The 71,084-nt window shown below is 44.3% G+C and overlaps 3 protein-coding genes across 5 annotated transcripts in view; 2 read left to right on the top strand and 1 right to left on the bottom strand.

The window, feature by feature from the left end:
• LOC128760786 (R3H domain-containing protein 1-like) overlaps window positions 1–23,849 on the top strand; it is a 37,167-nt gene extending 13,318 nt beyond the window's left edge. The window contains exons 6-27 of one of the 2 annotated variants that reach the window (XM_053868454.1): window positions 890–1,013; window positions 3,151–3,229; window positions 4,231–4,290; window positions 5,142–5,282; window positions 5,480–5,588; window positions 5,738–5,833; window positions 6,266–6,291; window positions 6,518–6,571; window positions 6,968–7,200; window positions 9,441–9,710; window positions 10,066–10,205; window positions 10,793–10,885; window positions 11,541–11,888; window positions 11,967–12,111; window positions 15,506–15,663; window positions 15,856–15,989; window positions 17,596–17,699; window positions 19,254–19,435; window positions 20,323–20,464; window positions 21,640–21,737; window positions 21,818–21,890; window positions 22,680–23,849. In XM_053868454.1, the coding sequence (XP_053724429.1) occupies window positions 890–1,013; window positions 3,151–3,229; window positions 4,231–4,290; window positions 5,142–5,282; window positions 5,480–5,588; window positions 5,738–5,833; window positions 6,266–6,291; window positions 6,518–6,571; window positions 6,968–7,200; window positions 9,441–9,710; window positions 10,066–10,205; window positions 10,793–10,885; window positions 11,541–11,888; window positions 11,967–12,111; window positions 15,506–15,663; window positions 15,856–15,989; window positions 17,596–17,699; window positions 19,254–19,435; window positions 20,323–20,464; window positions 21,640–21,737; window positions 21,818–21,890; window positions 22,680–22,951 (3,081 nt within the window). In that variant the 3' untranslated portion in view covers window positions 22,952–23,849. The remainder of the gene's footprint in view (window positions 1–889; window positions 1,014–3,150; window positions 3,230–4,230; window positions 4,291–5,141; window positions 5,283–5,479; window positions 5,589–5,737; window positions 5,834–6,265; window positions 6,292–6,517; window positions 6,572–6,967; window positions 7,201–9,440; window positions 9,711–10,065; window positions 10,206–10,792; window positions 10,886–11,540; window positions 11,889–11,966; window positions 12,112–15,505; window positions 15,664–15,855; window positions 15,990–17,595; window positions 17,700–19,253; window positions 19,436–20,322; window positions 20,465–21,639; window positions 21,738–21,817; window positions 21,891–22,679) is intronic. The other variant, XM_053868462.1, reaches the window with a different exon arrangement.
• Window positions 23,850–32,832: 8,983 nt separating this feature from the next.
• On the bottom strand, window positions 32,833–37,276 carry LOC128769004 (neoverrucotoxin subunit alpha-like). 2 transcript variants are annotated; one of them, XM_053882211.1, is made up of 4 exons: window positions 37,226–37,276; window positions 35,884–35,984; window positions 34,117–35,595; window positions 32,833–33,859 (listed from the first exon to the last, which is right to left on the bottom strand). In XM_053882211.1, the coding sequence occupies exons 2-4, from the start codon at window positions 35,978–35,980 to the stop codon at window positions 33,312–33,314; spliced, it is 2,124 nt and encodes a 707-aa protein (XP_053738186.1). In that variant the 5' UTR covers window positions 35,981–35,984; window positions 37,226–37,276; the 3' UTR covers window positions 32,833–33,311. The 2 variants fall into 2 exon arrangements, with proteins under 2 accessions (XP_053738186.1, XP_053738197.1); XM_053882222.1 differs by lacking the exon at window positions 37,226–37,276 and adding an exon at window positions 37,020–37,101.
• An 18,607-nt stretch (window positions 37,277–55,883) lies between these two features.
• rnd3a (Rho family GTPase 3a) lies at window positions 55,884–69,588 on the top strand. Its single transcript, XM_053881751.1, has 5 exons — window positions 55,884–56,122; window positions 56,194–56,281; window positions 65,363–65,472; window positions 66,959–67,093; window positions 67,915–69,588. Exons 1-5 carry the CDS (start codon window positions 55,973–55,975, stop codon window positions 68,161–68,163), a joined length of 732 nt encoding a protein of 243 aa, XP_053737726.1. The 5' UTR covers window positions 55,884–55,972; the 3' UTR covers window positions 68,164–69,588.
• Window positions 69,589–71,084: the final 1,496 nt, after the last annotated feature.

Below are 71,084 nucleotides of genomic sequence, written 5' to 3'. Positions count from 1 at the left end.
TTTTAAGAGCTGACTCTAGCAAAGCCAGTACAATGCTTCTTCCAGTCGCACCACATGCTCAAAAATATGTTGTTTGGAGCTCTTGAGTTAGATTTAAAAAAAAAAAAAACTTAAATAATTAAATATAATAATTAAATAATTTAACATATATTTATCTAAATCGAGTGATACCACCTATTTTTTACCGTCCTGAATGGGGTTTACACATTTTATATTTTTTATCATGATAAGACGGGCATGCTGCAAAATTTGCCCTAGATTTACCAGCAGATGTTTGGGGTGGAAATGTTTGCAGTCAGCAGTTTTTGCTTAACCACAGGAAGGAGAGGTTCTATTGAAAAATAACTGGGCTATAAAGTGTTAGTTTTCTTTTTTTAACACGTAAAAATGTACGACCCTGAGTGATCAAGTCAGTCTCTACATCTGCTTCCACCTCAAATTAAAATGTCGAAATGACCCATCTATATCTGCAAGTAAGGCCGGCTCCCAACAAAAACAGCTGTGTAGCCGTCAGTCATACTCAACATTGTGATGATGCTCTATCAAATTTCTCCATCCTTGCTCTGGTCCTCCAAGCAACTACATCTCTACTTGACTGCCAGAACGTCTTCAAACGTTTTCTCATCTTGTTCTTCAGTTATTCCACTATCCCAAATCCAATTGAGGTAGTCTTTTCTCACCCTCGCTCAGGCTGGCTGGAGGCATCGTATTAAGTCATGCTCTGTCAAAGCAGTCTCTTAGGCTGGCCACATTTATTTGTGTGTCCTTCATGCAGATTAGACCACCTGGATCATTTGTCATTGCTTAAGTCACGAATGCTGGCAAAAGGATTTTCAGTGTCTGCTAAGCTGCATCCAGCCTTATTCTGTTTGTTTTTCCTTCCACATAGGATGGATTGACTCTCCAGTCCCCTGAAGAGGAAGTACAAGCCACACAATATTCCGATGAGAAAGAGGAATGCTCCAACAAGCTGGACAAGCCTGAGAAAACAGCCAGGAAAATGCTCTCCAGAGGTGATGACTCATGCCTTAACACCATATACCTTTCTCTGTGCATATATTTTTGTTTAAGCAGAGGTGGGCAATTAAATTTCCCAAAGGGCTACATTATAAACTGTGGCAGTTTTGAGGGGCAATCATGCCTAAAGAAAGATGGCGATGACTACAAAACATGACAGACTAGGACAAAATGGACATCAAAAATGGAAGTGTGGAGTGTAAATATGGCATAAAACTTATACAAATATGTATTTAGCATTTGTATATGTATTTTATGTCAGTATAAATTATAATAAAACTGTGGACAAGACATTGAACATTGACAATTTATTTCAAAGTATACTTTCAATTTTCTTTCAAGTGTTTTGAGGAACACGAAAATGCACGCAAAAATGGCAAATGGAAAGAAAAAAGTCTTAAAATAAGAACATGTTGTAGTTGAACTACCAATTGTTTAATTGTACTCTGACCTCATGAGTCACGAAAAGTATACTTTCAATTTTCTTTCAAGTGTTTTGAGGAACACGAAAATGCACGCAAAAATGGCAAATGGAAAGAAAAAAGTCTTAAAATAAGAACATGTTGTAGTTGAACTACCAATTGTTTAATTGTACTCTGACCTCATGAGTCACGAAAATACAGGCAAAGGGCTGCATATGGCCCGAGGGCCGGACTTTGTCCAGGTCTATTTTAAAGTGTCTTTATATACAGTTTGCCTGAAGTAACTGACATCAAGAAAAAGCTTTAATCAAGCTTTCATAGATTTATTTCCATTAATAAATTACAGAAGATTTTTGACTGATCCAAATGACATGGATCAGGTGACATATTTCAGTGCACCACACTATACAATGTGACGTGTACGGATTCACTTTCACTTTCACTTTCACTTTGACCATTCTGCTGTCAAATGTAAAAATGAAGTGTGATTAATGAGTTATAAACCTCTAATACATTCTGTTTTCATAATCATGTTCCACCCCATAATAGTTGTGTACTGACCAGTCATAGGCCAGCGTATTTCACAGTAGTAATATTGCCATCAGAATTTGAGAGAAACCCCTTGATTGTGAGGGATGTACCTGCACCCTAACACTGGTTAAGTGTATGTATAAATACGCAACACGTACTGTTCCTCAGTCTAATGCAGGTACTTCACACAAAAACTGTCCTTTACTTGAAATTAAATTTGGAAATAGATTTCAAATTGCAGTTTGAATTGTTTTTGCATTTATCAAGTAATTTCCCGTCCAAGTTTTTTTTTCCCCCTTCAGTTACATAGCAACACCTGCGACCTCATTTATAAACATTGCTTGAAAGGTGGACGTCAGCTTCCGGCCCAAGTGAGCACAGGGAAAGTCGAATGATTGATGCCTCTCCAGTAGGCTCCACTGGTGATCACAGCAATTGGAGATCAATGGAACGAATCCTAATGCGTAAATGATACTCCACACAATGGATGTCGTTCAGTGAGATCGCTGCTTATAATAATTATATCCTTTCCTGTGTCAGGAGCGTAGCGCCCGCTCGCGCACGTCTTTCCGACGGCGTGTCCTCCACTTTGTCCAAAAGCTCTTTCCTGGCTTTAAATGATCTCTCATTATGGGCCGATAATTGGCGTGATTCAGTTAATTGCGAGGAGCTCAAGGTGTGAAGCAATTATACAGATTCCCACGGGCGAAAAAGGTGTCTGCTTCCCTCTGTGGAGCGACACCGCTGATGAGGCGAGGCCCAATTAAAGAAGCCAGACGTTCACCGAGGGGAACAATGCAGAGAACCCAGGACTCTCACCGAGGGGCCCCATTATTCTCTGTGATGGCGCACAAATGATTTATGCTCCCGCTGCTTTAAACTGAAGAATCGACTGTGCACGTGTGAACCTTTCTCCTTCTCTTAATTGTTAAAATGTGAATGACCGCTCTTCTCTCACAATTGACTTTAGAATCTTGACCAGTCGTTTGGTAATTCTATGACGGCTTCACTGTAAAATGATCTTTGAGATTTTCAATTGCCGTTTTCTGAAGTGAGACACAGAAAGACACATTGCTGAAGTGGATTGCTCCTCTACTTTGGGGTTTTTTAACATTTTTTTTTTTAAGTCGATGTGATCTTTCAGTGTTCAGTGCTCTGAAGCATCACTGTCTTTCCTCAGATTCCAGTCAGGACTACACAGATTCAACTGGCATCGACCTTCACGAGTTCTTGGTCAATACATTAAAGAGCAATCCGAGGTAAACTCATCTCCCATGTTTGTTTGAACCTCTCACATCAGTTATGACTCTGTGACAGTATGGCATATTGCTATTGGATTATGAATTAAGTTTAACTAGCTTCAGGTGCCACTGATCGACACAATTTCTTCTTTTCAATGGGAGGATGCCCCTAATGGAAAATTATAGAGGTGCTTGGAAATATGAGCTTATGTGCGCTTTAAAATGGCCGGTAAAGAATTTACATTCTTAGTTGCAGTTGGAAAAAGAAACAGGAAATTGCACCAGCTGCTGTAAATTTAACATCTACAAAGCATGTGAAGAGAAGAATCACTCATTTAAGCTTTGCCACGCAGGTTTGTGTATGTGCTCATGTGAGCCTGAGCAGTAGTGATGGGCTGATGAGGCTTCATGAAACAGTGTCCTTATTTTCAGAGGCCACCAGATGGCAGTCTGTGATCCAAAACCTTTGGATTTCAACAACTGTTTCATTGAAACCTCACATTGTTTTTAAACCAAAAGCACCAGCTGGTGGGCTCTGAAAATAAGGACACTGTTTCATGAAGCCTCATCAGCTCAGCTATGAGCAGGCTCTTCACAGACGTCGGGTGCAGTGTGTTGTACGGAGTGTTCCACAGCCTCACACCTTAGGATATCCTTGTGTATGTCTGGAATTTACTCGCATTACATTTGGTCACAAAGTGAGACCATTTGAAGTCAAAGCTGCTTGATTTCTGTACCTGTCAATTGAATAGCTTGCGAGTGGCCATCATTGAGTACTTTATCTTTTATATTGTCTTCTCTATGGTCTTAATGTTGACGTCGTACTTGATAAGCATTTATTACTTGTTTTTGTCTAGTTCATTGGTAAACTGGACAACTGTTTCAGAAGTAGCCATGTTGTTTCGTTGGTACTTAGTGATGTAATTGGAGGTAATCTCCTACTCCAAGTAAATTAGCACATCTCCTGTTGCGTTGCTGTCTGATGTTTCGGCTGAAATTGAATTTCTTGTTGTGTTCAGGGATCGAATCATGCTGCTCAAGCTGGAACAGGACATCTTGGATTTCATCAGCAATAACGAGTAAGACACGCTTTGGCTCCTAAAAGAGCGCGCACCAGTGGGTTGATGCAACCATTTCAAAGGCTCACCGTCCCACTGACACCTACTGCGGTGTTCGCTGTCATTTAAATCTTGCAAGCCTCCCTGTTTATGTAAATGATTTTCCCAGAATAATTTGGGAGACACAGAGCCCAGTGAAACAAGACAAAGACATTTCTTCACACTCTTAGATGGGCCATGCTTGATGACGCATAATTAAGTTGAACATCTGTTCAGGCTTCCAGCTGTGTCACTTGAGTCTCTGCTAGTTTAGAACATATTTGAGACGCACACCATCATTTCCACTGCAGTCTGTGGACTCTGCAGCTGCTGCTAGTCTTGACTTCCTGACGTCTTTTGGGGAGGGAAGCTTTAGATGTGTTTTTCAACTTTTATGCAGCAAACGCTACCCAATAATAAGGTCAAACTTTTCTTAGATGAAAGATATTTTCCATAGAAAATAAAATATTTGTACTGTAATGCATTTGCCGATTTTATCTGTAGAAGTGATCTATTCCATGTGGCCCTGAAGCCTCATCCAGACGGTCTGATGTGGGATATGAAGACAAACGGGTAGAGCAGCCTTGTATCCAAATATTCCCTGGGTTACAAAGACGATGCATCACAACCCACAATTCACTGCAATGTTGTTTTAACTTTGAACATTGTTTCCTGAAATACACTCCTGTCATTGAGCCCAAGTTGCTGTTCGTTTTTTATCGCTAGTTTTACTATGAAAGTCAGCTGTGACATGGTGTCCTTGTTTAATATTGTTGATGCTTATATGGTCATTGTGGTGCAGAACTGATCACAAAACATTTCTCCTCCTCTAGAAGCCAAAAGCGAAAGTTCCCTCCTATGACGTCCTATCACAGGATGCTGCTGCACCGCGTAGCTGCCTACTTTGGAATGGACCACAATGTGGACCTCAGTGGGAAGTCAGTAGTGATCAACAAAACCACCAACACGCGAATGTAAGCTCCTCTCTGGTTTGTTATGCCTCACAATGAAATCCACTGCAGTAGCTGCTGCAATTGTCCCCCATTCTGAGCTGTTCTACTCAAATGACTGTTTCTGTTCTGGCTCTTGATTAACATATGTTGCTGTCAGCGTCTGCTGAAAATTAAGCTTGTGTTGAAACTGATGCAAGTCCCCCCTCCACCACCAACAGACCTGACCAGAAATTCTCAGAGCACATCAAGGATGACAGGACGGACGATTTTCAGAAACGCTACATTCTCAAACGAGATAACTCCAGCTTTGATCGGGAAGACAGCACGGTACGTTTTTTTTTTTTTTTTTTTTTTTCTCGTCTTTTTTTCCCTCCACCAAGCTGTCGTTTTCATTTCTGACATGTTGGTAAGAGTGGGACAATCTGGCATCCCTGACATGGCTGCTAAAGAAGTGTGTGTGTGTGTGTCCTTGCCAGATTCGAATGCGTTTGAAAGCTGACAAGAGGAGCAAATCGATGGAGGAGAGGGAGGAGGAGTACCAGCGAGCCAGAGAAAGGATATTTGCACATGATGTGAGAGCCGTCGGTGTAGGCGGGGTGGGGGAAGGGGTCCCTGCTTCATAGATCACTCGTATTTTTATTCATGTGCAAATTACCTCAATGTGTTTTTGCCACCAATTATTCTGCTGGATTTATGAATTTATGGATGATTTAGTGTCACGTTTCCCTGAGAACTCTGATTTAGTGAGCTGGTCGGACCTGACAAATCGTATTTCGTAATCTATTTGCTAACAAGACAGGTAACATAATGAAAAGTATTCGTCAAAATACATGTTGTTAAAAACACTGTCCTTCAACAGTGTTTTTTTTTGTTGTTGTTTTATCATAGTGAGTTCCATATGCACATCTCCCCTTTGAAACTTTGTAATTATCCTTCATTAATCCACTGTTAATGGCATTGAATTGTGTCTTTGATGTAAAGCTCCTTTTTATTTTCTGTTGCAGAGCGAGCACTTCATACTGGAACGGAGGTAAGAGTACTTCTAATTAAGATGTAGTTTTGGCAGTAAAAAGACTAGCGCAGAAGACTGTCACTTAATTAGCCAAATAAGATTTACCTCTTCAGAAAGCTTTTTTTTTTTTAAATCTCTGTTGTAGTTCTGAAAGCAGCAATTAGCATCAGCTCTCACAATTCTCAAGACGGGGGAATGTCTCAATTTTCTGGCGACTGCTCACCAACACCTGTTCTCCTCTCAGCATGCAGCTTGAAGACACATGCACGAGCACCCAGCAGAGGCGCCTAATATTCAGGTGGGTCCACCTTCCCGGCCTCAGTGCCACCGCCCCACCAAACGTCTCAGTCCTGCCCTCAGACTGAACCGCAGGCACAGAAATCCTTCGACTCACCGTCTGCCTTAATCGGCTCGTTCTGAAGCAGGAGTGCTGATCTTAGGATTTGTTTTCGTTGCTGGAGAAAAGCTTCTGTTTAATAGGATTTCCGTCGCAGGCTGCGTCACGTACAGTGGCCCAGACTGGACAGGCTTTCCTAACGTATTTATTTTAAATGTCATCTTGAGTGGCTTAAACATTTTTGTTATTTTTTTTAACTGAAAGACTTTTTAAAATAATTCTTCAGTGTATAATGTTTTGGAATGGAATCATATGATTTTTTTTTTATTTTTTTAATCATTTAAATGTCTCCTTCAGGTCGCGATCAGGACGCTCCGGAGCGAGTTGGCAAAGTAGCTCCGAGACGGAAACGCTCACGAGGCACGGCGATCCTCGTCCCTGGAGTAGCACCGACAGCTCGGACAGCTCCAATCGGCTCGCCCCTCGACCCGCCATGACCAAGGCCAGTAGTTTCAGTGGGATCTCACCAGGACTGGTCAGAGGAGACAGCACAGCCAGCAGCAAGAGCACAGGGCGGCTTTCGAAAACAGGCAAGAGACCGTCGGCTTTCAAGACAACGTGGCACAGTTGTGGGAAAATATCAGTGTTCAAAGCGCTCTGCTCAAAGGTGTTTTAATACAAGTAACCGCATCGACTTGCTGTTTAAAACATTCAATATTATGCCGTCGACTGATTCTGTACTGATGGATTTTTGGAGCGCAAACGACATCCTGCTTTATCAGATTTCGCTGCTTCCCTGGGATTGATCTTCACTTGTGGTGGCTCAGCCAGTGGAGAAATTTCGCTGCATCTTCCTTTGAACAAAAATCTTTAATTGGATGTTCTGAGGCAATGAAATGTAGATTGAGGGAGCGAAATCTCCATGTATTTATAGTGGGTCCCCAACCATGATCCCTCGAGTTGCACGGAGGCCTGATCAGAACAAATGTCCTTTGTCCTGCTGCGGTCAATAAAGCCTGTAGTCCACCCAGGAGCCGGACAGCTGTCAGAAGTAATTACCGTACTGCCCTGGAGTGATGGAAGAGGCTCTTAAAAACTGTTTCAGCAGCAGTAAAATCTCACAGTGCAGAGGCGTTGCGTGTATCACAGAACCCGAACTGGAGCTTGCTGAAGTCGACTTCATTTAGGAGTATGGAGCAACACAAGTGGTGCATCACGTGCTGCTCTCGACTTGACTTTTGATTAGCAGGGGATATCTAAGCACCCTCAGGCAACACACTCAAGAGGGAGGTGGGGGTAGATGTGTTCAGATGCAAATTTGGAAAAGCACCACGTAGCATAAGTCTAGTTTTTTTATTATGTGTTGTGCATAGAGAATCATTACTCATCACTTTTTCATTGGCTTTTACTCATGTAGGCATTTACTCAAGGTGAACATTTCCAATTTTCCGTGTTTCTTTCCTGGATGGTTACAGGTCACTACTTCTCCTTTTTACACAGTTGAACTGACCCCCTGATTTGGACCTAGCAGGTGGAGGGGAATGTAGTGTAATGCAACCTCTCCATGCCGCGACAGGTCAAACATTATGTTTACTTTTCGTTTACATTCTGAGTCTTTCAGGATGGATGCCATAGTGATAGTGGTGCAAACTATTATTCCAAATCTCAGAATACTCATGTCTTGAGTTGATAACATCATAATACACATGAGACAATAAAGTGTGATGGGTTTTGAAATAAACTTGACATCTGAAACCTCTGTTTAGGAAATCCTTGGCCATTCTCTTTATTCCCATCTGTAGTTGGAGTCAGGGATTTTCCTCCTGCTGCTGCCCTCACTATTGCTGCCTCGCTCTCCATTTCCTCAACACAGCAGCTGCGCTGTCCTTTGCTACAACTGTTGTTTCTGCCCTTATGTTTGAGGAGGGTGAGTCAAGGAGACATGTTGTTCTGCTGACTTTCCCTCGTTCATTTTCAGTCATTTGAAAATGAATTAGAAAAAAATGCGCCTGAAGCACTCACCGATATGTTTATATACAGTTAATAATGACCCAACTTGATACTCAGATTAATTCTGTCATGTTAATTAACCTACTCAATTTGCAATGAAGAATATTTTCTATCATTTTCACCACATATCTGCCACCATATTTAAAAAATAAATGTATGTACCCAAAATGTGAGGTGCAGAGTAATAGAGACTTTTCTCTCACACTCATACATGACTGCACAAATACTGTGTGGAGGTCCTCCATACACTGCCCCAAACATTCAATATCCAATTGGAACCCAACCTTTATTCGTTGAACTAGATTGCCCCAATAGGCTTTGCCTCCTTTCATGCTTGCCATGCCTTATAATCTTGGGTGGACAAAGACCTTTCCTCCTACTCATGATCGCTGGTTGCAGGACGACCTGAGCTGCTTAGAATTAGAGAAAATTAGATATTCACTCCTGCAGTCCCTGGGGAAGTTTGGATCAAATGTGGGGAACATTCCTGAATGTTTTTTTTTTATTGCATCTTAGAAATAAACATGGCTGGGTAAGGTTTCATGTTATCTATTTGGACTGCAGACCGTCTGTGTGAGAAGGTGTGACTTACCTATATGTTCTTGGCAATGAGAGAAAGGATTGCTTTATTATATGTCAATTTTTTTTGTCTAGTCTTTTACATTGAATTTGTTTTTATATATGCAGTTGCTGAAACTAAATTCTTTGTCTATTCATTGATGTATTCAGTAGGGCTTTTTGTTGTACTGAAAAACAAATCTTCAATAAAAAAAGGTGGAGAAAAAAAAATCATCAATGTCATATTTTCTCTTTCTTTCAGGTTCAGAGTCCTGCAGTAGCGTTGGGTCTTCATCCAGCTCACTGTCACGTCCCCAACTGCAGCTCCCAGCTCCAGCCTCCTCCCGGCCCACCATTCCCAGCTCACCATTAATCTATCCCAGATCTGACTTGAGAAGCTCTGTGCATCAAGAGACAATCAAAAGTGTCGCTCCCCAGCCGACACCAGCTGTCGAAACTGCTAACTATTATCTCTTGTCTCTGGATGCCTCGGGGATACCACCTGGCAGTGTTCTGGTCAGCCCGCACACAGGTACGTGTTCCGCACCTGCTTTTTAAATCATTAAAATCACTCCAAATGTTTTAAAGAGCATTAATTTCTCAAAAGGCACTCATTTTTTCTTTAATCTGCTGAAATCAATCAAAGTAACTCCTTGTTTTTTTAATCAATATTCAGTGGAGGATCGGAGTGCGTGTCATATTCAGATGTTATCTTGGTAATAAAGATGCTTCCAGCAGATGGAGGGAATTTTTAATATTCGTTATCTTCAGTCTCTGGTTTGAAGCATAAATAAGTGTTGAAGCTGGATGTTTGTCATTCTGTGCCACTCGGAGCTAAATCCAGTCGTGCTGGCTAAGTTTAATCTGGCTGTGTTTCCTCTTGACAGGAAAGCCTTACATTCATCCCAATGGCACCACTATAATTTATAATCCTGCCAACGTGCGAAACCAACATCCTGGGAAAAGTGCCCCTCTGTCAGCCCCTTCCTCCAACCAGCAACAGCACCCGACTCACCTCCTCCCCCAGGTCAGTGGTGTTGGCCAGGCTTTGCTCCTCTCGCCCTGGTGTTTATGTGTATCTCCAAATATCGACGTTAGTGTTGGTTTTACTGAAAGCTTACAGTGAGACGTGGGCGGCTTTACCAAAGTGACCTTTGGATAAACCTTTTATCATTGCTTAGCAACAGTTTCCATGGACTGCAAGTCTTAGTAGTTCTGGTTCTCCTTCGTTTTTATTCACTGGAAACGTTATGATTTCGATGGAGCCAAGATGAATCTTGACTGTCGTGAGCAAGAAAAAGCAACCTACACATATTGTTCACTTCACTATGCTTACCAATAGAAATTAGTTTCATTTAGTCCACGAAACACGCCATTCTGTCAGAATATCTGGTCTGTTAAATGTGAGAGTTCAGTGCTCTGACATGTGGATGGAGAAGCTGCTTGTTTAGCACCGCTAAAAGGACAAGTGGGGTTTCCTCATTGCGCTGATCATAACGTGTGAGGAGTCAGCCATGTCTCGTGAAGCTCCCTTCATTATACTATTCCTATCTTCTTATCCTGTCCCTCTGTTCAACTTCTCTTCCTCTCCCTCTGCTGGTTTGTCCTCCTCAGCCTTCTTCTGACACCGCCTACAACTCAGCGGTCTCTTATCCTCTTCCTCCTTCTCAGTACCTGCCCGTCTGTCCTAACCAACAGTTCACTGTGGTATAGACCTCCTCAACCACACCATCCTCACTGCATCACCTGTCATTGTGGCTGCTCTCAATTTTTTTTGCAGTGAATTGTGTCAACTGTTGCCGCAGAATTAGATGTGAGGTTCAGCTTAACCCATGTTCTAGTCACTGCGTTATGAGTTGGGTAAACTGAGGTGGTCATTGATGTTTTATTGGGCAATTCATTCATTCATTTAGATGAATAAATTCTTAGTTCAGAGCCACCACTAAGTCTTTCATGTTTTATTTTGATTCATTCTTCTGTGTGCCACGTGTAGTGATTGTGCATTGAGTTAACCTCATTTTTGACCTGGTTTTAGTGGAAGACATCTCTACAACTAATTATGTCGGTGGAAGTTCTATGAATAATTAATTCGGCACCAGATGTTCACACTGAATAATCCATGACTGAAAACTACTGGTTTTCCAACAACATGTCAAAAATGACCTGAACTGGCAGCCAGCTCTATTATGGATAAATACTCTCCTTTTCACAGCCTACTTGCCTGACTCACGTTTAAAGTCGTCATTTGCCCCTGAAAACGTTCGATCCATTTCAACTGATTACAGCCATTTGACACAGCCATTGAGTCAAATAGCTGCAGTGATCAGTTTAAATCATATCTTCCATTTATGTCTGTCCACAGCCTGACACCTTGAGCAGCCAGTTTAGTCACATGACACTGGCCCAGCCGCCTCCCAGTGACAGTGGCGCGGCAGCTCCGGATGCTCGGCACTACCCCACCCTCTACCACCACCCATCTCCCATGGTGCTGCAGGGGACACCTCCACAGCAGGTCGCCGGTTACATGATGGCAGGCCCACCACCAGGAGCACACCAGGGGACGCTGCAGGGCCAGCCTGTCCCCCTGCCAAGCCCAGGTGGCAGCCATGCGTATCCAAGCAACACCCAGACCCCTACTGCGTATCCTGGGTCCTCCCTGAACCAGCCTCTGCTCCAACAACACGCTTATATTCAACAGCCAGTTCAGCATGTAAATTCACCCTCAAGTTTGTCAGGCTCTGGCAGGCAAACCTAATTTCTTACAGTGTTCTGCTATCGCCTCCCACAGTTGTCGACCTGTTACTGCTCTCCCGCTCAGCATCCTCACTGTGCCAACCAGCAGCCACAGCAACAGCAGCAGCAACCCTTCAGGCCCCCTGTCAATACACTGGCCTATAACTGCCATCAGAGCCAAAACCTGCCACAGCAACAAGGTACCTCTCTTGCATGTTTGATGAAGTACCCAGAGTCTAATTCAGCGTGTCAGCGTGCCGCACTGCACAATGATTATTACGCTTAAACCTTTGTCTCGTGACAATGTTCGAAATAAAAAAATATATATTAAAAGGCATTTTAATTATGGCTGTCAATAGATTACATTTTTTCATCTCATTTAATCGCACCGCAATTTGAATCTGTTTCAATGCAATTGAAAAGGTGTAATTCATGTTTAATTGCGATTGAACAAAATGAAAAATCTATTGACATCCCTAATTTTAATCAGATATTCTTGCGAGCTGCGATGACGTTGATCCTTTGTTGCTTTTCTTGTCACTTTGTTGCGTAACACATTTTCTGGTCAGGGCTTTGGTCATTACTATTGCCCATCCCCAGCAGGGAGCTGCCCCCCTGTAGCCCCAGAGAAGGACAAACATGTCTCCCTTTTCTCCCGTTTCTCAGTTTGTTTGCATGAGTTCCGATGTCCCTTCGGCAGTTGCCCCTTGATTGTTGTGTTTTTCCGTGACTTTCTCACTGCAGGAGTGTTAGATCGCTCACTTTTTCTCCCATACCACATTCACACACGTGCATATGTTGCTCTACCAGATGTAGCATTGTCTCTCTGTCTCACACGCATACACACACAGACACACTGTAAATGGATGCGGTACTGTTCTGTCATCTGGAGGTTGCAAATGCTGCTTCCCTGCTGGGGATCGGGGAATAGACAGCGGACAAATGACGCTGCCCTACAAAGGCAAAGGACAGCAATTATTTCTCCTGTAAAATATGACTTTGGTGTCTTGTTTCCCTTCAGTTGTTCCATTAATGTTAGAATAACGTGCACAAATAAGACCACAAAAGGGCTGTGCTAGAACATTTCTTCTCATTTGCATCAGTCATGGACACCGCAGGGCTTTAGTTCCCGGCACGTTTTGAATTGATTTTCCTTAAATTTCCAATCTCTTATCCAAACACTGCATTCATCCATACGAGGGAGAATGGAAAGCGTAAACAGCAGCTGCAGGAGGTGCATTTTATGCTTGATGGGTAAATATGTACATAATGGTATAATTAGAGCCCCTTCACAAGTCAATCGTGCTTTTCGTACCACACATTGTTTTTGTCAATCTTTTTGTTTTTTAGTGGTGATGCAAAAGCAGCACGCTAACATTTGTTCAATAATTAGTTAGAGCTAGTTGAAATCTAAGTCAACTTAAGTAAAGGTAACTTAATATGGTTTCAAACCTCACATGCTGAAGAGAAGATTCTAACATAACATAAATGTGTACTCAACAATGGAGACTACAGGACAGCAGGCTTGATTCTGACTTTCTATCTTTTTTTCTATCAAATATGATGGTATTTCTTTGTTGTGGCTCAAGTCGCATTCAAGTGATGCTACACTGAAGTTATGAAGAATCTTTGTTTCAGCCTCAAACTCAAGGCCCCGAGGCCGAATCTTGTCCACCAAGTCATTTTTGTGGCCGACAAGGCTTGACTTTGTTACTAATTCTCAAAGCTAGATTTATTTTGATGGGACAGAGATGTAGAATATCATAGTTTAAGTGTTATTTAACTTGTCTTAAGATTCCCTGTCTACTATAGACGAAAAAGACAAGGTTATGCTTGAAGATTTCAGCGAAAAGTCAATCGTCTGAATGAAGAAATACATGCTTAAAATGAGATGAATTATCTAACCCTTAAGTTTTCTATCTTGTTTAGAACCACATTTGCAGTGCAGAGTGGTAGTGAAGCTAAACGTCGCCTCTGAGAATACAAATGGTGACTTACGTTTGAAAAGTTGGCTGAAAACAATGAAGCATTTTAATTGCTGTTTTTGAAGAAACAGACTGAGGAAAAACAACTGGCCAGTCATGTGTTTTTACAAGATTTCTAAGGCTTTCTTTTGAGAGCGATTTCTTCATGCTAATCATTGAACAGTTGTGGTTAATATTGAGCACAATCACTGAACTTGAAACACTCCACGGATGGAGATCGAGAACGATCCTGAGTGGTGGGATACGGGGCCGGAACGCTGTCTGAGAGGCCTCTAAGAATCTCACAGTGAACCGGTCTCTTTTCCAGCCGCTTGCTGCTCACCTGTGGCCCGCAGATCATCACGGTGCCGGGGCAAAACAAACTTTTGCTTCCTCCTAACAAGGCGTCGCTTCACTTGAATCAGGTTGCTGTGGGGAAAGAAAAACGGGACCGTCCCTGGTGAGGACGACAGGCAGTTGGTCATTATCTGCAGAATCCCTCTGCTGCAACAGAATAAAATCAAGTGCATTAGATTTCATGCTTGGTTTGTGAGTGAAGGTGGGAGATGTAGGTGGATAAAAATAGCCCGCCCCTCGGTTCCTCCAGGAACACTCTCATTGTCTCGTACTTTTCTCCCGGCGCAGCGGTCTGTAAAGACACCTTCACAAAAGGACGTCCTCTCTTTGTCCCATCCTGCATGTGTGTGTCATGAGGGAGGGTATTTTTTTTTTTTTTTTTTGAATGTCTTTTGTCACCTTGACATTTACGTGTCCCTTCCACCCTCCCTCTACCAACTGGCGCCGCCATTTTCTGCTGTGGGATAATAAATGGACTGTTAGTTTTCACTTCTTTCCTCTCCATGTGTTTTTAACAAGTATATTAGAAGCCATGGCAGCAGCCCCTTTGTACACTTTTTGCTCCCCTGAAGGTCTTAAGGGGTGGGGAAGGTTGTCGAGCAAAGAAAACGCTTCGCCACTCTGGTTGGACTCTGAGGCCTCCAGAGGATAAATCAAATATATTGACTTTCTCATTTAGCCCGAGTGCTTCAGACCTGCTTGTTTGTGAGGAATCACAGCAGCCATTTTTCTGCGTTCGAGCTGCGTCCAACCAGATATTAGCTCCATTATTCTGTTGGTTACTAGCAGATTCATCTTTTTATTGATTGAATTTTGTTGTTTAAGAAAACATTAATGAAGCTAATGGCCGGAATATACTGTAGGTTTTGTGCCGGACTGCGAAATCCAAGTTAAGGTGTGGGTTTGCTGAGGTGAGCACCAGTGGTGGTACTTTTAAATAATAAACAAACCACATGTACCACGAAGCATTGCAACCTAGATACCAGGCAAACTTGGCAACATGTCTCACTTGAAATGCGTCTCACCATCAGCCAAAAGGAAGCTACGGAACCAATAAAGAGTCCAAAGTTGTCCAAATTTAATGCGACCTGGTCATCACACACGGGGCATGAAACTTTTTTTTTTTTTCCCTGCAGAATGATGCTCAAAGACTTCACTCACGTTTGTGCTCAGTGGCGGCGACGTTTTAAGCTCCTCACCTTGTGTGTGTGTGTAATTGCCGCTCTATCTGCCTCTTTAACCACTCTGTCTTGTCTCTTTCATTACATCTCAGTGCACCAGGCGATGATGCAGAGCCCAGCGTCCGGCTACCAGACCATCGTGGGCATGCAGCCAACCCCTAACCTCACTCTCACTGGCAACCAGCAAAGCAATATGGGCAACCAGATGCAGGGCATGATGGTCCAGTACTCTCCAATGCAATCTTATCAGGTAGGTGAAGACTTGTTGGCCCATTAGCCGACTTCAAATTAAAAAAAGACAATATAATGAATTATACTGCTGATGACCTTGTTGGAGTTTAGTTCCAAATTCTTCCAAACTAAATGAATTTTTGGTGGGGAAAAAAAGGGATATTCAGTTATGGTAGTAAAGAAGATTCCTGCTTTCCTCTGTGCTCTGTAGCAGGTGTCAGTGCCACAGCAGACGTACCAGCAGCCTGTGTTTATGTCCTGCCAGCCGGGACAGGGGCCAGTTGCTGTGGCTGGTGTGCAGCCCTGCTACAGCCTCCTCCCCTCGAATCAGCACACCACCATGAGGTACATGCATGATGACGATCAGATTGATCACTATAGTTAGTCAGCAAATAGAATGTTTGTCATCAGTCCAGTTTGTCAGTCTAACTAACAGGACTGTAGAAATGGTGATTGTAATTGTTGATCAGCTCGTATTCCATTGAGGAAAGTGATGCTGTATTCGAGGTGGGACTCAATTAAAAAAAAATCAACTTCATTAAAGTCTTAATATTTACCGAATGGTGCCTTATCGCAAGTTTTTTTAACTTCAATTTTCTTTCATTTGGTCACCTTCATCATTGATATGTTGGTGATGACGATATGATGGTCGTGTTCCCAGTGTCCCTGGGAACACTGGTTTGCACTTGATTCATCTATATTAGTGTCCATATTTTTTTTCCAGTGATTATTTAATCATCACTCCCGCATTCAAGTCCCAGCCCTTGCAACTGTACAAGCATCAGAAGCAAAATCTTTTGTTTGAGCAACCCACATTGAATGTTTTTGTTAATGTTGGATATAAAGTGTGAAACTTTATTCTCCAAGTGTTTTAACACAACTGTCAATGACTTATTCAATCTTCATTCATAATGACTCGCGCCATCCGTTGAAGTTTCCTCCATCAGGTTCGGAAAGCCGCGCGGCAGGATCACACACGTGCTTTGTCCTAGAAACCCATTTGCTGGGTCTCTCCTCAAGGTGTCTCTTATTTATAGCGCTCATGGGCGTGTGAGCGAATCCCAGCTGCATCCCAGAGTCAAGGTCGCGCTTCTGTTCACCAAGTGAAAGAAACCATGTTATTTCTACATTCTGCAATTCCTTCAGTGGATCGGGTCTGAGAAGTTCACAAGTCCTTGTCTTCCATGAGAGGACCTTGTGCAGGGCGCTGTTCTTGTCTGTTTCAGCTGCTCGAACAAGTGCACAAGCAATCAAAAGGTGTCATTTGTTTCAACTTCAGTGGGTCTAGTGGGTCTACATCCTCTGAAACAACCGGAATCGCTGCGTGCAGAGTGCTGTTACGCACTCATCAGCTGCCAAAGAACAATGCATATATGCACACGCACACATGCGCGCGTGCTGCTGGAGGTTGTGTTCTCATTGTCCCACTTGTGAAACAAGGCTGCTTTTGTAGGGCAGTCTGTGTGGAAATGATTTATGTGCCAGCGTTGGACAGGCTCGCGAGGCTCCCCCATGTACCGAGTGTCCACCTGCAGCCTGCTTTTCACCAGCTGCACACAAGTCCCAGCGGGCCAAGACGGAGTAGTTGCCGAGATAGTTCACTTGCAGTTTGAGATTTTAGTCTCCTGCCGCTGTGTGTTTGGATCGGGTTACAGCTTATTAAGAGAACTATTATCAAGTGTTTTCTTTTGTTTATATGCCACCTCTAGATTATAGTATGTCAAGACACAAACCGACCCACTCCTCGTGAATTTAGATCTAATGCAATGTTTTAAAAAGGACTCTTCACAATGTCTTATAGGTGCCTTAGTCCTGAACCTGCTCAAAGAAAAAATGTCTCCTGGTGAAAAGCAAACACGTCAATGTTTGCCTTGCATGATGGATGATGATTGAAAGGACACCACAGTGATGCAGACGACGTTTGATTTACAACGCGTGTCTGTTTTTGCAGTTCTACTGTGAGTTTCCTGCCTGCCCAAGTGATGGATCAGCTTCAGTTCCCTCAGAACTCATCCCCCTGCGTCTCCCAGCAGCACCCAGGTCACCAGTATGCAGGTACACCCCTCCTAAATCATAGACAGACAGACACACACACACACACACACACACACACACACACACACACACACACACACACACACACACACACAAAGACCCTCACTGATCTGCATTCAGATCACGCCGCAAAGGCACAATCTTCGCTTTTCACTCTGACATCAGTAGCCCTCGAGACTCTCCGTCGCCGCCAGCACTCCGTTTCCTGCAGATCTCGGTGTCAATAACGGCCGTATGTCTTCCTTCATTGCGCAGACCTGAGCTTCATAATGAAATAATCTTCCCCGGGTTTACTTTGCCGTTGTTTGTGTGCCAGGCTGGTGATTAGATTTCCACGGCGGATTTTCAAAATGAAAAAGAGCGGCGCCGGGTGATGATGGCTCCCCGGCGTTTAAATGAAGGGAAATTACGGTGGACGTGGTTTAAAGTAGTTCTCCGGATGACTGAGGTGTCCAAGGCTCAAGTGAAAATTTGAGTAATTAGTACTTTAATTCTGCAGCGTTAGATGAGAGTAGAACTCATGGTGTGGTCCCTCCAATGATTATGTCTCGTGTGTTTCATCACGCTACTCTTCACTTTTAAACGTTGTTCATTTTAACACATTGAAATATAATTGCTCAAATACTTTTTTTTGCATTTTGTATATTACACTTCAAATAAAGAATAAAGGAATTCAACCCAAGAGATCCAATATTAGACACCAAAGAATACGATGTGCCACTGAAACTACCATCCATTGTCCGCTTGTCGAGCCAGCGGCCCGGGCCGCGCCGCCCGCTCATGAATGACCTTCTGTCCCGATTGTGTGATGATTGTACGAGGCGGCCGTGATCCCCGGCTCCTCACTAATGAGGTCACGTGAAGGTCACATGGCGGCCTCACCTGCAGTGTTGCCAGGCTACACTTTTAATTGGCCCCGAAATAATCCACGGATTACATGCAAATAACCGCTGTCCTTGCCTCTGTCATTAGCCCATAATTCGTAAATCAACAGCAGCGTCAGCTGTGTAAAGTTTCCTTCATCATCACCCACTTCATGTTGGCCGCATTAATATGGTGCTTTTATTTTATTTTTTTCTTGGATCCATTGTTCTCATGTGGCGAAAACTAATTAGCGTCATCGCAAAGGATTTGAAGAGAATGGACCATTATTACGCGTGTGTGTCTGTCTGTGTGTGTTTGTGTGTGTGTGTGCGTGCGTGTGTGTGTTTATTTATAATCAAGGCACTTAAAAGCTAATTGAAGAGCCGCTATCGGCGTGTGCTTTACACTGATGAGGTGTGTTTGAGAACAAAACTGCTGAAGAGGAGCTTTAAGGCAAAAGCACATTTGCTCCGGCACACACACACACACACACACACACTCACACACACACACACACACACACTCACACACACAGGTTGCTGTGCATAATGAAGGGATGAATAAACGTGGGTGTTTCTGAAATCTGCTTACTAGCCCCTTAAAATTGAGTCGCATCATTTCTTGGCGAGCTGATTTGCATACAGTTGCTGCGGCAACCACTCGAGCTGGTGATTGTGTGGGTCTGCGCAGGGTTGTTGCCCCCGGCACCCAGCAGCGGCATGGTGATGCTGCAGATGACGGCGCCCCCCTGCCAGCAGCCCCGAGCCCCTTCCCCCTGCCAGAGGAAACAGCCAAACAACAAAAACATGGTCCCCGAGCACCAGCGCGGCCGCCGGCCTGTTGAGTTCGGCCCACCTGCCGACAACATACAGGTACAAATCCTCCCCAACTGCATCCCCGGGTCCATGAATGCAACAACAAATTTGCTCTGTAAAAAAACACCCGGTCAAGCGCTCGTACAGGAGTGGTGCACTTCAAACTCTGTCTAAAATAGCGTGTCACAGCTAATTTGCTGCTGAGCTTCCTCACTGACTCGGACTCGTGACTCGTTCTCCATGTAAATATCTGTTGACCAATAGCCCTGGTACTTCCAAGCATTAGTTCTCAAGTTATTGATACCATCATTCAATCAAAGAAACATCCTAGAACAACAACTGGATTTTGAAAATCTGTCATCAGTGTAGGGACATCAATAATGGCTTCTTTGATGCCCACTGCACTCAAGAGGGCGCTGTTATGCTGGTTGTTCCCCCAAAACGTCTGCACTGTTAAGCAGCATAAGGTCAGCATGAATAAGCTGGTCATGGTACTCTGGCAGTTTTAATCAGCACCATGGCCTCAAGGTTTGCAATTCTTGTCGTGTGCTTGCTACATTTGACAAACACCGTCTGTGTCAAAATAGTTGAAATTTACGCTGGGAAGCAATTTGAAAGCCAATTAAGTTTGACTGCGTGTGTGTGTGTCCAACGCTGCCATGGGAATTGTCCCCCCGAGCTAAAGCAGGCCTCGCCACTTCTGCAGGACGGCTAAATGTCGAAGTAAATCATTTGTGCAGATGAAGTCGCGACCTGGAAATGAGGAGGAAATAGTCCTGACTATTGGAGTGCGATGGGACATTAGGGGGCTAATGTAGAAGAGACGCTACATTAAAGCATCAGCTTGAGCTTGTGGGAAAGAAACAAAATCAAGTTTTTGAATCAAAGTGTTTGTGTTTTTCTCGTTGTCTTCCTTCGCCGCACTTCCTGTGTGTTATGTGTAGAGCAGCCTGCCCTCATCCCCGGCGCTCACACCTTCGCCAGGCCAGCCAATCACTGTCAAGGGCCTCCAGTCAGGCCTCTCGTCCATCCCTGTCCTGGGCCACCACCCACAGCTTCCTACAGCTTTCTGCCACAGTGGACAAGGTCAGAGACGCTCGCCAGCACCCTGACATTTAATCCTTTACTAAGGTGCTTAGATGTACATTCCGGGCTGCACGATGGTCCACTGAAAGCTCTCATAACGTCTGTACTCGCTCGCAGAAGACTATTGATTTAAACAAGCACATCATGGTTGTTTTTAAGGTAGCTGGCAAGCCAAAGTTGGGTGTTGATATCAGAAACAAATAAAACACCAGTGGGTATTCTGTTTCGTGAGAGAATGCCAGGTGAGAAATGATCCAGTTTCACCTCATTTGTCCAGAGACAGAGGTGGATGACTTTAGATGACTTTAAACGTGAACAATTAGAATGTGTTGATGATCTGCTAACGTGAGGAGACATGGATTCCCTCACATTCTTCCTTTACACTATAGATCTATGTTGATGCGCTGACTCTCCCATCACTCACTGCAATGACTCCTCTTCCCACACACTCACAGCGAATGACGCCGCTCAAATGCGCAACATCCACTTGTTTTTTAGCCTGATGCCCCTCTAACTTGACCACACACCCTCACGACAGAATGATGGAGTGATCCTTTTTTCTTCTTGACACTAAAGACTGTGTGCGCTACAGAGCTAATTGCGAATGTGACGTCTCACTTCAAAACTTTGACACTTGTAGGCTAATGAAGTAGCTTTGTGGTTTAAAAGTTGGCTAAAGACTAGACGCAGAACCAAGTAAATGCTCTCCAAAATGTGAGGAGAGAAAGAATCACTGTTATGAAGCAGAGGCAAAGAATGGAAAAACAAAATGAGTATTACAGTGATAAAATAGAACCAGTTATTTGAACTAAAAAATGAATCATGATATATTTTTGGCATATTGCCCCCCTCCTTTCTGGAAACATTTTCCACAATTTGGCCGAGGTTCCATTGGTGCTGTGCCTCAGGACTTTTTTATAAAGGTTGAAAAACACTGTTTTTCTCACCATTTCCACTTTTTTTTCCAGAATCAGTTAGAATAAGTCAGATGCATGGCTGAGACACAGGGTGGTATTTATAGCTCCGGTTTTAACAGTAAATTATCTAGGGGTTAATTTTACAGGTGAAGTAGATGAAAAGGTGGTCATTAAAAATGAGAAATTAACTCATAAAACCATCCTTTTGGTCTTCAATATTCTGCCATTTTGTTGTGCTGATTCCACTTGTACTTGCAGGTGAAGCACACTTCTCTTTATTAGGCCAACCACTGCAGTACAAACCCTCCATCCGACCACCGCTCATGCAGCCTCCTCACATTGTGACCAAACACCAGGTCAGAAACCAGCCACACTCGACTTCATATGTTTGTAGCTGAGTTTATTACTGATAGACGCTGGCATGTCTCTCCACCAGGGTCCACTGGGTGTTTGGCGTCACGGAAGGAAGACTGGCCGAAGAGCTCCTGATCTCAGTGTAGGTGAAGCAGGTAAACGGTTGCCATTCGTATTGACATCTTCAGGTCTGTTGAAAGAAATATTCCTCATCCGTACTCGTGCATCTCTAACCTAATATCACATGCACGTGAAGGAGTGTTTTGTCCGTATATTTATTTTATTTTCTCTCTGAAGGAGCTGAATATTTCACAAAAGTAATGAGCAGCACGAGTCTGCGAGATGATGGGCTCTTATTGGTGCAGTAATGCAATAATAGCAGAGTAGGATTCACGACTGACCAGATCCAATTACTTGTAATCTATACATTTGTTTTTCTCTGTCACTGGAGGCCACGGCGTGACAAAATAGATGTTAGCGTTTTGCTATCAAGGTGCAAGTGGGAATATTGTTTGTGCATACGCCGTCAAGTCTTGATCAATCACTTGCAGCTGCTGCGCGCTCTATTTAGTTATATAAACTGGTGTTTTTATTGTGTCAAGATATGCTTGCTGCTCCTCGCAGCTGCTGAAAAAGGGCTGTAAGCAGAATAAATTACAAGCAGGGCAGAATTCACACCTGCCAGAGGAACCTGCAGACCCCTGCGGGATCTGTCCAAATGAAATGCGCTGATTATTTCAAACACGGCATCTGTTTTTGTGCACACATGATGTTTTTTTTTTTTCATCATATTCAGGTGCGCTTGTCAAGAATTCTCAGTCAGTGCAAATTGGAAAATCGGCTGTATTTTCGGGGGAGGAGGTTGAGAAGTGAAGCGCTGGCTGTCTTGTTTGCAAAGGCTTCTACTGTACACTGCAGCGTCTGACTCTCATGTCTGTCTGCAGCGAACGGCCCACTGTTGGAAGTGATGGCTCCTCCAGAGGGGATCAGCTGTCCAGACTCCCACCACCTCCTGCCAGACTTCAGAGGCAGATTGATCCAGGGGGTGCAGGACCCTCAGCCCTGGATGCACAACACAACCAGAGACGATCCCAGCGGAGGCTTGATCTTTGCCATGATACCCTCCAGACACATGACCCAAAACCTCCACCACAGCAGCCCCCAAACCTCCACAAAAACCAGAACTAGCTCCAGACAGAAGGGGGGGGCCCCTTAGCTTGGACAAGTCTAAGTCGCTATATTCCGGATCGGAGCGCACGTCCAGCCAATGTCCCGAACCAAACGTTGCAAGAGTGAATGCTCACAGGTTTGTTTGCTTTGTCTTGACCAAGGTGAAGACTGAGATGTTCTAAATATTTTTTTTATGTCTCAAACAATCCCTCAGCTGCTCGACTGAAGCCCTTAGTCCATTTTCAAAGTTGCTGGTACAATGTGAAAGTGTTCTGGGGTTCACCATCATCAGCCGACTGAACGTTTCACTGTGGCTCTTTTTAGTTTCCAAAACGACTGAGTGTGCACTGTCAACCCTGTTTCCTTGACGAAACCTTATGTATAAAGTTGAGCTGACATACCGAGTGATTGGAAATTGAACCTTTATAACAAGATCATTTCATCTCTCATCGATCAATACTTGATTAAGCTGTGTCTTACGTGACTCCAAGCAGGGCAGCAACACAACCCTCACAGCGTCTGTACAACATGAGCCGTCACTATGGTAAACACTGAATAATCCCTGTACGACCTTCACTTTTCTACATGGTGAATGTTGCATTTGCACTGAAGTGATGACAAAGATTTCATTTTATTTTTGTTGAGCCCCAACCCAAATCATCTTTGTTTGCACTCTGCCAGGCCACTTTTTCTTTTTATATTTAATTCCAATGTTAATATGCACAAGAGAAATGCAATCTAGTTTATCACATTTGTTTTGGAGGTGGGGTTTTGCGTTGCGTGAATTCTCAGAGGTGATTTATGTTTGTGTGGCCTTCACTCATTTCTTTTTTTTTTTTTTATTTTGATGATAATAAATGTTTGCACCAAATATGAGTATACCTCTTCATTACAGTGGTAAATATTTTCTCAAGCAAGTTCACACACTTATTGTGGTGTTCTAGTGTGACTCTCTTTGCTGCTTTTCTAAAACTAAAAAAAATACAAATTCCACGGCAACAACATTCAAAACACATGAAAATGCATGTTTCGATTTTTTTTTAAGGTATTTGTTCACATTATTTGTTTCATATTGTTCATTAACTCCGATTACATTTAAACGCACCACGCACGGTGCTTCATTACTGGGCCGGTCTTTCATTCAGTGTGTAGAAACAGCGCCACCAAGTGGCCTTAGTGGGCAACCAGACAGGTGGCATAAAAGCGGTCGCACCGGCTTCATATTTAACCCCAAAATTGAAGAAATGGATCCAAAACGCATCACTGGCTTAAATTCAAGTTGCGGACTTTGGTCACATACTGAATTAATTTTGTTAAGTAAGTTGTTGACTCCAGTCGAAACCACGCAGACGAGCGTTTGTTGAAGCTGATGTGCAGGTTCAATCCCCGGCAGGCGCGCGAGAATCCAACCATCGCAGCATACATAGACCTGGTGATGCTGTTCAATGCATGCGCGCGCTAATTAGTTCCCATGGGAACCATCTGCATTGTGCGCTTCATGACGATCGAAGCCAATTAGCATCACACAAACGTACGTGAGTTGTCACTGAAGAGCGTTTCTCCCTGATGGAGCTGCCGCGCCGCCGTCACGCGTCAGCGCCAGTCCGGTGGCTCGTGAGTTCTTCACCTATCGCTCGGTGACGAGGGCGACGAAGAAGCTGCCGCAGATGCTCGGGAGCCCTCCACACATGCTGAGCACGGAGCTTCCTGGGTGCTTCGGTAGGTGGCACATGTCAAAGGTGTTGCAGGTGAAAACTGTTCTCTGGTGTAGAGGGTTTTCACGACGCCTCAGAATAACGCGGGAGGCCGCCATGTTTGTTTACCTTCTGTTGTTGTTGTGGAACAGAACACCGGTGGAGTGAAGGAAAACTTTATAAACTCGGGTTATAAATTGCTCCGTATTGCGAATTACAATAGAGAATCAACTCGTCTTCAAATTTAACCAAGTTTAAAGTAGGGACATCCCACTTTTTCCTCTTCACTCTTAAATCCTTGTGGAAAAATACGTTGCTTTCGCAGCAGTTCTGCCTATGATTTGATTTGGTTATTTTTGGAAGCATATTTTTGGCTTGACCAATGTATTGTTTGGTCTGATTTGGCTTGTTAATCAGTTTGATATTATTATTATTATATTATAATATGATATTATTATATTGTGCTGAACGTCACAGCAGGAACCAAGGTAGCTTTTGGGGTTGCCAAAACCAAAAGAGTCAATGGTTTGGACCATCACCGTCAATGAAACACAACTCTTTTTTACATCCTTTTTGAGAGATCAAGTTATGGACCCAAAAATGACCCAATGGCACTCCTCATATCAGTATTTCCTTCCCCCCAACTGGCAGATCATTCCCCAAAATTAGTGTTTTGTTCCCTCGAACGAGTAGATAATTCCCTAAAATTAGTATTTCATTAATTCAAATTAGTACTTTGTTCTCTCAAATTAGTATTCCATGTGCACATTTTGCTTATTCCATTATCACTTTTTTGTGCCACATCAGGTCTGGGGATCCGCATCAAGTATGTCCCTGTGTTCTGTAAATGTTTTTAGCATTTGTTTTTAACTTGCATTGCATAGTATAGTATTGCATAGTATTGCAAGTACACTGCCTGGCCAAAAAAAAAGTCGCCTCCTGGATCTGAGGTTGCTGCAGTTGGTCAGGTCGAGGTTCAGCAACATGATGTGCTCAAAGAATGAGGTCAGCTCACTTCCTGAATATATTGAATGACCAGGTTATTCCATCAATGGATGTTTTCTTCCCTGATGGCACGGGCATATTCCAAGATGACAATGCCAGGATTCATCGGGCTCAAATTCAGGTTCAGGGAGCATTTTCCCACATGGATTGGCCACCACAGAGTCCAGACCTTAACCCCATTGAGAGTCTTTGGGATGTGCTGGAGAAGGCTTTGCGCAGCGGTCAGACACTACCATCATCCATGCCAGATCTTGGTGAAAGATTCATGCAACACTGGATGGAAATAAATCTTGTGACATTGCAGAAGCTGATCGAAACAATGCCACAGCGAATGCGTGCTGTAATCAAAGCTAAAGGCGCTCCAACAAAATATTAGAGCGTATGACCCTTTTTTTTGGCCAGGCAGTTCATTTTTTTATGGTTTATAAGCTGCATTTTGTAGTTTTCATTGAATTAATCTGTTCTTGAATCTGTACCTATCTATCTCTCTATGAATCTATCTATCCTCAGAGTGTCACGTCAGATGTAGTTCCAGGGAGACAAGTGAGGCGGGGGACAGACTAGAATTCAGGCAGGTGGTCATTCTGCGGTCATGCTGCAGGACTGAGAGACACTGATAAGAGAAGCTCAGCTGGAGATCCTCCGCTCAGAATCTTGGCGTGGAATCCGTTAATAGGTCGATCCAGAGATTTGAAGAAACATTTTATAACTCTGTAAACAGGATTTGGACCGCAGCTTGAAGGGTCTCCGCCTGCTGATGAAATGCGATAGTGACTAGGATTTGACCCAAATATGGAGGGAATAAATGAATAAAACGTGCCACTGAACCAGGGGAACCAGAAAGGTCTCGAGGAGTTTGGTATTACGAGTGCGACAGATCCACTTGGACGGAACATCTGGCTGATGTTCCCCTGAGTGGCGGCATGAAAATGAGCCAGTCAAGTCTTCTGTGAAAGAGATTCTGGAACCCGAAAGGCAGTTCTGGGAGTCAGTCGCAGGTCACTTCCGTAAATGTCCACACGGTGGTGCTGTATCACGTAAATAGATTTGCGCTTCAAATCCTTTGTTTCATCCTGTTTTAACTGCTGAACATTTGAACTTGAGGCGTATGACGTGGTAACTCTCAAGCACCAGAAGAGCGTCAGAACCCGATTAGGTCTTTAAATACTGGAGGTGAAAATGTCTTTCTGTTCAGGTCTTGTTGCCATGGTTCTGAACAGCAGGTTGTAAATCCAGCAGTCTGGATAAGACTTAATTAACCTCCTCGTGTTAATTACAAAATATAAGCTCCTCATAACAGAACTGAAACGAGACAGATGGCAGCCGTGGGTTCATTACCATTTTATTTATTTTGGTCATGTACTCCTGTATGACATTTTTGTTGTCTCTGATTTTCCCAGAGTTCGAAGTTGTAAAACGAAAGGAGAAAATGAGCGTTTTCGACTCGGCGCTTGGCATCAGGGGCGGACACGTGACAGGTAAACGTTATGAAACGAACGATGTTGCTTTAGAAGTAAAATGTGCAAAGTGACCAGAGAAAACTGAGACACACACCAAACAGAGCTCTGGCTGGGTCCACACAGTGTGGGTTTTGTTTGTGTGGGTGATACAGCCTCCCGTTTCCTTATTTTATCGCAGTATTGATGCCACCATCAGTCCATCTTTCCATGGTTTTCTGTCTGTGCTTCCGTCCATCCATCCATCAGCACCTGTCAATTTGGCTAAATGTCAATTTGGGCTTGCAGCGATTGATTTTTGGGGGATAGAGGAGAGCGGCATGTTTCGGCAGGGTGGCGTTGAAGGCTGAGGTTCCCTAGCCAATTCCATCAAGGCGCTGTAGGAGTTTTGGGCGCATGAATAGGCTTAAAGATCCTGTTGACTGGCCTGCAGAGTGGATCCAGGCTTCCACTGATGCAAAGTCTGCCTTGGCCAAAGACAACCTGCACTGTTCTGAACTGGCTGAGTGGCCGGAGTGGAGCAGCAGGATGGATTGTTAGTGCAGGTGTTTTTAACTGAAGGGGTTCCGGCGCATGTTGTGGTTTTCTATCCCTTCAGAGGTGTCAGTCCCAGTAAATAAGAAACCATAAGACCCAAACATTTGCTATAGTCACAGAGCCACGGTTGGGAAAAGCAGCTGAGTGGATGACTGTCCGTCTTGTGCTCTGGTATGTCCTGTGTCCTCAGGATCAATTTTTCCAATACGGCTGCTTTTCATGCCAGGTGGATTTTTTTTCTTGGCTCATGTGGTTGCTGGTGAGTGGCTTTCGCCACCTCAGGTTTCCTGGCGGGAACGTTCCCCATCTTGCCATCTTGAGTTTTTACAGTTGAGCAAAGGCCCATTTATACTCAACATTCTGGACAGAGCCTTCTATTCATGCTCTGCCATAATTTCCTCCCTATGTCTGAATCGACCAAATGGAGCAGTACCACCTGAAATCAGGGGGCAGTGTTGCCGATACTTCCCGACACATAGCTCTAATGACGCCCGAAGAAGACACAACAAGGGTGGAAATGTTCCGTCCTCGAGTGGCGACATATTTAACCGCCTCACCGACCACCGCCTCCAACAACGCTGCCTCTTTTGTGCAAGAGCTACATGATCAATACTTATTCCACATGTTGGTTTTGGGGTTTGTTGTTGTCATGAACCTTTGACTGTGGGCTGCTCCCTCTGGTGGATACATTGGTGACCATCGATACCAGCATAAAGAACGCATTGGAAGCATGTGATCAGTGACAGTAACATGGTTGGAAACAGACAGGTACAATTTCATACTTACAATAAAGGCAGCATGAGTGGGCCTGAATGGTGGTCAGAACTAGTCAAAGCAAAATCCCATATCTCACAAAAAATAAATAAATAGATGCCTGACAAACCATGCTTTTTGGGCGATCTCGTTTTTTCCTTTGTGTACGCTTGCTATACCACATGTGACCGGAAGAGGGCAGTGTTTCCCTTCCTTTCTTCTGCGGATCGTTGCACTGTAAAAAACTGCCCCTGAAAATAATGAGGGCTGGTTTTGGGGATTGTAAGCAGAATGGCTGTCAGTTCACTCTGCTGTTTCACCCACACACACTATCAGACGTACATGTGTTGCGTGAGACGCTCTGTGAAACCATGTCGTGCAGACAAAAACACACCCACTCATTTTTTTTCATCTTAAGTGATTATTCAAATGAGCCCTCCCTCTGCTGCGCCCGTAATTGATTGTTCATGTGAAAATAAGACACAGTACCGACGCAAACACGCTGGCAATCGTTCATCTCCCAGACACGCTGGTTACCATAGGAACCCGGTGGTGGAGGAGGTTGCCACGCTGCGTTGTTAGGGGAAGCTCTTGAGCACAATGGAAACATGAAGGAGGATGCAGGAATTACTGCAGCGGCGGGGTCCACATATGCAGTAGCGGGATCCACTTCTCAGCCGGGGGTTTGGGCAAAGGTCAGCGCAGGGTCAACAAGCTGAAAGCCTGAATTTCCTCAATGGCTGCACAGTCTCGCTGAAAGCTTCTCACTTATTGAAGTGGCCCTGCTCTGTCTGAATATATTAGGTGTGTGAGTGCGACTTCGCCAGTTGGGGGCAGAAATGGAAGAGTTTTTCCAAGGACATTTGATAGGACCTTCTATAGGTGGTTTCCTCGGGCCCTTGTCAGCACAGGCGTTGATGGATAACCTTGTGTGTATGTGTGTCGCAGTCACAAATTGTGCCTTAATGACTCTCTTAACACATCATCAGCCTGCTTGCTGGTGGGTAAACTGGGGGCACCGCCGCGGGGGGCGGGGCACCTAGGTGAGGAAATGAAGGGCGGTGGACCAAGTCATTGTTTTGCATGTTCAGTATGTGAGTCAAATGAGACACGTGATCGATAATTTGATTCATGCCAATGTTTTTATTCTCCTGGCCTTAACTTGAGGGTCAGTGCAGCAACTGTCATTATGCTCCATCTATTCAGTCCCAGTTGCTTCTCCCACCAGGACAAGGAGGCAGGGATGACTGGACAAAGAAACCAGTCTGTTATCGTACACCTCCCAGCAGGCCACAGTGGCATGTGACGCCAAAACATCACTGGACACGCACTGTGCTGTTCCTCATATAAAATTATGGGAAAATATCCATGAATAGATTTGAATATCCACTTAAACTTACAATTTTAAGTGCTGCATTAGAGTCTTGCTGACCTCGCAAGGGTCAGACGAGGGCAATGTGGCGCGACAGTCATATTGTCAGTGGGAGACAGTGACAATTGTACCTTTACGAGGAAAGTGTGCGTTTACAGTCAGTGTGCGTCTCCAGGTACGTGAGGTCCAGACGTCACCGTCTGGTGACTGACGTGACTCAGTCCTCCTGATCTACTACGCAAAGATTTTCAACCCTCCTCTACTGAGGTCCACAGCTCTACGTTCGAATCCAACACTCAGCCCAGGAACCGTCTGGAAAATTTGGATTGTTGGTAATTCGGTTTGTGTGTGAACATGAGACGTGATTGCCTGTTGGACTTCCACACTGCAGCTCTCGGCTCTCACAGATTTGTCACACCATCTTTGTAGGGACCGCTCATGGCCATAACCCTTTACCCAGCCTCTCACCCTAAACCTAACCGTTAGGAATGGGTGATATGGACAAAAAAAAGTATCACGATAACAATAATTGTCACGATAAATACATTTTCTTTCCATTCCATTTGTTGGACACACTGTAGTCTGCCTTGAAACTGTTTTATGATGAAACTTATTTGGGGAGTTTGTCTCCAACATCGTTATTTGTTTATGTTGAAATATAGTTAACTAAGTGTAAATGGTATGAACCAAGGCAGACGACCATGTCAGAAAATCTATTGGGACCAGTCCGTCTAATAAAACAAACACTGGTCCAGAGACTCTGATTTGACCAATGTCATTATTAAAGCTTCCCTGTATTAAAATACGTTTTAAGACTACAATCGTGAATCAAAGACCACCACACGCTCTGCAACTGTCACACGCTGGTGTCGGCTGTCAAACGCCACTGAGTTGGAGAGCGCGGCGCACAGGTGCGGTCTCGTCATGTTCATGTATGCAAGTCCAATGCAGCGAGTGAGATGTGTGTTTATCAAATTTATCGTGAGATGCAGAATTGTCATCGTGAAGATTGTTTTTGGCGGTGTAGCGTGTACGATAAGTTATCGCCCATCCCTATTCTGGATGAGCTGGACGCAGCTTCTCACTGTCAAACCTGAAGACAGCGTTGGCCTCGTAGACAATGCTGGAAACCACATGAGTGACCAGGTGCATATCGATGAGTTCCCTCTGCTGGTCATCTAGTTGCCCCAAAGAGGTCAATTCCAGCTCCCTGTAGACAGTGGAGCCCCGGTACTGGAAGGTGGCCCTGCACTGATTCTTGAAGATCTTGTGGCCATTCAGGTATTTTGTGGAGCCACCGACTTTGATCAGTCCTCCGAGGAGCCTTCAGAGATGCATCAATGTCCAACAGTGAAGTCTTGGACTCCAGAGAGTCTGAAGCCAAGACGTGGAACTGACTGAATTCAAGCCTGTGATAAGTGGGAGAACACAATACACACTCAGAGTTAAGCTTGCGAGGCGGAGTAAACAGAAAGCGCTCGGTGGTGGATAAACACACACACACACAAGGAAATAACTACGTTGGAGAGAAAATGAAAAGTGAGACTGGAAAACTGCTCACACGCGGGATGAATAGCGAAGGGGATAAACAGAAGTGGAGCGAGGAAGAACAAGGAACTTAGGAAGCGGCTGAATAGGGATTCGAGTGCGAAGAGAAATTTAGAAAGCTCAGGGAATGAAAATGAGAGCCCGGAAGTCTTGAGAAAATTTACCAGAACGGAGTGCGAAGCAACCATCTGGCAACAGGGGCTGGCGTTGACGGGTTCATATCCATGGGTGGCTTAATCACAAATGAACGCCAGCTGTGTTGCCTGTGAAGCTGGAGAGAGGCACATCAGAGGGCGGACTCAAGATCCTGGTTGGTTCTCTCTGTTTGGCGGTTGGATTGAGGATGGTATCCGGGGGACAGGCTAGGAGATGCGCCCAGTGCCTTTAGGAAGGCGCACCAGACTTTGGAGGAAAACTATAGACCCCTGTCTGAGACCACGTAGCATGGGATTCCATGCTTCCATTTTAGAAAAGCGGTCTACTACCGTCATGATAGTAGTTTTCCCGGCTGATGGAGGAGGACCGGTGACAAAGTCCACCGCGATGTGTGACCAGGGAATGGCAGAGGTTGCAGGAGCCTGGCAGGAGGACGGTGGGATGACTTGGCTCGATTGCAGCTGGTGCAAGTCTTACAGAAAGTCTTTACATCGCGGGTCATACCAGGCCACCAGGGTATGGAACGTACCAGGGAGACAGGCGAGCTGGGAAGAGTGACCCCATCGGACGATGGAGAATCCTAACTCAGGCTACACCAGTCATGGAAGGTTGGTGAGGAGATTGGCCTAGCTCTAACAGTCACTTGTACATCTGCATGTCGATCCGACTTCCAACTGCAAATATTCTTAAACTTGAAATCGCCGCAGGTCTGAGGGGTCCAGCGGCAGGGCTGCCTCCGGGGCTGGGGAACCTTGCCGGGGCTGTCCTTCCTTTGCGGGCGGAGGAAGTGTGTCCAGCTCAAGGGCAGCTTTAAGTTGGGAAATGTCCCCGAAGTGGATTTCACAAGTTCCTCTTGCGGAACTGAAGTCCTTTTTGTCAAAGTCCGCAAGATGAGAGGGCGTTGGTCCCAGCGGCTGCTTGTGACAGCTGAGGTCACGCTGAGTACATCGCATCACACTTTGTGCATACTTTAAATGGGCATATTTGTGGTTAAATCAGGACATTACCGCTAGTAACTAAGGTTAAGTCCGGACATCACCCGAGGTTACCGAGGTGAACCCTACTTTCTATCTCCCTCACACAGTGTGGAAACAAACAGATACACACTCACAGAGAATATGATTCATTTGACAAAACATTTCTAGAACTTTCATGCTTTTGCATAAATAGCAAACATTCATACAACATTTTATTAAGACTCGTACTTGATTTGTATATCATTTTTGATCTGGGGCAGGACAGAATTCACCCATCTTCAAGATGAAACCACAATTTTATCGCATATCTTGACAAGTCAGAAATCTAAAAGTGCCATCTAAACACTTCCCTCATGCTTCTGCTGATCATGATGACGTCAGGATGATCGTGGTATTGATGATGTTGCAGGTGGAAATGAGGACAAGGATGAAGCCGATTACTAGGACAGCAGTGGTGATGATGGTCGACACAACCTTCAGGGAGAGTAGAGGTAGGAGGATGGACGGATGGGGTCATGTGTGGTAAATAGGATATTAGTTTTCACCGTTGATTTTATTGGTTTAAGTTGTGGAAGAAAGATGAAGTTTTGAACTGACTGAATCTCCCAGCAACATCTCTGGATCACACTGGGTTTGGATGAGTCAAGTGAAAGACAGAAAGAAGAACCAGGGTTACATCCACATTACAACAGCTTGTACTTGCATTACTTCTGTTTCACAACAGTCAGACTCTGATTTTCACTTAAACTGATCTGTCATTTGACTTTATTGCATATTTCCCCCAAAAAATCACTGGCATCACAACCATCATCAACTGACCAATCCGTGGGCACCAGACCCTTAAACGACCGACGACGAAATGACCTTATCAGAATTATAATTAGGGTGGTCAGCTGGTGGCGCTGACTCACTCAACTGGGCAGAATTGGATGAAGGTGCTTTCGTTTTCCAGGCGGCATCCTGGGAAAACTGGATGACCGAAGGAGTCAGAGAAAGTATGAAGGTGAGTCAGCTGAGAGGAGGAGACCTTGTAGAAGCTCAGAGTGCCACCTGGACAATCCAGATACACCCCCACTCGCTTGATGCCAGTGGAGGGCAGTGGGGTCTCTAACCACTCATCACCGTGGCCCCAAAAGGATGCACTGTGAATGTTATATTTGCCGAAACACCAGGAATCGGTGTTTTTTCCAAAGTAGTTAAGACCTCCTATCTTCCGGTCTGTCTCCTTGTATGCTACCGCAATGGAGACGTCAGTGTAGATCCCATCGCTCCATTCCACCTCCCAGTAGCAGTGGTCAGTCAGTCCCTCGCTGCACATCACCTGGTGCAACTCGTCAAAGCGTTCTGGATGATCTGGGTACTTCTGGTCTGCTCCATAGGTGGCTTTCTTGTTGTTGTCGGACACAACGATGAACGGGTTGGCTGTGTTCAGGTCCAAGGTGAGGTCAACAGCATCTGATGGGTAGAAAGAATGGGTGTTTCAGCTCTTCATGAAAGGTTGTGTGCTCAACTATGAGACTCGAACCCTGTCACAAACGGAACATTCCCCACACGTCTCATTCTGAGATGCAACTTTTAGTCACATAAATGGCTAAAGGACACTGTCCAAAAAAAAAGAGGATAGGAGGATCCTTTGAATCAGGATTGTAAATTTCAAACCTATTGTTCCAAAGTTAGCCAAATCAAAATGAGAGTACTGAGCGTGAACTTACACCACATGAGGTCATGTTTGTTGGTGATCTTCTCTGGGTTATCAGGAGGCTTCGGCCTGGAGAAGTCGTCAGTCACCAGTGCACCATTGTGGTAGTGGTAGATGCTGGCGCCCTCATAGTTGGCATTTGGCAAGATAGCCATGAATAACTTCACACCCCTGCTTCCCTTCAGACCTGCAGCCATGGCACGGAAGTTGTTGGCTTTTTCATGCATGACGGACAGCACAGTGGGGGAGAGGGACCAGGGCTCAGCCACCGTATCATCTCCAGGGTCCAGAGTGGAATCCACGTATTTTGCCATTTCTTCCAGCTGTGGATCCTTGGTCTCCAGGGATGTGAAGACGTAGCAGAGGGCATCGTGGACATTTGCATCCAGAAGCTGTCTGTGCAACTCTGACTGACTCTTGATAAGCTTCACGTCGGTGCCATCCATCATATTCACAATAGACTGGATCACTGCTACCTCCTGTAATCTTTGGTCCATCCACTGTCTGAGCTTCTCGTGACTGAACGGTGCCGTGTCTCTGTCCTGGAAAATACGCATCAACTCCTTTTCATCCCCTGAACCTCCTCGAACCTCAGGGAGTTTGGCTGACAGAGCTTGCTGGAGAACCTCGATGTAGTAGCTACAGAGGTTATTGAATCGGAACAACATACGACCAAGATCAGGGAAGGCCTGGGATGCTACCTCAGACTGCGCTTCATTGCACTCACTCTGGAACTCCCTCAGATCTTCCAGAACCTCGACTGCTTTCCTTGCCAACTGAGGGGTGATGTGCTTTGGCACCACAGGAGCTTTGGGATACAGCTTCACGAGAGGAAGCATCCAGACCATCAATGGCGCGACGGCTTCCTTGTTATCTCTCAGCAGCTTAGGAAGGTTCACGTAGGTCTTCACAGCTTCCTCAAATGTAGAAGGGTTGCTCTCCAGAAGGACGTCCCCATAGAAGGTGCAGGAGAATTTGTTGGTCAAATTTTTCTCTTCCTCCGACAGTTGGATGTCAACTTGACCCTCAACATCGAATGATGGGATTTTTTTCATCACTGCCTGAATCTGACCCTGGATGCCCTGGACTAAGCTGGACTCCAACTTCTCACTGTCAAACGCGAAGAAAGCATTGGCCCCGTAGACAATGCCAGTGACCACATGAGTGGCTAAGTGCATATCGATGAGTTCCCTCTGCTGGTCATCTAGCTGCCCCAAACAGGTCAATGCCAACTGCTTGAACACAGTGGAGCCCCGGTACTGGAAGGTGGCCCTGCACTGATTCTTGAACGTCTTGTGGTCGTTCAGGTATTTGGCAGAGCCACTGACTTCGATCAGTCCTCCGAGGAAACTGGCCTTCAGAGATGCATCGACGCTCAACAGCGAAGACTTGGACTCCAGAGAGTCTGAAGCCAGGACGTGGAACTGACTGCTGGGTTCTCCAGTCTCCACTGTGTTCTTGGCCAGGACCTGTGGATCCCACAGTGACACACCTGTTGAAGTCACACAAAGATATGAGGAACCCACAACATGCACCATTTTGACTCACAGGCTATATTGTGTGTGGAATGTTACTTTACTTTGTGTTCATGAAAGAAGTATATGTTGAGCTTCTATTATGAGTAAAGGAAGGAGCAGCTGTGGCTGTGAAGAAGCAGGGCTGACTTTAGAAACTGCTGTATGATTGCAAGCCTGTCAAGCTTCAAATACCCATCTTACTCTCCTTGACAAACGCCATAATAAAATCAGAAGTGCGTGTGTGTTGGTGTGTGTGTTATCACCTGGCACCAGCTGTTGAGTCCGCGCATCATACATCATTCCCAAGGTGAAAGGTCGACCCAGTGCAGCCACCGTCACTACTGCATCAGAAGAATCCATGATGCTGAAAGTGAGGGAACAGGGTTCACATACCAGACACAAACACATCTCTGTTCACGTTTCTCTGGAGCATGCTCCGTGTAGCTCACACCCGGTGTTGTGTTGATGTGTGTGGATTGTGTTGCCCCACCCGTTTATTTCTTCTACATGGGTTTGTGCTGTAAATTGTGGCAGTGCCCTTCCCATCCTGTCTCAAGAGGGTCAGGTTGATTTTGTTCTCCATCCTGCATTCTAACTACATTTTATTGTCACATTCAGTTCCTTCAAGTCGTGAAATACTCATCGTCGGTGCTGTGTTTTCGCTTTCCTCAACCTTTATTTGCTTTCATGAAACAGAAATTGGTCATCAACTGGTTGGTATTTTGCCACTGAAGTGGATTTTAAAAACAACTGCATTTCTTATGCATTTAAAAAAGTACCTTCCTGTTAATTATCTAAATGGCTTAAAAAAAAAATCCCTTATTCCTCTATGTCTGCAGCCCAGCCTCGCCAAGACTTTGCTTCTGGTGGCCCCCTGGTCAAACAGGTTTGAGACCCCTGAGTCACTCATCTTCAGACTGTTGAAGCTGATGTTTACAGATTCAACTTGTGCCATTCATCGTTTCAATCCCCTGATCAATTCCTTTTTTTTTTTTTAGTCCCACCTTCAGAAAAAATAATGCAGAAGCCCTGCAGTCACACACACCGAGGAACATCCACAGCCTTTGCAGGTCGACACGTAAGTACACAACAATGAGATGTAAGAACATCATGAAAGACACCTCAAGACACAGTTGCAAACACACTGACAAACAGACTCACAAAAACCTGAAACAGATCCAGAAATATTAACACAGTAAGTACATCCACTCAAACATCTGCACACACGCACAGAACATACACACTCATACATCGAATGACAGATGCACACACAGATTTTTACTAGTCAAAAGCGCTGAAAGACGCTGTCTTTGGGAGGGACTCAGAAGGAGAAGAGACTACACTAGGGAGGTGGTTTGGACACGTGGAGCAAGATGAAGAGCAGTAGAGATGGAGGTACCAGATGGAAGGAAGTCAGCCAAGGAGGATCGTAGATGTGATGAACCCGGACAAGAGGATGGGGAGCAAGGAGGGTGGTGAAGGTGCAGGAGAGCTGGTAGAAGCCCTTGCACCCAAGACGGAGATACACACATTAGTTGCTGACACACAAAGAAGTGGAGAGGGATACTTGCAGATAAAAAGACAACTAACCACACAGAAACTTACCGAAGTTGTGTAGGTTTGTGTTGGTCTTGAGGAGGGATGGACTGCAGTGAGGTCGAGGTGCGATTTATAGCAGAAAACCACTTCTCCATTTAGTTGCTTCCCTTTTTTATATTTTTTTGAAAGTGTTTTTCTCTGAAAGGAACTTTGTTGCTGCCATCATTCACCCACTCTCCAGGTCAACTACTGGTCATTATCAGTAGGGATGGGCAATATGGATTTAAAAAACGAAATTTTAACGATAATTACCACAATAAATACATTTTCATTCCATTCCATGTGTTGGACACACTACAGTCTGCCTTGAAACTGTTTCGTGATGAAACTTTTGAGTGGAGATTGTCTCCAACATCATTATTTGTTTATGTTTAAATATAATAGTTAACTAAGTGTAGAGATGAGAATTCAATGTTTCACGTCTCTGGTAGAAGCCGCTGGTGTCTGACGGACTGCTCTGCCAGCTTTATTTAGGGGTCAAATTGAGCCGTATGTCTGCTGTAACTCATGTCTCTTAACAGTTGACTTTAACTATGGACCAGTCTGGACACATTTCCTAGATGCTATCGAAGAAATATTAGAAACAATGTGAATAAATTATCATTTAGTCACATATCCCCAAATCATTATACAAACTGTCAGTCCTTTGTCTTGTGTGATGAAAAACCTTGTCACAGTTCATGCCTAAAATGATTGTTTTTCATTGCCTTATTGAAGATTTCACTGATACTTTGACCGTTTTGGTATTTGTTGATGGTCCCTAACTGATGCCGGACTGTTGCATTGGCGCTGCCTGTGAGAATGCGTCCGCGATCAGTGACACCTAAGGAAACCTAAGGGGACCACTCCGTCTGATAAAATAAACACGGATAATAAATAAATAAACAGTGTCATTATCAAAGGTTTCCTGTGTTAAAAATGAGTCTAAAACTACAATCATGAACCAAAGTCCGCCACACCCTCCACAACTGTCACACACCGGTGTCGGCTGTCAAACGCCACGGAGCTGGAGAACGCATCACGCCATCATGCAAATCCGATGCAGCAAGTGTGCCGCATGTTTATCGAATTTATCGTGATATTCAGCATTCTCATTGTGGAAGTTGTTTTTGGTGGTATATTGTGTACAATAAGTTATTGTCCAAAACACATGTCTAACCTTAACCAGGACAAAGCAAACATACGCCCAATCCTTAAAAATATCCCCAAAAAGCAGATAGTCCTCCCAATGCAAGAATTGGTCCCCTCAAGCAGAGCTAAACCAGGCACACACACACAAACACAGCAGCTCAACTGCAGGTAGGAAGAAGAAAGAAACCCTTTCAGTCACTCTGATCTCTGGACAGAAGAGATGAATCAATTCTTGAAGAGCACTGACATGAACCAAGCCAGCACTGTGTTCTCCAGCACACGGCCGCAGGACTCCCTTTGTTTTTGAGCGGTCAGGGCCAATGAACATTTATCTTGTCATCTCTCTAGAGTTGTCGGGTATTTTTACCCAATACAGGAACTACTCGTGCAAATAATACAGCAACAATGATAAGCTAATTTATCGTGGTTGTGTTTTCCGATCGCTGCCCTGTTAAACCACATTTGCATTCACACATGAATGAAAAGTATTTGCTATAATGACAAGTTGCTGTTGAACAAAGCAGGGAGGGAGCTGGGAAACTACCTTCAGTGATGTCAACACAATAGAACTCATGTGATCACAACTTCCTTGCTCCACCATCACCTGACTGGAAAGAGTGGATTAAACTGTCATCAGCTGTGAGAGATGGGCGTGGCCTAAAGCCTGGAACAAATCTTTGTATGTGGCTGAGCTGTTTTGAAGAGCGCCATCAAAATATAACAGCCAACAGTAGTGCAACAGCTTTTGCATTTAGATTTAGATTTAGAATTGTTGCTTGTACTTTCTTTATGCTCATGGTATGAAGTTTTATACTTTAAATTTTGCATAAATATATGTATTTCCTAGCCTTTGTGTTTCTGTATGACAGAGCAGATTTGAGAGAGCGCTGCAGCACCACCCTGTGTTCAGGGATGTTTGCAAAAAAAATCTGAAAAGCCACAGTGTTACAAAACAAAATATAGTATCAAATCATCACAACTATTGTATGGTTGTGGTGCTGAAACGTGTTGTCATCTGTTCATGTTTGAGAAAGAATACAGTCAGTCTCATTGGAGATCAACAGCCTATGAAGAACGAGCTCGAAATGTGGGATGAGTGTTACATTCTTTCTGTGGCGCACTCCCTCGGGCGCATCATACATGATGGTAATTTTACTTTTCCTTGCGCCATCCTCTCCTAGGACAGTAGCACTGAGTCACCACGTGCCTGTCTTCTTGCTCTTGTGGTCATCACCTATAAACATGCGCATGTCACCATAGATACGACCTACACAAACATTTGTACGCATGTCCACATATTCTGGGTCAAGGTGACTCACAAGATCCGGATTAAAATGGGAGAGAGAATGTGACAGTTTCACATGCAGGTGCGTCGGGCATCGCCCCAACACTCTGCCTGCCGCTGTAATCACTCATGTGATAAAGATGAATGATGCTGCCTTGTGTGACAAACATGGATGACCACGGATGTGAGCGTCAAATCGGGTCACTGGGTCACTTACTGTAAATGAACATGCAGTCAATGAGGATAAGAAATCCTTGCTGTTACAATTATTAATCTCTCTTCTTTAAAAAAATAAAATAAAAAATCATATATCTATCTGTCTATATCTATATATGCAAAAAATATATTTTTTATACATTTTAAAATATTGTCTTACAAGTTGTGTTTAAAATTAAAAATAGAAAAAAATATATTGCCTACAGTATTTGAGAATTATGTGGTATAGAAGTACAATAGAATACTGGTGTTTTATCATAATGAAGATTAAATTAAAAAATGTAAAAGCTCATTTTCAAAATGTATGTATTTTCAAATAAATAAAAAACAAAACATAAAATCAAATATATATTTTCAAAACAAAATTCAAGTCGAAAATTACTGTGACACAATAGTTATAATAAAATGGATAAATGAATTAGCAAATGTTAATAAATGATTCTGCACAATCAAACTGATAGAAAAACAGCACAAAACCTCCTGGGAAGAAAAGCAAGCATAAAGTCGAACCCTTTCTTTTTCAACACTTTCCAATCTCGAATCCATGGTTTGGTTTGAGCAAAGGTGTTTATTAAGCGACTGTGTCTGCAAGCGAAACACGCAGACTTGGGAGAGCCGAGCCGCATGCATGCTGCAGAACCTCAGATGGAAAGCAGCCCTGCTGGTTTCATTAGACCGACTCGGCTCTTTAAATTCTCCTGGAAATGTCAGCAGAATCCTCAAAGAACCGTCTCCTTCATAAAGCCATGATCAAAGACATTCCCAAAATACTGCGCCTCCTATATTGCTAGCTCACGGCCTCAGCGTCTACATCTGCACAGCGTTATTGCTTTTATGAGGCTTCATAAGTGGAGACAGGCCCCAAATACAGGGGGAGACAAGTGACACTTCCCCTGCCAGCCTCACCAGCGGCCCACCACCACGCAGCAGCCTTTGTTGACTTGTCACATGGGCACCGTGTGAGGTCATCTTTGTTTATGTCCACAGCTACATCCATGTTTTCTGGAGGGTCACGTGTGCAAGTCCGAGCATAGTTTTCATAGACTTCAGTAGCTAACTTGCAGATCTTACAAGTCTATGCTCATTGCTACTCTAATTCAACCTCAGTCCTGCATCCAACTGTTGCCAGATTAACTGGATGATAGTGATGTCACTCCTCATGGCTTCGCTTGGTGAAACCACCCAAACTCCACTGCTTACATCCCATTTTTGTATTCCAGGTGACTCACGTGGCTTCTCGACGTTCCTTGTGGATGATGTCAACCACAGCTATGAGTTTGTTTCAAAGGTAAAGGTAGGAAAGTCACACGTCAGTTTGGTCATGAGTGCAGTCATTTGGCAAAGTGATGATGAGAAAAAGGAGTTAGACCAAATCAGAGGATTAAATTTGGTTTTGGCACCATAAAAACACATTCATTTTAAAACGTTGGTCAGTTACTATGTTCTCCCTGTGCTTGTGTGGGTTTTCTCCTGGCACTCCTGTTTCCTCCCACAGTCCAAAAACAGACAGAGCCCTATTATGACTCCAACGCACGTGTCAAACTCGAGGCATGGTGGCCATATCCAGCCATTTTATGTGGCCCACAACTCCATTTTATGTGGCCCACAACTGGTCTAAATATCTATATATGAATTGTATGGCTTTTTCAAAATATCCAAAGCTCGCTTGGCCATTCAACTATTTGTAGACAGCAGAGATCAATGTGGAAACTTCAGAAACCGAAAAAACTATGAATGTATTTTGATTCATTCTAAAAAAAAAAAAAACCTCCATTCCATTTCCTGTTTTCCTGTTATACATGTTCAATGACTATGTGACTATGTTAAACCTTCTGGCTCCTTGCATGAGCGTGAATGGTTGAGTGCCTCCCAGTGGAAACCAGGAGAACCAGGAGATTGAAACCTTTTGCTCTGGTCATGTTTTGACTGCTGCTGTGCATTATGGGACGGCTGAGAGTCCCTTTGACAGTGGTGAAGTACCCAATCACATCGCAGGTCATGGCGCGCTCGATGTTGCTTGTGGTCATTGAGTTGAGGCAGTTCCCTTGAATGGGAATCTCAGAGGCCTTTCACACTGACACGGTTCTGGTTCTTGACTCTCAGAACCTCTTCTATCGGACCGGCCTGCATTCAGAATAGTTTCTGTGGAACTGAATTGGGAGGGCTCTAAAAAGTGTCTTTTAATAATGAAGGGACAAGACGATTGTGTCGGATGGATCATGACACACCAACCGATGATGTCATGGTTTGCAAGCTCAACGTTTCGGGCTCCAAACCAGTTCTTTCCCCGTCAAAATTGCGTCAGAATTGCGGTCAGGAACTGGGACCAACACTGAGCCATCTCTTTAAACTTATAGAAACTGGTGCATAAAGTCAACTTAGGTCATGAACTGAGCTGTAGCAAGGAAGCAAGAACTCGTCAGCTCATCAGCTGTTTTACCCTGCACATGCATGCGAGAAAACAATGGCCCATCAATAAGAAGTTCAATCCACACAATGTCCAATGTTCTGTTTCAGTCATCAACATCTGTGTGACCCCAGAGAGAGCTTTGCTCCCCAACAATGCTTTTCTTATTACAGACAGTGTGGTATGCCACTGTGGCTTCTTGTGTTTGGCAGTATGTTTTGTTCCTCCAAGTACCTTTGGTAGAGCCAGGTTTTATTTGTGTTTGTAAGTCTAGACGCACTGGAACAGACTGGTCAACATTAGTACGAGAAAGAAACCCTGCATTCTTCTAGTTTAGATTTCCACAAAAAAAAGTGTTGACCTTTGGTGGGGGTGTTTGGGGTTTATTCTTCTCCTTCCAGCGGACAGCACACTGGTCAGGAACACGTCACCACTATTTTTGTTGTTCCTTCAGAGTCTGTGTCTCCATCTTGGTTCTCTTTTAAGAGAAACCGCAAACCCACCAACCAGAACTATCCTGTGGTTACCCTTCGGTGCAACTCCCACAACTGTCATGCACTGCTTGCTCAAAGGCTCCCCAATTCTCATCCACTCAGTTATTCTGCAGAATCTTGCTTACATCGCAGTTTTTTCAACACTTGAGAGCATTATCAGCCCCTCCAACTATTAACGCATCCAACCAATCCATGCGAATTCTGCGAGGCGCTGCGATGTTGTCCAGTCACAGTGACTTTCCCACACATTCCACCCCTCACTTTAGTCTCCTTTCGCCTCCGTCACGCAGCATGTGTGGCATCATATTCCCTCCCTCCTTGTTGAGATGAAGTCATGTGCGACGCCAAACGCTCACATTTGGCCTCAAATGTTGACACCAACCGTCGCTATTCGGACGTGAACAGTTCTGAATTCATAAATGTCCGTATTTCCATGATTGAAATGTAGAATAGACGGAATTCACTTGTGCAGCGTCACCTGAACACTATACGTGGCGGACGTAAACAAACATGGCTGACCCCCAGATCCATCTCTCTCCAGCATATTTCTGACCCTCTACATCCCGACCCTGTGGAACAGATCAGCAGCTACTGTTGTGATTGGCTGCTCACACACACACAAACATTCCCCACCTTCACCTCTCAGACTCCGCCCATCCAAACCTCCGTCAGGCTCCGCCCTCGTGAGGAGCCCTGTAACAAAACAATGAGCACTCATTACACGCTGTCAGCCTGGAAACTACTCACAGAACATCATCATAAACAGATGGACATATTTGATCATTGTTTTTATTTAGTATAAACATTCATTTATGTGTGTTTCACTTATATATTTGTTTAAAATCATTGCAACCTGGAGGCTAAAAAGAGACACTAGTTTTTATAAGCTAATTTGCTAGTCCTCATTTCCCATCATGTTGTTCCAGAAACATGGATAATTCAAAATTTGCTGCAAAATCAGGCATTTTTGGCCACAACAATCAATTTAACAAGTCTGTGAAATCCTGGAGGGACTGGCTGTGAGCTGAGCAGATGCATGACACTTATCTGCGACAAAGCTGTTGCCCTCTCTTCCCTCTGTAATGTGTGCTTGCTTTTCAACTAAAAAAAATCATGAAGCAGCCCTGGATCTTGAAGTTTATCTCCATATTAGATAGATTATTGAGCATATCTGGACAATATCAATGGCACACACTAGCACCCTCCACGGACAAGGAGCAACTGCTTCAAGTATGCTGACACTCTCGAGGCCAAAGATCAACGATTCATGTGACAACTGCGTGTGACCCTTATCAATTGCTAAAAGGAATAGAGATCAGATCCACTCGCACCATGTGCTCATTGTTGCTGCAGTCAGTCATGAGTCCGCATGTATCTGTTCTGTTACGGTACCATAGTCAGCCTCCGCTTGAAGCTCCTGCATACAGTCCTAATGGAAGGACTCTAACTTGACTATTCCTTTTAAACAATATGAATCCTGACTCGTTTCCACTGTCCTCCTTTTATTTGTTGTAGTCTTCAGGCAGGATCTAACGGTGTTCTGGAGGCTTAGTGGAGGGCTGAAATGTGAATACTCTGATCTGATGTAGTAATTTATCACTCTGAATTAGGACCAGTGAAGAAAAAAAGGCAGAATTCTGACTTTATCCTCAGAATTCTGACTTCAAAGTGAGAAAGAATTCTCATTTCTGACATTAAAGTGGGAATTCTGAAAGTCCGATTTTTTTTTTTGTTTTTAAACAATATGAATCCTGAAAAGTCAGAATTCTGAGAATATAAATCAGAATTCTCACATTATAGTGAGAATCTTTTCTCTTCACTGGCCCTAATCCTCTTCCGTATCTATGGATACCTCAAAATATTGCTGAGAGAGCACTTTAACCACCGTTGTGACTGATAACATCCGCATTGTAATCGTCTCATTTAATCTGACAACAGTGCAACGAGGCGAGCAGGTGCACGCGTGGTGTTCAGTTAAGCCGCCATCTAATCAGAATTGAATTTTAATCACATCCATTCATTGTATCTGCATTGTATCCTTTGCTCTGTGTCATACACCGAGCTCAGACCTGATCCTGCAGCCGTCGCCTCCTTGTCAACCCCGATCTGTAAACAGCTTCCATCTAATGAAAAACACTTCTTGCTCATGGAACATTGAGTGTGTGAAAGAGAAGACTCGACGTCTGCTCATGAGACACACCCTGCTGACAGCAGACTTCTCTGACCTGAGGCCAGAGCAGCAGATCAAAAGTAGGATGAGCCGACAGCAGGAGTTCAAGGAAGCTCCGCGCTTTGATTCAGTGCTCTCCCAGGACATCCAGCCTGAAGATGGGCAAGATCTCAACCCCCACGGTGGTCAGTGTGCAGGGCTTTTGTTTTTTTGTTCTCCGTGGGCTTGGATTGACCACAAAAAAGAAGTCCCACTATTAAAATCAATTTTACTCAACACATAGAATTTTTTAAAAATTACTAATTTACAATTGCAGTGCAAGAGTATTTGCAGTGGCTCAGCCGTCATCCATTTTACAATGCAGGGAACATGAACACTGGCTCATATCTTCTGCCCGTATTCTCCGCGTTTTCACATGGGAGCCGTTCCTGACGGCAGCTATCAACGGGGTTGGGGGAGGGGTTTATTGGTAGAACCAATCCTTGACTCCTGACCAGAGACAGCAGATGGCATGTTTTAGAAAACCTTTTTTTAACTTACATTTTTTATTATTGTTGATGCACATGTGAGATACTATATATATATATATATATATATATACAAAGTATATATATATATATATATATATATATATATATTTTCATCTTATTTATGAGTTACTCTTTTTTTTTTTTTGCTGTTTGCACGAAAAGCAAGAGTTTTGTGCAAAATGACACACTGCAGTGTTCCATTTGGGTCCAATATCGTTTCAGAATTCACTTCCCTTCAACGTTCAATGCTACTATATCATCAAGTACGACATGTAATGTTTGTGGCCTTCGATCAATATGGAGGGACAATGGTGATAAGTGCTTCAGCCTCACATCAAATAAGGTCATATGTTTGAACCTATAGGCTTGTGTTTTGCCCCAGTTTCCTCCCACAGTCCCAAACATCCAGAGGTTAGTCGGTGATGCAGGTGTGTTGTCGTCTGTCTATATATGTCCTGCAATGGCTTATCAGCCTGTCCAGCGTGTCCCCTGGCTGTAGCCCTTTGCAGCAAGGATGTACACAGAAAGATATGGCAGCGAGAAGCTGACTGGATACCAAGTATGATTCAGTTCTCTGACCTTTCTTCCTCAACTTCAAGTCTATTTCTATGGTACGCATGCTTTGTTTCTCTAATTTTGAGATACCATTCGACCTGACATAAACAGTCAGATGCGTGTTTTTTAAATGCCGAACCACTTAGCTGAACAAAGAAACCAAAGTGTACAGAACCACAGGATCTGAATTACCAATGTAATCTGTTGCTCTCGGTTACTATCAGCTGGAGCATCAGGGCTGCAGCCCGCGGCTACATCCAGTCACCTGAAGAAGCAGCCATCAAGTCACCGTCAGTCAGAGAGAATTATCATATCAAGGCCTTCTGATCAGAGCGACTGTGGCAGCTTCGCTTCTTCCTTCCACGTCACTTGCCCTTTTTGTTGTCTGAGATCTTCATGCCGATATCAGCCCTGACATTAAAATCCACTCCGCACATATGGGGCTTCTCATTTTCCCAGCCTGCGATAAGCTGCTGAATGACACCATGGGCGGTTTTCCCCAACTGTCAGCCTCATCTCCGCCACACACGTCTCACCCAAATACACTGGCTCAGGCTGCGGTGGGTCCGCGTCATAAAACCTCCTGAAAACCCACATCGGAAATGAGCAGCCGCACGTTTCCATGGATCAAGAGGAGTCAGATTTGAGGCCAGGAGAAGAGGGTGCAGACCTTGTTGCGTGCTGGTATTGTCAGCTTCCTGATTCTTGTTATTGTTTTCCTCCTATAATTTAAGCTAGAGCCTCATTATTCCTGAATATTAGCATTCAGTACTTCCAATTAGAGAAATCCTCTCCACATCTGGGTCAGATCATGAACGTCTGCGCTACAGGAAGTGATGTCACGGCCGGGATAGAAGAGAAGCTGCTCATGATGATGGTCCCGTCATGTGGTTCATCTTGAGGAGATGCTAATGAAGTCGTCATTTCATGCACCATTAACCTTGAAATATGCGCACACTAACGCTTGGACTTCCCTGAGGAATGGGGTCACTGAAATGAATCATCCTTCCATGGAAACACAGGCGGCACACGCTCGCTCTGCCTCATGATATCAGAGTGTGCGTTGATGCCTGAACACTGAGTGAGTGACGGGAAACAGTCTGCCTGGCTGTGTGTGTGTGTGCGTTTCGGTGTCTGCGTGTGTGTCGGCTTGTGAGCCTCGCAGCAGATTCAGCAGAGGGTATTAGGCTAATGGCTTATTAAAAGGAAATGTCATGTGTCAGTAAGCCAGCGAGGAAACGGAGCCTGGCCCTTATCGGGATTCATTAGAAGAACGGCTGAAAACCTCGGCGAGGAATAATAGTGATTTGTCTTCCAGTACAAGCGTGTGGGAAATTCCTGTTGGCAGTTTACCTAAATGTAATCTCTGGTGGTCATCATGATGTAAGCCAAGCACAACCACAGTTTTTGAGCGGGAATTGCCAGATGGTGAAAGAGATCATTTAAAATCTCTTGAATTTCATCACGAAGCTGAGTAACATTTGCTGTTCCTGTGAATGGGTGGTGACATTTTGGTTGTGTCCCGCCACAAAACCACTTTAATTCTGGGCAAATTGGTGGAAAGTTGTGTTCTGTTTTTGGGATCCAAACGTGTTTATAGCCTTGTTTGTGTTTTTTCGTCGACCAATTTTGGAGGTATGAAGGTTCCCACCAATCAGAGCTTTGACTCTCCCCAAGTAGCTTACGTTCATTCTTGGCCAGGGTCCACCGTGTTTTAGGAAATCAGTCTGGAGTCTGAAGTCCTTGGCTGTTCGCAAGTCTAGTGTCAGTAACTGCTGGGAGGAAGGAAAAACATGGCATTAGACTCGGTTGTTTCAAACTTGAAAGGTGTATTCATGTGATGAATGTAAATAATTTGCGGTCTGTTATGATGGTGATTTAAATCGTTTTCCTGCGGGAGGCAAGGGAGCATCGCAAGATGAGGGAGGGACACGCTGTTCCATGTAGAATGAATGGAGCGCCATCCCACAGCTTACCTAACCTTAACCTTCTTTTTTTTATGTGTTGTGCTGCCGCGGAGGGCAGAGTATGAGCTTCAATTGAAAAACACGTCAACATGCAACACGTAAGGCTGCCTTTGATGTCAGTGTGGGACGCAAACACTCAGACTACATTGATTTGGTAGCACAGTTGCATTAATGGCTACATTGAAGAACTGGAGTGCCAGGGGCTGGAGCCTATCCCAGCTACTTAAGTGGAGAAGCGGGGGACACCCCGGACTGGTCGGGAGCAAATCATTGGGAGCACAGAGACAAAAAACAATTCACACAGACACTCATGCCTACGGACCATTCAGAGTACTCTATTTTTGGGCAACGCATTCTACCTGGGTGTCATACGGCGACTTTCATCAAGTTACTATTGCGTCCTATGTGTGTGTATATATATATATATATATATATGGAAAACAGGGAAACAGTCGCATATATATATAGTAATAGTCATCGTACATTTTTTTTTAATACCTTTATCTTTCTGCTCCACTCATCCACTGTGGAAAACAAATTGTTGCCATCGATCGAGCTTATAAGTGACCTATTTCTAAACCCTACTAGCCAAATGTGCTCATTTCTCTCCCATTCTCGCTTCATTTTCTGCTTTCTGCCGGGTACTGTTTATTCCCGGGGGTATTTTTGGGAACGCCATTACTCACCTGCTGGGAGGTAAACCACCCATATCTGGATCCCTCTTAGGTTCACTGAGATGACAGTGTGTAGCCAGAGGTGCACTTAAGGAAGAAATATTTCAGGGGCATCCACATGACATACGCCGTGCATTATTGGATTACCTGAAGGATGTTTAGGACTCACGTAAACCGAAAAGCAGTACACTATATCTTCTGGATGTTTTTTATATGTGGTCTGATGTATATAGAGGGAGCCTTAATACGAAGATAGAAAAGACCATTTAACCACTGTAGCAGTTTAAAACATAGGATTTGGACATTTGGATTGATTGTTTTGCTTCTAGTTTGAGAGGTAGAAAACAAAACTAATGTTGTGTTTTAAGAACAGTACCTCATGTTTTTTGATGGTGATTTACAGTTTTTCTCTGAATCAAAACGTGATGGACTGTTGAGTTTCCACCATAGACTGTAATGAAGGGAATAAACAGCAAAAACCTAAATAAGATTTTCTGTAGTTAGAGTGGAATAGAGGTTTTGCTGGTTTCAAAGAAACCTGGAAGCAAACAGTCATGGTGAGAGGCGGGGCAACATTTCCAGGCATGAGGTCAAGCAGGGATAAGAGTCAGACAGGAAACCAGACCCAGTGTGGAGGATAGAGCACAGGCGGCTGACGGAGGGTGTCGAGGTGAACACCCACTGTGGGAGGCAATCTAGTGGGTGTTGCAATGTGAGAGGAGTGGTGGAATCCCCGAGCGGATTATGGCTCCTGACACACATTAAACATAATAATAATAAACCCATGCCAGCTCTGCCACGCCAACACTATGGGCAGCAAACAACATACCCGGTTCATGCCAGCGATCAGTGCTCCACCACTTTGTGGAGACAGAGTGATAAATGTCAATACTGTCAAGCACAATAGAAGTAAATACATGACTTTGGACTAGTCTAATTTTGACTATTTTGACAAGACAAAATTAAAAAACACGATTGGAAAAATTTAATGAATTTAATAGAATCTATAAACATTGTGTAAAAAGACTTGCTAGTAGTGGTGCAGCTTAGTCATGCTACACCTACTGTAGACTGCTGGAACATGCAGCAGACAATGAGTGGATGGCTTTTGGAAAGCGAGACGACCAAACTTGCCTGTCCCCGAACACTTTATACAGCTTTGACTCCGGGGTTTTCCTGACATGTCATTGAGCCAGATCGCATGTGTAAGCTCATCACCTGAACCTGGGTCTGAGCTGAAGCTTTCCCCGGGAATTCTGGAGGTTTATGGAAAAACCATAGCAACAGAGCGAGTGGTTGTTTATAGTGGACGATGGAACTCTTCTCAACATCGTTCAAGAAGAGAGCAAGAAGATTTACAATGGTGTTGTATCCAGCAAAACAAATATTGCATTTATATTTTAAAGGCGGACTGAAGCTGAGTTAACTCGCGATTAATGTCAAATGAATCACACATTTTGTATGTGTTCTAAACATAGCTTAAAGGAGTATGTTCTCAACAGCAGAGTGGCCAGTAATGCTTTCCTCATGCAAACATTCGCTTACTCCTTACAACCCAACATAACAGATCATGTCAAGAACATTCTTCAGATGAACCTCAGAGGCTCTGAAGAGGCTCAACAACATGCTGACATTATTGGCCACTCAGGTGTCGATAACATCTGCCTTTAAGTTACGTTTAGAAAATATACAAAATCCCAATATTTAAGACATTAACCCTTTAACTGCTGTATTGCATCGCAAATACATTTCGGCCTAAAAAACATTTTGCACCCGAGCTACTGTATGCTAGCAGCCATGTAAACATCCATCCTCATGGTGGGACATTTCAGTACCACTTAGTACTTAGAAAACAAACAAAAAACCGTTGACTATTAGCCACACTGAAGGACACCACACATAGTATTACACACAGTGAAGTGAAAACAAGATGTCAGGAATGTCAGCAAAAGGTTCTAAAGCAGCTGCCAAACAATTTTCATAAAGAAACACAGCTCGGTATAAACATCTCATTTCACCAGGCACCAATATGAGAGACATTCCTTTGTACTAATACAACGAATACATTGAAAATGAACTAAAAGAATCTGGGTCTTGTGATCACTCACCAAATCCTGCATCGTCACATGGTAAGGTAAGATAAGGTAGATTTATTGTCCATTCCGCCATTTGCATTGCATAAAGAGGATTGAAATGTCAGTACTCGGCTGCCTGTGCGGTGACATACACGACATGAACCATGTATGAAATACAACATAAATGACAAATAAACAAGAAAAACAACATGAACAACACAAAAACAACAACAAAAACACAAGTGTCGGATCGCTGTTGTAGAGTTTGGCATTTGAATGGTTGATGATATTAGCTTGGAAACATGGGACCAACACATGTTGTCTGAAAGAGTACAGTAAGTGGAACTAATGAGCCACTGCTATGCTTTATTACTCAATTAGGTCAACACATGTCTGAACTTCCGTTTTCTTTTTTTTATATATATATTTCAATTTTTGTCCGTTTCAGTGAATGTTGGAAACACCGAGGTACTCCAGCAAAGAGAAATGTGAATTATTCATGAATCGGAGACACCTCGAGTTTTCGGATGCTCAGCACACTTCAGGTCTGGGACACGCACCACTGCACATAATTCTCCCTCTGAATGAGCCGCGCTCGCCTTATTCCTGCAATCATTTCCAAAATGTTGAGCAATCGAGGACAAGCACTTAAAAGTGATTTTGTTGAGCAATAAAAAAAGCAGTTTTTCATTCCCCAAACGGGTCAGGGAGCGATTAAGAATGCATAAGCGATAATAGGATTGGGCTGAGGGACTGCAGAGGTTTTGCCAGTGGGTCGGCCATGCTGGAGGTGTGCGAGGAGTCTGGGTCAGTGGGTCTCCCCCTCCTCTCTCGTGGCAACATGCTGCCCCTCAGTTATCTCTGTCGACGCGAATCCAGTCAGCGGGGCACTGACATTTACTCCAGCTCCAAACACACTTTCACTCGGAGGGGGATTTCCTCCTCAGTTACTCACCGCAACTGGACGTGATGTAGGAAAGAAGCCTCACAATGTAGTTCTGCACGTTTCCCTCTCATATTTGGTTGATGACAGTTAAACACCAAATGAGTGTCAGCACAGTAGGAGATGACGGAAGGTTAGACATGACACTTGCTCTCCAACACAGATTCCAAGTATGTTCAGTTCATAATAGCCCAATAATTTGATTTTCTCCCATGAGATCGGAACCTTCAAGGGATATCGTGCAATGGCACTCAGCTTGTCAATCTTTCGTTCATTCCCACATGCACAGCAGGAGGCTGTGATGCAGGAGCAAGCTTGACATAGCCAGTGGGCCAAGCCTTCCAGTCCAGTCCCGCCTGCTCTGTGCCATGCGTTTTCTAGCCATCAGAAAGAGCTTGAAATGTGCATAGTTTACATGAAACAAAGAGTGAATTGATAAAATCCTGATCTCCCATGATGCAATTTGATTTTGCGACCTGCAAAACTATGCTCTCCCACCACTGGGTAGCAGCAGACTCGCGACGTATTATTTTGTGCCGAATTGTTGATGATTTCTGACAGGTGGAGGGATTTTAACAATAGTCTGAACAGTGGTTCAAAGAGGCAGAATTGTAGCCCTCCTGTGGACGTTTCTGGGTCCCTCAACTCATTTCACATCAATTGAAAAATAAAATTAAAACAAGACATGTCTTACATATATACATGATTAAACATTATTAATCTTCAACTTTAGACTTCAAGCAATATATATATATATATATATATATATATATATATATATATATATATATATATATTCACACATATATGTCCTGTTGTGGGCTGGAGCTGGGACAGGGATGAGGCGAGTCTTGGACAGAGCGTTACTTGGTTTATGACTTTGTCACCGCCAAACTGCACAGAAGCGCACATTCAGAGCTGGACACGCACCGGGCACCTCTTCACTTCTGGAGAGACGTCACTCACTCGGCAACCCCTCCCACATGCAGCGGCCACACACATAGAGGAACAGCGCACCTGCAGCAGACACTCTACATTCACTCCTACAAAAGCCTATTTTAAGGCTTGGAACGCATTATCTCTTTTTCCATTCATTGTAATGGGAAAAATCAATTCAGATTTCGCTTCAGAAATCGCTTCTCGAACGGCCGTCTGGAACGGGTTGTGGTCAAGAACTGAGGTACCACTGTGTATGTATATGTATATATATATATATATATATATATATATATATATATATATATATATATACACACACACACGCTGAGAAAAGAGCACAGAGTTGCTCTTTTGACAACAGGCGTGAGCCTTGACTAGCTTAGGTTGCTAGCATGGAGCTAATGTTGTCCTGAGTGAAGGAAGTTGAAGACATGGGCTCAGACCGAGGTACACACACACTGCACATCAGGTTCCACACACGACTTCTCCGTTGTATAGGAGTTTATTAAACATCATTAGACCGTGATTATTTTATGGCTCTGTTTACTTCCACCGTGTCGCTGAAGCTCACGCAGCCGCACATTACCCGGTCCCATCATACTCCAGCTACTAGCTACATGCTAGCTTAGTCCAGCTATTAACCCCATTATCCACGTGGTGTAGTCCGACTAAGAGAAAATCCACTTTCTCTCCAGCAGTTGGACAAAGCTATTTACATGCCTTTTAAAATCTTAGCCAGACTAACGCAATGATGCGGTTTTCTGAGCTGTCATGTGACCATGCTGCATGACTTTGCAAATCGACTTATTAAGAGCCTATACCTTTATTATTCCAAAGCACCACGGGTCATTTTGGATGAGGGTGTGTGAAGGGATATTCACCTTCAAATGAGCAATATTTCCTCGTCATTGCAGACAAACAAGATCTCACAAGATTTTTATGTACGTCAGCAGAATGTCTTATTACACACACACACACACATGCACCAACCCATGCACACACACATGTGCGGACTGATGAATGGCGCATGTCAACGCTTCACTTCATGTGGTTTTGTCTTCTGTCCTCACTGTGTCTGTTTCTCTCTTTCATGGTTTCATTTGGACGGCGTTCTTCCCACAATCCCTTTCATCAGTCGGTTTTTGAATGAGGTTAAGTGCGTATGAATTTGGCAGCCGAACATGTACATCTATAGTGTGTAAAATCGCCGGTCCTGGCAGCGGCGAGTCCTGGAGGCGAAGCTCCCACACAACAGACGGGGCTCCCTGCACACAGCCTGCAGGGTGGAGCTGTCTTGCTGTGAAGAGACGCTGCCAGCAACACCAAAGTCCCCTCGCTGCGTCGCAGAGCAGAGAGCTGATGCGCAACGCTCGCTGATGTTTTCCCATTTTCATGAAATTAGCTGCGATGCCTTTTTGGTGGAGAAGCCTGGAGGCCTTGGAAGCAGACGGAGTGTCTGTGCATGTGCTGGAGCAGAAGAATCAGGGGAGTTGCTCTCCCTTAGTGCCCCTCTACCATCATAGATGTGTGAAATTAAGCACATTTTACAGTGTTACATGCATTATTCACAGATAATGAGAGAGTCCAAACTTTAAAAAAGTTTGCCTTATCAGAGCCTAAATATGCAGTAACTCGGACGGGAACTCAATCAGGGGCCGCTCGCAATCTTTTCCACAGCTTTGAGAGATAAAAACAAAAGTGGTGCCGCAATAAAGACGGTGGGAAAATGAAATCTGCCGGAGACTGAGCAATATTTGTACTTCAGGGGAGTGTTGCAGTATCAGCCCTAACCAGGTTTAAAAGTGAAATGGAAATGCTGTGAAACCGCTACATGACAAGGGCCTCACAGAAATCTAGAAATAACAAAGCAAACTATGATAAGGAGGACCCTCTGCTGTTAAAAAAAGTTAGCTGAGTAGTGAAGTACATCAGCAGGAGTGTGTGGTGGTACCAGCCGACCAAATGAGTTTCTGTCGATACTTCTATTCTATGTTGTGATAGCACATCTGGATCAAACCCTAACAGTTAAGATAAAAAAAAATGCTTCTGTGTTAGCAGTGTTCAAGGACATTGCTTAAACATTTAAAATGTCAAATACTGCATCCACCTTGAATTTCCAGCATGTACAGTGGCGGAGGGAACGCAGAGTTGAGAGCGGGAAGCAACTTTGCAAATCCTTAGATGGTACATGGCAGTGGCGCCTTCCTCACACTTTAGTTGGCTGGCTCTCCTCTGACTATTTGGCCATGAAAACCTCATCGCACAGGCTAAACATCTGATGTAAATAGCTGAGTCGTCATCCCTCGCCCTCCGGAGCTGAACAACTGAGATAAGTAGCTGAGCAGAGCCAAATGTTTTAAGATTTGTTGTCAGTTCTTCAGCAACATAACTCCATATGAATTTTTTGGAAAGCTTTTCGGAGCAGCACAGCCAGAACCCAAGTGCATCCTCGTGACCAGAGACAACTGAACCATGTGCGAAATGTGTTCCTTGTTTTCATGCTGGATGTAACGCCAATCAGTTGAGGTGCATTACATTGTTGTCACTTTTAGTCAAACTGGTTTTTGTCCCCACACGTTTCAACAAGCCTCAGCCACTCTGACCTATTCGGTGATGTGCGGCCAATACTTTCACAGAGCAAGGTAGAGAGTGACCTGTGCATGCAGCGCCGTCTCATGTAACTATGGCTGGTTTTGAGTAAACAAAATGAGGGGCGGATACAAGAAGATCTGCTCGATGCATTCATCATTCTGTGAATCACTTTTCATCACTTGTCTTCTCTTTTCTTGAAAAAACAAACATCATTAGTGGATGCAACTCTTTACCGACTGAACTTCACAGCTGACCTCGTTTTGCTAAAACACATCACAGCGTCTTGCAAATTAATACCGTGGTTCAAATGGATCACCTGCGGCTGATGGTGTTGAGCTGCATGGCGGGGGTCTGCACTGCTTCAGTGCTTTTATGCTGTATTTTTTTTTAAATCTTCGCCTGCTATTTTTCTTCAACACACCCACAGAAACTGATCTTGAGACCTGCTGTGTTTCCATTCAAATACGCATGTGGTCATAATGTTTTGGTGTGACGTGTTTTTTCTATATGTTGTGACGTGCTGAGTAAATACTGAGATTCCTCCGTGAATGAGTTGCAGATGTCCGTTTTAATCCGCACATGTTGTTGCTGGGTTCTAACGGAAGGGGGCGCCAACTTCCCCGGCAGGGACCCAGCAGAGACTCCCATTGGCTCCTGAGCTCATATAAGAGGCTCGCGAATGGAATTCACCGGCTCAGAAGAGACGCAGACACCGAGGGAGGCACCGCGCACGCACCGCCCTGGAATCTTTTTTTAAACCCACGGACTGAAATCAATGAAGGAGCGACGGTCGTGTCAGAAACTGTCTCTGAAATCCGCCATGGATCCCAGTCAGAGCGTGAAGTGTAAGATCGTGGTGGTGGGCGACAGTCAGTGCGGGAAGACCGCCCTGCTTCACGTGTTCGCCAAGGACTGCTTCCCTGAGGTGAGCCCCCTGAAATAACCCGTGAAAAGCCGACCACGACGACGGCGCTCACCCTCCTGTCATTGTTGCAGAGCTACGTCCCCACCGTGTTCGAGAACTACACGGCCAGTTTTGAAATCGACACGCAGAGAATCGAGTTGAGCCTGTGGGACACGTCAGGTAACCATTTAATAACTCATATTTGTCGTGCTTGTCACCTGCCCGGGCATGTTCTAGATGTGTACAGCCTCCACACCGACATGGAGCGGTGGTAAAAACCAGTGAAGTTCCGTGGGAAGAAGTGTCCCTACATGGATGTTGCATTTTAAGTGAAGCACTTAGTTGCTAGTCAACTTCATGCAAGGCTGTCGGGTGTTAAACTGCGTTCCACTTGTGCTCAGAAAGACCCTTTTCATTCTAGACAAGCGTGTTCCATCATGTTTAATAAAGAAACAGCACAGTTGGACAGTGTTCAGTATTTCAGGGATGGTTGTGAAGCACACCTTCCTTCAGAATATACCATTGAAATATGTATATTCTAAGCATTTAACACTCATTTAGCTGTTACAGGCCTGTTTACTATTGAGCCCAACTCTTGGATTTTGATTATTTTCAAGTAAAATCCTAAATCTCAGCACCTACAAATCGCTTTTTTTGTTATCATGAAATTAATCTGTGACCCATTTTAATCAAATAAGCTGCTTTAATCCTCACTTCCTGTGGAGTAATAAATGACACGTTTAGCTGCTGTGTTTTAAATGCCAGGTTACAGAATGATAGAGCCACTTGCTTTTATTTTGGGAAGAGTTTGTTCAAGTTGGACATTGGCCGGGGGGGGGGGTTAAACCAGCTGCTGCATCCCGTGTGTGTGCGCGTGTGTGTCAACAAACCCTCTGCCCATCCATCAGTGTGGAGGTGAATAGCCCAGCAGTCAGGCTCAAAGGTCTGATCCGTACGTTCCATGTGCTAGGATCGTGCATGTGTGTTTTGGGGGTTGGGGAGAGAGTTCAGGGGGCGTGGAGAAGCTGACAGCCAGCTGTTGCTCATCTCTGCTTCAGAATTCCTCAGCAATTCCCTACAAAATCATGGAGACACATTTGTACTGCTTGTGTAAATGACCAGCATCTTTTGAAAAGTGTAGGGGCAAGACGTGATACCGGTCGCATTTTTGATTACTTCATCTCTATAGTATTTCTGCATGTCTGCCTGCCTGTGTGCTTATGTGTGTGTTTCGTGTGTGTGTATAGAAATCAAAGCCAGGCCAACTGAGAGAATTTTCTTTTATTGCTCTGTCTTGGCCAAACGCCTGGAGCCGTTTTTCCCTTTTTTTTTTCCCTCCATTTCATAAAGCAGTTTGGGTGTGTGTGTGTGTTAGTGGGTGTAGGCAGTGGGGTCCCATTAGATCAGTGGATCTGGAGCCCGAGTCTGCTTCAATCCAAACCCCCATCCGGACACATTCTCCCGGTGAGTGATTGATAAGGCTTCAGGCTGGACTGATGGTTTTGTGGAGACACCCATGGGCCACAGCTAATCCATCGATCCCTTATCTTCGGAGGCGTGTGTGTGTGTGTGTGTGCTGTTCTGGGGGAGCTTGGTATGTCGTCTGATAAATACCGAGGAGCAGACAAGGAGACAAACACTCACCTCCTCTCGCCCTGGTGGCCTTTGTTCAGTGGTGATGAGGGACCTAATGAGTGGCTGGGTGTGTGTTAGAAAGGGAGGGTGCTTTGGTAATTCAGGTCATTAAGGTAAATGCCTGACTGTTGCCTCTGCCTTCCATTTGTCCCCCTCCCTGCTGGTCTGCGCTTCCCGGCCTCAGGGTGGGGTCCGTCTTTGATGCCTCCTCCCCATTCAGCCACAGAGGAAGCGCTTGATGCTGTCTGTCTGCCTGTCTGAATGGGCTGGTGTGGAGTTTGTTTGAGGATCCAACAGGAGGACAGAGCCTCAGCACCTGCTTGCCTGAGGCCTCATTAGTGCCTTCAATGGAACTCATCCATCTTTAGTAGGGCTGGGATCCTAAATAAAAGATAAGGAAGCCACTATGCTCTGGGCTGAATACAAGTGAAGGCAGGTTGATTTTTCAGACAGGGTGTTGATTTTCATTGAGACGTAAGAAGCTGAATGCTTGATGGAGGCTTCAATAGGGAAACCTGCTGAGGTATGTGCACTAGGTACATTTTCCGAGGCGGTTCCCAAGCCAGAGTGGGAATGCAGCAGCCCTCCCATACTGACTCGGACGCCTCTCCTTTCAGACGTCTTGTTGAATGGAACAGCAAGCCGCTGCATTAATGAAGCCTGAATCTGCCGTTTTGTATCGATGACCTTTGACCCCGGGTTCACCATCAAGGATGCAGATGAAGTTGCAGAGGCAGTAGCTGGCCATGTTGTGTGCAAAACCCTCAAAAATAAATGAGCTGTGCATGCAGTTGGTTCAGCCGTCGTATAATTACAGACCGTCCCAAACTCCTGTTTATAAACTAAAAATCTGTGACAGTCTTGGCAGCAATCCTCTAGCCTTTGGTTTTTGAAGCGTCGATTCATTTAAGCCTTGCATGACACCATGTTCGGAGCATGTTGGCTTGATCATAAATGTGTTGCCCACCTGACCTGTCTAAACTTCGACAGACTCGCTGAATTCAAGCCAGCACTCACACTGCCAGCAGCTGCTGAACTCATCTGCTCGCAGTAAATCTGTGGTTTGCAACGACCAAAACTAAAACTCTGAAAGAAGCTCTTGCGGAGTCATGGCGACTTGTTTTCTGCTGGTTTCGACATTGTTCCGCCCAAATAGTTAGCAACAACAGCTTTAGAAGGGCTGTCATTTAATCTTCTGTCAATCAAGGCTCATGGCGGATTAATTGAAACAGATTTGGGGCTTTGCAGGGGTCCATTGTGTTTGATAACGGCAATCGGTCCAAAGTATTTTTCCTCTCTTGAGTAATTCCCAGAAGGTAGGGAGGAAAAAAAAGAGACCCATCCAGTCTTAAAAGCCCAGCTTGATCACACGTGGATGGCACTGCACGACTGTGGGAAAACGCTGGCTTTGTGTTTTGTGTAGTGCTGCTTAAGATGTTAAGCGATGACCCTTCAGAGAACACAATGGAGTCAGATAAAGGCTGACAGAGGTTGGCTCAGGCAGCACAGACAATATTCCGTACTCCCCTGGTCATGTTGCATGTATCCCACACTGCGGACATAGGAATGGTGGGGGCGCAGCCATTGTTGCGTTGGATCACATTTCTGGGCCCAGTGAATTGAAGCTGCGTGTCTGGCATTCCTCAGACGAAAGGTTTCTACTTCTTTCCCCACAAAGACACTATTGTACCCAGCAGGCCTGAAACCTAAGCGAATGAGAAGTGCCTCTAAGTCTTCACATCACCGAGAGGAAGGGAAATTGCAGACTGGCAAAAAAATCTTTCTGCAATCCTTATGAGACTGGAGCGCTGAATAAAATGGAATTACAAAAGACACCCAGTGGATTGGGCGAACACAAATGTGTTTTTCTTTCTCAAAATATTTGCTGTTTGGGTTTGTCTTTTACTGTCCTTTTTTTGTGGGTCTTTCTTTTGTGGCTTCTAAATTGACTTCACCTTCTGCTGATGCTGTTTGAGTTCTCAACTTAACCAATAACTAAAATGACTGTGGCTCTTTCGTCCCATTTGTGTCTCAATATTGCCCTGAAAAAGAGAAACCTCAAATGACTCGACAGGTATGTCTTCTAGAGAGATTTATAGCAGCAGATGGGATGTCTAACCTCTGGCACGTTGTTTGGAAATCCTTTTTAGAATGTGTGTGTGTGAGTCTGTGTTTGGTGTGCTTGCTTCTTGTTGGCCTCACTTCTGACAAATGGAAACATCCCTCATTCTCAGTTGGCTGTTAACTTCCTCATCCGCGTCATTAACGCCTCATGCAGTCATGCAGGCGGAATCTTGGGGAGTCTCGCACCAGGTTGTTTATTCTGTCAGTTCTGGGATCAGAGTGTTTGAGTTAATGTGAGGACTGTAAGGGGAAATAATGACGTCATCGCGATCGGCCAATCAAATGACAAATATAACCTTCAATACCACTTATTTGACCAGCTACTTGGCCTTAAATCACTGCACCAAATTCGAGAGCTACCAAGAGGCTAATGGAGCTAAAGCTAACCGGACCAAACCTCAGGTGAAACCAATGCTAATGGAGTTTGCTTTGGACGACCAGTCGGGTTCTATTGTCGAAGACTGGAGGTTTCAGCAGCTCCCTGGACATGTGGTCGATGAAAAGGGCAGCAGTCAGGTTGTTCCGGTGTTTAACATGTGATAAGTGAAGTTTACATTGTGGGTTTAATCAGTTTATTGATCCTTGAAAAGTTATTTGATTGATATTAAATACTTTTGTATTGTTTATTTTTCATTGTCGCAATGTTTTCTATAGTGTTAGCATTGTTATTTAGTAGGTTCCTGTAATTAATTTAAAAAAATGGTGACTTTTGTGTGTGATATAGTTCAGAAAAAAACATTCAGCAAAACTCCATCAGCCCGATGGGACTTTCAAAAATAGCTGTCGGCCAAAAAAGTGGCGATCTATGTGCCCCTACATGTAAAATGAGTCGAGTGTAAATAGCCCTATCCACAGTGAAATATTTCGTCCACATCGTGGTTTTGCTGTAACGGCAGTGAAGAAAGCAAACTCAGGCAGTGCCATTTATTTCTACCCTCGTATTAAGTCGGCTATATAAAGAAGGGAAGTCAGGGTCTTGACGTCAGGTCTGTCTGCCTTCATGGTTTCTTGTCCCTTTCCTGTCCGTTTTCTGGCTTTGTCGTGTAGCACAGCGCGAGCTGAAAACCAATTTGCATTGGCCACATTTAGGTCTATCTCTGTCGCCGCAGCAGCTGTCCTTGCTTCATGTTACTCAAGTAGAAAATAGTTCTCTGCCTCATGCTCTTTGTGATTCGAGGTTACACAAGCTTGGTGGATGTGCCACGCTGTTTGTTGTTTCCACAGGTGTTCCTCCAGGCTGCTCGGCCTTCCACACGTACATGAGTGTGTGATCCACCCATGAGCTCGAATCACTTCAGCTATGCAAGCTATGCAGTAAAACAGCAGGCCTGCGGACCTGTTGCCGTACCTCAAGTCTGTTGGTCGCAGCTGGCTTACCTCAGGACTCTGACTGTGGGTGAAAGATAGAGCGCATTTACATTTTGCCCAGCCAATTGTTTCTCATGTCTAGAGGGACGTCTCATGTGGACAATGCATTCAAGATGATCTCCTTTCAGTGGGTGGCACCTGGGGGTTAAAAGAATGAGCTGAGGCTAGTCTGCTACATATCTTCTTGGTTACATTTCACTAGCAAGGAAACCACAGCAGGAAGGAGGGGATTTTGAAATCATTTCTGCTTATTGGCGAAAAATATGACTGAACACTGAATCTCGGTGTGTTTCCCCCGAACCGCATGTTCATTTGCAGTACCAAAGCCGCTCCCTGCATATGTTAAGAGCGCGCGCTTGAGGAGCGGGAGGGCGGGCTGGGTGTCCTTGTCCAGATTTAGAGATCCTGCGGGGGAACAATGGCTGAAGTTAATTAGATGACAGTCACCAGGTCTATTTGTGTGTCTGCTCTGAGACTCTTATCTCACAGGTCTGCAGGAAGATGACCATAAAGCAGGCTCTCTACTGTCGTCAGACGGCGCTATAAAAGCCCGGCAGGAGCACAAACATCTCTCACTGAGAAACACAAACTTGGATTTTGCATTCATGTCATCAAACGTGACGACATTTAACCAAGTGCTGCTGCCAGTGCTTTTAATTCTGATGGTGTAGGGTCGTCTGCCTCTTTATTTCCACCCATGCAAGCTGGATAACAGGGCCAGCAGACGGCCTGTCTTTTATACCCATGTTAAACCACTTCAGATAAAAGAATATGAGACCTCCTTAGCCACAATTCATTTTAGTGTCAAGGTAGAGGTTTATGTCGCAATAACACTATTAAAAAAGCTTGAGTGAATATTGAATTGCTGATAATGGAGTGGAAAATTAAATATTTTCATGTGTAAGAGAGGATATTAACTCTGTATTCTGCCGTTACCTCTCACTTATCTTGGTAGGCTAAGATAGCAGTCTTTTTACTGTGCTGCCAAATTAGTGATTTTGTTGGTTACTGCTAAGTTGGGTGCTTGCGTTTTCCTCTCCGTCCTGCATGTTTTTTTTCCTCAATTTTGTGGTCGTCTGTACAACGTTTTGAGTTTTAAGATTCATCAAACAAGGGAGCAGTGTCTTGCAGCAGCGAGGTTCAAATGAAAACAAAGTTGTCTTAAAGTTGCCTAAATCTCCAGGTGAAATCACTTGAGCGTGAATAAATTCACTCAACAGTTCATATAGTCAAGTCTCTTTCTTCAACGCTTGGCAAATATCTGTCCTCTGGCTGGGGAGTTTTTCCCCCCTGATTGATTCCAGAAGTCCAGCGCTGGAAGTAAAAACTAACAACGTGACGCAGTTGAGATTGATTGTAAGGCTGCCATGAGAACTGGAGAAAAGTACCGGTGGTGGAGCCCACATTCCTCCCACCGTGTATTTCCTGTGCAGTGACACGACTCCACAGCTTGGCCTTTTGTTCAAGTCGTGTCACCTCTCGGACGGTTTTGTAAAAAAGGTCTTCATTCTGCCGAGGGGGAAAAAAAATCCCATCTGAAAGTCATTATATTCACATCATGACATCTGAAGAATGTGTGTGTGTAGCTGTTGGCATGATAATGGCCGTGTCGCTGCCCATAGTTGACTGATGTTAACTCACTGAAATGGTTTTGGGTATTAAGATGTGGACTCCGTCTGCAGGATCAACGTTTGGGAATGTGAAACCGTGGAATTCGGAGCAAAAACCTCAGAGACAGAAAAGCCAGTTAAACTTGCAACATGTGAACGCAGTTTACACCTTGTTACGGCATATGAATGAACTATAAACACCATTTGAATCCTTCATTGTGGACTTGTTTGTGGACTATGTTGCTTTAAGTCAGGTAAAACTCTATTGGTTTCATTCTCAGCTGAAAGGATGCTGTGAATTCCCAGGCAGAGGAGAAGCAGAGAGCGTTCCATCCACGGACAGACTTTTTTTTTTGTGAAGGAGTATTGATTGCAAAACAAGGCTTTTTATCGTCCCCACGTGCATTCTGGTGTTGAGCAATATATTCCTCACGATTAAAAGATGTAACTGTTGTTTGCCAAGTGTCGGCGCAGCATGTCAGACTTCTTCAAAGGCGTCGTAGGTGTGCCGTATTTATGGATAACACTGTTAGGGCTAAATCAGCCTGACTGACTCGTGAACCAGTCATGCAGTTATTGATAATGAATGGGATGTGTGCTCAATATAAGGTATGAATGGCCCAGCACCAGTCTGAAATACAGCCCCCGTGAGAAGCAATCTTTCACCGTATTGTGTATTTTCCAACCTGAAGGGTGAATGTACCCTTTAAAAAGGGGGTCATCTGATTCCCAAACAGATGATCCGAGGTGCAGGATCACAGAGCTGGAACCTTTATTCATCAGCCTGTGTTGAGCTTTATGATGCGAGGCTGTGGCCCAGAGGGAAGCCGTGTCGTCTCCCACCCAGACTGTTTAGATTACCAACACCAGATCCGCCTGTGTGTATATGTGTGTGTGAGAGAGAGAGATGGTGCATTCCTGACTGCTCTCCACAGCAGTGTTTAGAGAGGACCTCCCAGGGGAACCTTCAGTTACCAAAAACAAAATTCCCCAGATTTTTTGGCAGCAGGTTGTGTGTGGTCAGTCCCTCACTTGTCATGTGATCTTGACTCACCTTGACATTACACCACCCTGGGCTTTTCTGGCGCAGAGTGGAGGGCGTCTCCTGGACACATGGTTCTCATTGAAGTCATTTCCTCGTTCTGAAGTTGTTTCTCCCGAGTCTTCCTTCAACAAGTGATCTTTGTGTAGTCAGCACTTTTTTCCTCTTGCGTTATTTGTTTTTCTCTCTGTGTTGCCATGGATTATGGTTTAGATGTACATGCCAAATGGAAAATGTCAGACATTTGGCCAAATTGATGCATTAAAACACAATGCTTTAGTTTCTTTCCGAGGACGGCCCCTCCCAAGCGCGCAGACATTTCTTACTTTAACAGTCTGCTTCCATTAAAGCACTTCTGGCTTTGCATAGTCAAGGGAGCTGCTTTTGGGGTAAACACAACCTCTTTCTAGGTTGCACAACCAGTCGTGGCCCTGTTATATTTGGAATGCAACATGTTTGAAACACCTATCAATTTCCATAAATACAGACAGTACATTGTAACAGTACAGTCTAAGGTACATTGTGTTTATTTGAAAAATTATAAGGACAAACTGCAACCACCACTGAAGTCAGTTTCTTCATTGTGCAACAAGAAAGTTGCTCAAATGCAGTATCGTACTTATTTTCTCAACTACATGTCCAGCCACGCTAAACAGGAGCTCGCTGTCATTACTTGATTTTGAACTTCAAATGCTGTGTACTGAGCAGGGTGGTGGTTCCCTCCACTGTCAATGAGGTTTGTTGTATTATGGGATTTCCAACAATCTTTCTACCTTTAAAAGAATTAGGGCTGGGCAATTTTCACTCAATACAAAGTCCAGTTTTTTTTTTTTCAATTTCAATTTTTGGTTTGTATTTTTGGGTGAAAGCACAAAAGACTAACTTGCTCTGAGCACAACTGTCAGCATAAGTTGGCAGCTCCATGTTTACTGCTGTAGACACGGTGGCATGCTCTGTGCTACACAAGGTGTTCAAATGCCTGGAGCTGTGGGACACAGCTCTGACTAGTGCTGACAGAAACAGATCATGTGCAATGTTTGAGTGGAAGATCATCATGTTTAAAGAACCAGTCACGCCTTATTTCACACAGTATCATTTGAATGTGTTTTGCTCCGCCTTGCATTGCCGGCCAAAGTGCATTTATGGTGCTTTTCACACTCATGGTTGTGAAATGGGAGTCTGATTTGCCCCCCTTGTGTACAGCCTTGCCACCCCTAACCCCAACACATTAACTAGAATGTTGCTCTCAACATGTAACTGTCGTCACTTCCAGTTTCAAGTCTCCGGTACGTGGTTCTCGTGATTGTTACAGTGCGAGTGTGTCCTGCCATGGTTTCCTGTGTAATGAGGACATCAGTGGAGGATATTTTTGCAGAGAGTCAATAATTTAGGAGAGAGGAATGGAAACAGGGTCACAGCGATGAGGGTTGATGGTGTCTGTTCTTACAAGTTGTGTAATCCGCCTGTCACTTCATTTTTCAGGCTCACCCTACTATGACAACGTGAGGCCGCTTTCCTACCCCGACTCAGACGCTGTACTCATCTGTTTCGACATCAGCCGCCCGGAAACACTCGACAGTGTACTGAAAAAGGTGGGTGCTTTGAGAGCCAGAGTGTCTAGACTTGGAACTCTTAACTCCACAAGCTTATCAAGTCTTTAACTGCGTTTGATCAACTGCACTGGATTAAGCCGACAGTCAGGAGGTTTCTCAAGTCGCGCCACATCAGGTCTTGTGATGGCAGTTTACAGAACAGTGCCGTGACCAGGATGCAGCCCGGTTTAGTGGCTTGAAGAAGGAAGCGGTGCTGTGTGAGAATCTTTACCGCTGTTTTCTGCCGTCACATGTGCTGGAGGTTAAGGGTCTCGTGTAGATGTCAGTCCTCAACACCCGATCACCTGATGCATGCATGTCTATTGTCCAACACTTGGACACAGCACGTCTGATTTTAACATAGACATAAGGTCCAAATGTTGCCTTCAAAATGGATCGACTGGTTGAGTTTATCACGAGCAGTTGTTTGCAGAAAAGCTGCTGAATAAATAGAAGTATTTGTTTTGGCGTGTCCTTCTGGATCAGCCCTCCCTATTGGTCTTTGCAGAGCTCCTCTATGGAGACATGCTTTTGAAAGTAGATGGAGTGGGAAAGGAACGTCTTCCTCAGCAGCTTGCACTCATAATAAACTTAGCTGTAAAACATTCTGTATTTGTGAACTCCCTCTGATATAGTATAAAGAAAAACTCATTTATGGAACCCTCTGGTGTGACACTTGGCTTCTCTGAAAGAGAACAAGAGACTACAAGCTCGTATGGACTTGGCCTCTGCTAACAAAATATGCCATGTGTGACCAGCAGCTAAGTGAGTTGGCTTGCATGAACTGGTGCTAACCTTCACTTCCTAACCCAAGCTTAATTATAAGAGCAGTCCCAAGAGGGGTTCTGGTTACTATGAACCTTCAAAGACCCCGGGAAGCACGTTGCTCTTGAGCCTGTTTCTCCGATACTCTGTCTGATAATATCGAGAATTGTAGCCTTAACCTCTGAATGTATGTTTATCAAAGCCCATGAATCCATTTAGGGCGGATCAATGACGGCGGGAGTTGGCGTCGCACCACTGATCAGCCTTAGAAATGATTCGCCGACGCCTCACTCAGAGCTGGTCTGGGCTTTTAGGCTAGTCTTCTGACTGACAGTGGTTTACACAAAGTGCCAAACAACTTCCTCTGAGCTGTTAATGAAGTGGATCTTCTGCGCTGGAAGTCTGCTGACCGATGATCCCTTAGGCACATTAGCTGAAATCCCTGAGAGGAATTCAATCCATCACAATGCATGCATTTTTTCAAGAGTTCAGAGTGCAGCGCTGCAGAGGAAGTTGCAGCCTGGGCGACGGCCTCGCAGGACCTCTTGTTTGGTCAAGACGTTGTCTGGTGCATTTGTAGTCTGTGGGCGCGGAGGGGGGCAGCCGTGGGGAAAGTATTGATCAATGGCAAAGCTTACGCCACATTCCAGCTCCGGTTTGTCGGCTAAAACACAGTGTTTTGTTCACCTTGCATTATTCATGATTGTGCCCTTGTCTGCAGTGGAAGGGGGAAATCCAGGAGTTCTGTCCCAACACCAAGATGCTTTTAGTCGGCTGCAAGTCAGACCTGCGCACCGACTTGAGCACGCTAGTGGAGCTGTCCAACCACCGGCAGACACCAGTCTCCTATGACCAGGTACCAGCTGTGAATGTCTAGAACCCCTCCCTACCCTTGCTGGGTGACAGAGTTAGCCATGCTTTCCTTGTTTTTTCTTCCTTCTTTTTTGCTTTAACTCACCATTCTCTCCACCTTGTCGCGAGTATCGCTTGTCAAGCTCAGGAGTCCAGTACAGAGACTCCTTTTATGTGGATCGCAAAAAATTTGACTGTGTAAAGTTGGAAAATAATAATTCCTTACTGTCACTGAACTCAGTGTATCAAGGTTTTCAGGGTTGTCAAGATACTACCATTGCAAACTCTTATCAAATACCCAGGAGGATGTTAGTCACTTGAACATGAAAAACAGAACCGTCGACCATCATTTATTGGAGTGTGAAAAAGAAAATAATGTAAAACAATCATTTTCATGTAGTGCAAATTCTACACTCTAGTACAAGTAATGACTATGTGAGTCTCATAGATTTACTCTGCCATTGCTCTGGGTACTTTCAAAGCGCTTACTCTGTAGTACTGATTCCGACTGGACAGCAAGCCACAAAGTCACTAATGGGGCAGTGGAAGATCATGTTGCCAGATTTTTCTCAGTGCTTCTAGAGTAGAGTGGGATGCCAGAATTTCGTCGTTCTCCCATAGTTTCTCACTTCTGCGGCTCATTTTTGTAGTTAAAAAAACACATTCTATTACATTGCGTCGGTTTTTTTTTTAAACGGCATGTTGCGTCGCTCAGTTTAGTTCCGCTTCAGCTCACTTGTTATCTGCATAAATGGTGGTACAGGATAAAGCCATATAGATACACAGCGGTTACTCGTGGTTGACATGTTTCGCTCCGCCTCGCAGGGTTCCAGCATGGCCAAACAGATCTCGGCGCCTTACATCGAGTGCTCGTCCCAGCAGTCAGAGAACAGCGTCAGAGACATTTTCCACGTGGCCACACTCGCCTGCATTAACAAGAACAACAAGAACGTCAAGCGCAGTAAGACCACGCGCGCCAACAAGAGGATTTCACACATGCCCAGCCGACCGGACCTGGCAGCCGTGGGCACGGACCTCAGGAAGGACAAAGCAAAAAGTTGCTCGGTCATGTGACTGATCCCAGCGTGGGAGATTAGACTGAGATCCAGGACAGACGGCGAGCAGGAAGTTTTGGGGCAACGCGCTTTCCTGCATGCAGTTTACCCCAGATTTGTCTGGAGGGGGGATTTATAAGCTCCACTTCATGTACTTGTGACTGGAATACTTCACACCAATGAAACCGCGTAGCATCCTGACCCACGCACCCCACCCCATCCCAGCTGACGAGGAAGCAGTCTGTCATTGGAATACCTGCTCGAGGAAGTCAGCCGCTTCCTCTGGGACGACAAAGGCGGATGCGGGCGAGGCTCTCGACGCCAACAGGATGTGAGCAGCAGAAGTGATGTCATTAGCAAAGAAGGTACAGGCAAGGTCCAGAGGAAAGATCCGGCAAGTGGGAAGAAAGGAGGCACAGCTGTTGCTGGATCACGACGTGTCACTCAGTGGACTTGTAGAACTAACTCATCACTGTGGTCCCATGGAAGCTGCAGGGTGCAAACCTGCCATGTCCCCTGTCTCTGAAGTGTTGATATAATGTGAAATCAATGGTGTGTAAATGTGTCTTTTTTTCATTTGGTCCTCTCTGAAACGGCTCCACCTCTGATGTGTGGTGTGTTTCTAGTCATCGGCCATGAACTCGGCCAACATTCTCTCTCGAGACAGATTCTGATCGTAAGATGAGAAGTTTTACTGACAACTTTAGCTCACGTGCAACTGCATTCAAAACAAGACCTCATTGTGCCATGATGAGAAGTGAGAGGAACCCTGAGGGTCAGTAGAATCCCGCCGAGCCTTCCAGCCAATGATGTTTAGGACGCTCATTCAGGGTTCAACCTTCTCACACGTCTGTTTGCAAACTTGAAGGAATCAAATTTATAAATTCTTCCAGACGCGATGCTGCAAGTTACTTGTATCGCCAACTGCGTAGAACTCAACAGGTCGCTTTTTGCACTGCTAGCTGCATATGCTAAAGGTTGTTGTGAAGCAAAGAGCAGACTTCCAAACTCAAACAGCCGTGCTTCTCACTGAGGAGGATTTTGAAATATCTCAAGTTTTGTTTTTTAATGTGGTATGTGTGTTTTGTCTGTTTGTAAAAAACAAAATCCAAAGATTGACTAGCGACAAATAGCTACGTTTGCCAAGCTAATTGGGTTCTGCGTCAATTTGAACATGTGCAAAATGGTGTTTTAATGATTTGCCTTTTCTGTAACAGCGAAAATAAACTACAATTAAAAAAATATTAAAGATTGAAATGCACTTTCACTTGTACCTTTCCGTCGTTCCAGGTAGCTGTTTCAGAAATCAGTGGCCTTCATTTTCCGCCTGTCCCTCATGTACATTCTCGTGTGTCTCCGATAGTAATGTCACTTTCAATTGTCAATGCCAATGTTGTTCCTGCCATATTTATTGATTTATATATTTTCCCCTTAGAATAAATGCAAATGGAATTGAATTTGAGTCTGTCTTGTGATTTATTTATTTATTTTTTAGTAATGGCTGCTTTGTTGAGGTTTGATTCAGAATTCAACTAGCTAAATGACTACTTTCCAAGAAGCTCAACCGACAATTTGTTTCATGTTTTTTCACGTTTTAAGTAAAATACTCAAAAATGCAGCGTCTTTAATATTCATCATGTTGTTTTACAAGTGCCATACCGAAAGAGCCCTGTAAACCTGACACTTCCTAAGCTACTATGCTAGTGATGTGCTCCAGGGTTTCTAATATACTTTATTTCAAGGCAGCTCTCTGGACACTCAAGGTCACTGCACCAAGCAACTTTAAAAACAGCAGAACACATTAAAACACCTGCAGCAGGAGTTAAGATGAATGAAACTAGAAGGGAATGAAAGTTTTGTTAGTTTAGAACATGAGTTTTGATGTGAAAAGGGCAGATGAGTCAATGTTCCTTTGAGTTTGCGTGGCAATGAGGTCCAGAGCGACTGAATGCTCAGCTGAGGAGGATGGTGGCGCTGCAGTAGAGCCGAGTGTCGTCAGCATAGCAGCGGAAATGAATGTTGAAATTTGTGCAAGATATTGGTATATAGAAGGAGGTAGATAATGAAGAGCAGGTGAGCAGGTCACACCCAAGGTGACAGAGGTGGGGCTGGATTTAAGGGACTTAAGTTGTACAATCTAGGTGTGGCCAGAGAGGTAGGAAGGGAACCAGTCCGGTGGAGTCTGGGTGATGGAAGGAGTCCAGAATGGACTGCCATGAGGAGGTTGTTGGTGAGTTTTATAAGCTGTTTCAGAACTGTGGAGTGGGACGGGTGATGATGGTGTTGGAGGTTGAACATAAGGGGTAGATTGGAAACTGGGGCTCATATTTCCAACCAGCCAGTTCACTGAAAGAAAGAGCATCAATGGTTTTAACGGTTTCCCAACTGTCCCTTTTTATGCAAAACTCCCATTTGTCTCTGTCTTTTTTAAGTCGATATCGATATCTATATTCTGATATTCTCATTTTCACTCATTTAATAGTATGATTGCTTGTTACTGCAGTTTTATTGTTCTGACCTCAGTTGTACATTTAGTTACTTAATGAAGCAGAAACAAAGGAAGAAATACAGATTTTGTTCATATCTCCTAAGCTATTGAATCAAGTCAAATGCTGGCTGTTTATGCTGCACTTCTTAAAGTGACAAACACAAAACCCATGGAATGAAATAACGCTGGTTTATGATTCAACGGATCAGTAATCCATGAGAGAACAATCAGTTTCAGTTATTTGATTTTTTTTATTGAATTTAAAAACCAAGGTGTGGATACATGTGCCCTGTGGCGTCACCCACCTCTCACCCAAGCAGCTGGGATAAACCCCAACTTCCTGCATTCCTGTGGAGGATCAAGGAAAAATATTGCACTGCACTGTATACTAGTGATGGGTCGATGAGGCTTCATGAAACAGTGTCCTGATTTTCAGAAGCCACCAGATGGCA

This window comes from Synchiropus splendidus, chromosome 1 (genome assembly GCF_027744825.2).
Source record: "Synchiropus splendidus isolate RoL2022-P1 chromosome 1, RoL_Sspl_1.0, whole genome shotgun sequence".
NCBI classification, from domain to species: domain Eukaryota; kingdom Metazoa; phylum Chordata; class Actinopteri; order Syngnathiformes; family Callionymidae; genus Synchiropus; species Synchiropus splendidus.
The sequence above is the reverse complement of the archived record's forward strand: the minus strand, read 5'-3'. Positions and strand labels throughout refer to the sequence as shown.

Coding starts and splice junctions, on each gene's coding strand:
- LOC128769004 (XM_053882211.1), bottom strand. CDS start 35,980: ATGGATTCTTCTGATGCAGTAGTGACGGTGGCTGCACTGGGTCGACCT. Junction 35,596..35,883: donor GACTCAACAGCTGGTGCCAG/GTGATAACACAC, acceptor TGACTTCAACAG/GTGTGTCACTGTGGGATCCA. Junction 33,860..34,116: donor CAAACATGACCTCATGTGGT/GTAAGTTCACGC, acceptor TCTACCCATCAG/ATGCTGTTGACCTCACCTTG.
- rnd3a (XM_053881751.1), top strand. CDS start 55,973: ATGAAGGAGCGACGGTCGTGTCAGAAACTGTCTCTGAAATCCGCCATG. Junction 65,473..66,958: donor TCGACAGTGTACTGAAAAAG/GTGGGTGCTTTG, acceptor CCTTGTCTGCAG/TGGAAGGGGGAAATCCAGGA. Junction 67,094..67,914: donor CACCAGTCTCCTATGACCAG/GTACCAGCTGTG, acceptor TCCGCCTCGCAG/GGTTCCAGCATGGCCAAACA.